General features: G+C 59.6%; 6 protein-coding genes across 15 annotated transcripts in view; 4 read left to right on the top strand and 2 right to left on the bottom strand.

Annotated features, from left to right (window-relative positions):
* The window catches only part of LOC122702558 (lipocalin-1-like), a 5,716-nt gene extending 870 nt beyond the window's left edge, over positions 1-4,846 (top strand). Inside the window, exons 3-9 of the mRNA XM_043916134.1 lie at positions 1,542-1,635; positions 1,926-2,056; positions 2,468-2,538; positions 2,922-3,032; positions 3,730-3,828; positions 4,020-4,046; positions 4,301-4,846. Coding sequence (XP_043772069.1) covers positions 1,542-1,635; positions 1,926-2,056; positions 2,468-2,538; positions 2,922-3,032; positions 3,730-3,828; positions 4,020-4,045 — 532 coding nt within the window. The 3' untranslated portion in view covers position 4,046; positions 4,301-4,846. The remainder of the gene's footprint in view (positions 1-1,541; positions 1,636-1,925; positions 2,057-2,467; positions 2,539-2,921; positions 3,033-3,729; positions 3,829-4,019; positions 4,047-4,300) is intronic.
* A 7,200-nt stretch (positions 4,847-12,046) lies between these two features.
* LOC122702651 (vomeronasal secretory protein 1-like) lies at positions 12,047-14,517 on the top strand. 2 transcript variants are annotated; one of them, XM_043916303.1, is made up of 6 exons: positions 12,047-12,356; positions 12,642-12,712; positions 12,931-13,041; positions 13,674-13,775; positions 14,052-14,078; positions 14,419-14,517. In XM_043916303.1, the coding sequence occupies exons 1-5, from the start codon at positions 12,106-12,108 to the stop codon at positions 14,075-14,077; spliced, it is 561 nt and encodes a 186-aa protein (XP_043772238.1). In that variant the 5' UTR covers positions 12,047-12,105; the 3' UTR covers position 14,078; positions 14,419-14,517. The 2 variants fall into 2 exon arrangements, with proteins under 2 accessions (XP_043772238.1, XP_043772239.1); XM_043916304.1 differs by having other exon boundaries at positions 14,424-14,478.
* Positions 14,518-21,651: 7,134 nt separating this feature from the next.
* MRPS2 (mitochondrial ribosomal protein S2) lies at positions 21,652-24,965 on the bottom strand. The gene is made up of 4 exons (XM_043916302.1): positions 24,815-24,965; positions 24,624-24,719; positions 24,039-24,168; positions 21,652-22,708 (listed from the first exon to the last, which is right to left on the bottom strand). Exons 1-4 carry the CDS (start codon positions 24,852-24,854, stop codon positions 22,108-22,110), a joined length of 867 nt encoding a protein of 288 aa, XP_043772237.1. The 5' UTR covers positions 24,855-24,965; the 3' UTR covers positions 21,652-22,107.
* A 112-nt stretch (positions 24,966-25,077) lies between these two features.
* Positions 25,078-35,428, top strand: C11H9orf116 (chromosome 11 C9orf116 homolog). Of its 6 annotated transcripts, none has more exons than XM_043916309.1 (4): positions 25,078-25,981; positions 26,955-27,033; positions 33,428-33,509; positions 33,912-35,428. In XM_043916309.1, exons 1-4 carry the CDS (start codon positions 25,839-25,841, stop codon positions 33,947-33,949), a joined length of 342 nt encoding a protein of 113 aa, XP_043772244.1. In that variant the 5' UTR covers positions 25,078-25,838; the 3' UTR covers positions 33,950-35,428. The 6 variants fall into 6 exon arrangements, with proteins under 6 accessions (XP_043772244.1, XP_043772240.1, XP_043772241.1 ...); XM_043916305.1 differs by lacking the exons at positions 33,428-33,509; positions 33,912-35,428 and adding an exon at positions 30,130-30,528 and having other exon boundaries at positions 25,078-25,348; positions 25,630-25,981; XM_043916306.1 differs by lacking the exons at positions 33,428-33,509; positions 33,912-35,428 and adding an exon at positions 30,130-30,528 and having other exon boundaries at positions 25,078-25,348; positions 25,817-25,981.
* On the bottom strand, positions 35,422-43,756 carry PPP1R26 (protein phosphatase 1 regulatory subunit 26). Of its 4 annotated transcripts, none has more exons than XM_043916298.1 (3): positions 43,618-43,756; positions 41,550-41,670; positions 35,422-40,737 (listed from the first exon to the last, which is right to left on the bottom strand). In XM_043916298.1, exon 3 carries the CDS (start codon positions 40,328-40,330, stop codon positions 36,839-36,841), a length of 3,492 nt encoding a protein of 1,163 aa, XP_043772233.1. In that variant the 5' UTR covers positions 40,331-40,737; positions 41,550-41,670; positions 43,618-43,756; the 3' UTR covers positions 35,422-36,838. The 4 variants fall into 4 exon arrangements, with proteins under 4 accessions (XP_043772233.1, XP_043772235.1, XP_043772236.1 ...); XM_043916300.1 differs by lacking the exon at positions 43,618-43,756 and adding an exon at positions 43,245-43,570; XM_043916301.1 differs by lacking the exon at positions 43,618-43,756 and adding an exon at positions 43,235-43,570.
* Positions 43,620-45,262, top strand: LOC122702653 (CASP-like protein 4A2). Its single transcript, XM_043916311.1, has 2 exons — positions 43,620-43,930; positions 44,896-45,262. The coding sequence occupies exons 1-2, from the start codon at positions 43,677-43,679 to the stop codon at positions 45,047-45,049; spliced, it is 408 nt and encodes a 135-aa protein (XP_043772246.1). The 5' UTR covers positions 43,620-43,676; the 3' UTR covers positions 45,050-45,262.
* Positions 45,263-66,228: the final 20,966 nt, after the last annotated feature.

Below are 66,228 nucleotides of genomic sequence, written 5' to 3' on the forward strand. Positions count from 1 at the left end.
GATTGGTTTGATCTCCTTGCAGTCCAAGGGACTCTCAAGGCTCTTCTCCAACACCACAGTTTGAAAGTGTCAATTCTTCAGCACTCAGCCTTCTTTATGGTCCAACTCTCACATCCATACATGACTACTGGAAAAACCGTAACTTTGACTGTATGTACCTTTGTCGGCAAAGTGAGGTCTCTGCTTTTTAAAAGACTATTTAGGTTTGACTTAGCTATTTTTCCAAGGAGCAAGCATCTTTTAATTTCGTGGCTGCAGTCACACTGTCCACTGAGTGTGTGAATCTATGTCTGGGGCTTCCCTGGTGGCTCAGACGGTAAAGAATCCACCTGCAATGTGGGAGACCTGGGTTTGATCCCTGGGTCGGGAAGATCCCGTGGAGGAAGGCTTAGCAACCCTCGCCAGTGTTCTTGCCTGGAGAATCCCATGGACAGAGGAGCCCGGTGGGCTGTAGTCCACGGTGTTGCCGAGTCGGCCACAACTGAGCGACTAATGCTTTCACTTTTATCTTTGCCTGAGTGCGTGTATGCCTGAGTATGTGTACCTGTGTGAGGGTGTCTGAGTGTGTACGTCTGTCTGATTGTGTGTGTGACTGTGTGGAAGAGTGTGTGTGCCTGTGTTGTGTGAATGCATGCCTGAGTGTGTCTGTATGTGGGTCTGTGTGTCTCAGCGAGTGTGTGTATGTGTGCGTGTGTGAGTGTGTCTACACGCGTGTGGATGAGTGTGTGTGCCTTGTTGTGCGTGTCTGAGTGTCTGTGTGTGTCTGTGTGCGTCTCAGTGAGTTTCTGAGTGAGGTCTTTATCTGAGTGACTCGTGTGTTTGTGTGTGTGTCTGAATGAGTGTGTGAGTGCATACCTGTGTGTACATGTACATGTCTATGTGTGTGTCTGTCTTGGTCCTCCCTCCTCACGTCTGATCCATTGCTGCTCTGTGTGTGGAGCAGAGAGGGGACGTCAAAGTGCCCACTTACAGCACATCTTGTCAGGAGTGCACATGTCCCCTTAGATGCATGGTTGTATTCACCCAGTGTACGCGTCTTGTCAGGAGTGCACACGTCCCCTGAGATGCATGGCTGTATTCACACAGTGTACGCGTCTTGCCAGGAGTGCACACACCCCCTTAGATGCATGGTTGTATTCACGCAGTGGGCTGGTGCTGAATCTGAGGTTCAGAAGCCGCTCAGGGACATTCTGATCTGAGCCACGTCCTCCCTGGCGGCGAGCGTGTTGCCCTGGTGCTGGCACTGCGAGGCTCCCGTGCCTGCCCCCCGGGGATGGGCCTGCAAAGCCCGGCCTCCAGCCTGGGCAGCGCAGTGATGACTCTCGAAGGTGAACGAGGGTGGTTCAGCAGCATCAACAATAGTGACCTTTATCTGCTCACTGCAGAATTGGCCACGGTTTATGGCCAGGAAGGGATTGGGTGATGGTCTCTGCCAAGTTCCGTGGGGCCCCTGGGCCGTGGGACATAAAGGGCCGCTGCCTGAGTGGCCGGCACAGCCTCTCTGCGCCCAGCGAGTGACCTGTCAGCGGCTGTGCGTGCAGACGCCAGGAGATGAGGGCCCTGCTCCTGACCCTCGGCCTCGTTGCCTCCCTGCAGGCCCAGGTCGCCCCAGTCCTGGACAGCTCGACTGAGGACGTGAGGCTTGGCTGGAGCTGGGACAGCTGGAGGGGTCCCTGGGAGAGACACCAACCCTTGCCCCCGAGGCTGTGGTCAAACTGAGCGAAGGGCGTCTGAGACAAATGGGCCCAGGGTGGCCATGGCCTCCAGGGCGCTGTGGGGCTGGTGCCCACCTGGGGTGGGGCCGGCGAGGGTGCCGGGCATCTGCTGAGGGTGGGAGGCGGGAGAGGCACTGCGCTGCAGCCCGGGGCCGCTGAGTGGGGCTGGGGTGCTCAGCCTGAGCCCTGATGGCAGGCAGCTCTCTCCAGGTGTCAGGAAAGTGGTATCTGAAGGCCGTGACCACAGACCAGGACGTTCTCGGGAAGGATCAGGAGTCGGTGCTGGCCATGACCTTCAGCGTCCTGGAGCGGGGCGACCTGGAGGCCAAAGTCACCTCGCAGTGAGAGTCACCTCCCCCATCCCCACTGACCCCTTCCCACGGCAGGAGAGCGGTGTCTGGGGGGTGGGCAGGCCACACTGGGGTCCGTCCCGACCCCGTGAATGACGCTCAGCCCTGGACAGCTCTGAGGGCTCACTGCCTCACTGGGGACCCCGTGCAGGGACGGGTCCCAGATGGGACCTTGTGAGTGGCGGGGCAGGGCTGGGAGACCCGAGGAACTGCCGCGTGAGATGCTGAAGGCCCCGCTGGAGCCTGGACTTGGTGGGAGAAGCACCATGCTCCCAGGGCTGCCTCGGACTTGGGCCTGCCGGCGGCTGCCGTGGGGCAGGGTGCACGGTGCCCGGGCTGGGCCGGGTTTCCAAGGTGGCCGCACCACCCAGGCACCAGCTGAGCACGGCCTCTGTGTCCCAGGGCTGACGGTCGGTGCCAGGAGGCGAGCCTGCTCCTGGAGAAGACCGACGATCCCGGCAGGTACACGGCCTGTGAGTCCTGGAGCCCCAGGCTGGGGTGGGAGGTGGATCCCGGCAGGTTTCTGGGGGTCGCCCTTCAGCCAGGGAAGCCCCACTCCTTTCTGACCCCCTTAAGTGCCCGGCGACCCCTCCCACCGGTCAGTCTGCCTGAGAGGTGTGAACGCCTGACGCCACGTCCAGGTGTGACGCACTCGTCCGGAGGGGCTGGCCGGTCCCTGCTCCGGCTGGAGCAGAGCTGAAGCTCCCCCTGCTCTAGCCTCTTTGGACCCCCCGAGACCCCCTGGGACCTGCCCACTGGGTGACCATGTCCCGGGCAGGGCCTGTCCCGGGAGCTGGGGGCCCAGGCCTGGGGGTCAGGGGCCGGGTTGTTCAGGACCGTGTCCCGCCCTCTGCAGACGGGGGCAGGCGTGAGGTGTTCATCTTACCGTTGCGGGCGCGAGACCACTTCATCCTATACTGTGAGGGCGAGCTGGCTGGGCGGCAGGTCCGCATGGCGAGGCTTCTGGGTGAGGGTCCCACATCCCGGCCCCCGCAGAGCCCCTCCTGCCCCCCCCCCCCCCGTGGCTTCTGCTCAGGAGAAGCCCCCGAGGAGGCAGCAGGTGCCACGTCATGGCTTGGTCTCCGCGGGGGACGCGGTGGGCGCAGGACGCCAGCGTCAGTGTCGGGGAGGGCCTCACCACTCACCAGGCAACTCCTTGCAGCATCACCCTCGGCTCCGCTCCTCGGGGGGCTGCCTTCGGGGGGAGAGCGGTGTCTGCATGGACCCCGAGTGGGAAGGAAATTCCAGCTCCTGGGGCTTCATTACGGGGACGAGGCTCAGGCAGGCATAGGAGCCTTAGGACCCTCCTGCCTGCGGACAGGGGGCCCCGAGGGTCACGGAGGGTCCCTGTGGCCAGGAGCAGAGTGAGCGTCAGCCCAGCGGCCGGCGTGGACTCCCTCCCAGGCAGACCTTCCATCCTCGGGGCGTTTGCTGAGGGCACTTCCTGCCCCGCCCAGGCTGGCGTGTGGGCGCCCCGTGCCCCCGAGCCTCCTGGGCGGGTCTGCTTATCCAGCCTGGCTCTCCGCCCGGCCCTGGGCCCGTGGGTCCAGCCCCCGGTGGCTGTGTGGCCTCCCCTCCGGCCCAAGGCGGCCCCTCACTCCCCCAGGCTGGGACGCGATCACTCTTGGTTCTGCCCTTCACCCTCCCATCTGGTTTTACCACAGGAAGAAACCTGGAGAACAGCCCGGAGGCCTTGGTGGAATTCACGGAGTTCGCAGAAGCCCAAAGTTTGAACCTGGAGATCTTCAGGCCCCTGCAGAGCGGTGAGAAGCCCACGGGCCTGCTGCTGGCTGGTGCCCGCGCGGGGCCGTCAGCAGAGCCACAGCTGATGAGGACAGGCCGCAGTGACGGGGGCTTCGTCCTCGCTGGGGTCACCTGAAGCGCTGTCCGATGGAGGGGCCCTGCGCTAGGGTGTTCCCTGGGGTCTTCTGAAATGTGCTTCCTTTTTCTGCAGAAACTTGCTCTCCCGGAGGAAACTAGGGTAAGTGGACAGCTGCAGAGCACCCTTGGGGTCTTGGGGTCCCTGGGGCTTTGAGAGATCACCTGGTCGATTCCCCAGGCCTGCTCCCACCTGGGCCAGGCGGGTGGAGCGTCTGCTCCTGGGCTCACCTGGCCCCTGGGCAGTGCCTTCAGATGGGCTCAGAGCGTCAGTCCTGGGCAGCGGGGAAACCCCTTGCAGGGGGGAGGCTGTCTGCTTCCTGGCACCTCCCCAAAGCCCCATGTGCTTGCCAGCAGGTGTGAAGTCCCTCCTCACCCCCCTGTATCACCGTGACTCTGATTCCCAAAGAGCTGCTTAGAAGGGTCGGAGCTGGGGTGCCCCACGCAGAAAGCTCCGACCCCCGGGTCCCTCACCGGCGGCAGGTGCCTTGGGAGGGTGGCGTTTCAGCAGCGGGCCCAAGGTTACCTGCCCAGGTGTGAGCAGAGTCAGAGTCCAGAACATTGTCACATTGCCCTCACTGGCCTGAAGTCACGTCGTCACACCTTCACACGTGGGCTTGGAGGCCTGAAGACAACCTTGTGGAAGGACCCCTTTACTTGCCCAGGGCTCCCTGAGGGCCCCACACCCCCCGCTGCCTCACTCGGAGCATGCTGCCCCTCCCCCGTCCTGGCATCATGACCCGCCCCCTCCTCTGCAGGGCAGGGGGCACCGAGGGGCCACGGCAGCCCCCGGGCAGCACCTTCAGGAGCGTCCACCCTGCAGGACGTGGAGGGAGCCCTGTCCCTGGGGCACGGGCCGCTGCACCCCCTCCCTCGCAGCTCCCCACCCATCTCCTGGCTTCAAATAAAGAGTTTCAGCATCCCCAGTGGTTCTGCTTGTCTATGGGGTCCCTCGGAGGGGGCTGAGGCGGGAGGGTGCTGAGGTGGGATCCCCCTGGCCTCGGGGGGGAGGACCCCAGGTCCGTGCCTGGGCAGGTCTGGGAAGGTGAGTTACGGCCCTGGGGGTGAACCACCACAGATCAACTTGTTCAGACACCTTTTGGAGGATTTTTGGTGTTTTCTATAAGATTTAAAGAATCTCTGATGGCGTCCACGAGGCAGTGAGCCTCGGAGATGAGAGGCAGGGTTCTGGACGGCCCTGGGCACAGAGCCTGCCGGGCAGGGCCGCGTCAGGGCTGCGCTGGGGACAGGTTGGCAGGAGCTGGAGTCGTGGGGCCGCTCAGCTGGGGGAGTGGGCTGTCCTGGGCTCCCTGTGGATGGGCCCTTGGAATAACTTCAGGGGCTCCGGGAACAGGGGCCTGGCCCTGGGCAGTCGGGCTGCGCGTGGGGGCCCTGAGCAGGAGAGCCCGATGGGCAGGTGTGAAGTGTGGGCGTGGCCGGCCAGTCCGGAAGGGGAACTGCCCGCGCCCGGCCGCGGCTCCCAGTGGGCAGGATGGCACCGAGCCGACCCACCACAGCTGGACCTGGCTCCCCGGTCTCAGAAGGGAGCTGGGGTCTTACCCAGCGTCTGAGGGTCTCGACGCGGCAGGTCCTCCGGACACCCAGCTTCGAGGTCACCTGTGGTGGGTGCGCAGGCGCCTCGGGTGCGGTCACTCGGCTTGGCCGCACTCGGGGCTCACGAGGGCCGCTCTGCTCCAAGGGGCAGCCTGCGGGCGTGGGTTCCCTGGCCGTTCACCGGGGGAGGGCCCAGAGGGCTGCCCTTCCCCTGGGGGTCTGCCGGCACCTCTTGTCCGCAGCTCCTCGATGGCATCACCCCAGGGTGGAGCCCAGGAGCTCCGCGGCAGGTTTTTCAAGCCGCGAGGGCGCAGGGTTCCTATCAGAGCTCTGCCCGCTCCCGGTGGCGGACACAAGGCGGGCCTCAGGTGAGCAGCAGGGGGCCCAGGTATCGGGTCCAAGGCCCTTCGTTACCTTCTTCCGGGGCTGGCTGACCTGCAGCACGGTCCACTGGTCTGCCCCTGGTGGCTCTGCAACACCTTAAATGGGTGTTTTCACGTTTTGTCCAGAGTTAATAATTGCTCGCTGGTGGAGGCGTGGAGCCCTGGGAGCTGCTTGGCCAGGCTGGAAGTGGCTCAGTTCAGTTCAGTTCAGTCGCTCAGTCGTGTCCGACTCTTTGCGACCCATGGGCTGCAGCACGCCAGGCCTCCCTGTCCATCACCCACTCCCGGAGTTCGCTCAAACTCAGGCCCATGGAGTCGGTGATGCCATCCAGCCATCTCACCCTCTGGAAGCGGCTCAGCATTTCCTAAAGGAGCCGCACTTCACAATCCCGACAGAAGGGGGCGCACTGATGGCCGGCGAGCGCCGCGTGTCACCGCTGATTCACGATGCTCACCCGGGTTAGTGCACAGGGGTGCTGCAATGGGAAAGCAGGACAGCGTCTTAGGCGGGCTTTCCCTAGAGCCAGACCCTGCACGGGGCTCACTCAGCTGGCCCCCCTCCCCCCCGTGCGGGGCGCGGTCGGCTGAGGAGCAGCCTGGCCATTCCTGCGCTGCTCCAAGCGAGCTTCTGCACCAGAGGAGGCCCTGGGGGAAGGAGCCCCGGGGGCCTGTGGTCAGGGCTGCCTCTGTGCCTGGAAGGACGGCTCTGGAGGTCCTGGGGTTCCTGACATGACGGCCCCCCTTACACGGCTCAGATAACCTCGTCACTCCACGGCGTGGCCACTGCTCTTCTTTAGTCCAGTTCGGTTCAGTCGCTCAGGCGTGTCCGACTCTGAGACCCCATGAACCGCAGCACGCCAGGCCTCCCTGTCCATCACCAACTCCCGGAATTCACTCAAACTCATGCCCATCGAGTCGGTGATGCCATCCAACCATCTCATCCTCTGCTGTCCCCTTCTCCTGCCCCCAATCCCTCCCAGCATCAGGGTCTTTTCCAATGAGCCACTCTTCCCATGAGGTGGCCAAAGTATTGGAGTTTCAGCTTCAGCATCAGTCCTTCAATGAACACCCAGGACCGATCTCCTTTAGGATGGACTGGTTGGATCTCCTTGCAGTCCAAGGGACTCTCAAGAGTCTTCTCCAACACCACAGTTCAAAGGCATCAATTTTTCGGCACTTAGGTTTCTTTATAGTCCAACTCTCACATCCATACATGACTCCTGGAAAAACCATAGCCTTGACCAAACGGACCTTTGTTGACAAAGTAATGTCTCTGCTTTTTAATATGCTGTATAGGTTGGTCATAACTTTCCTTCCAAGGAGTAAGTGGCTTTTAATTTCATGGCTGCAATCACCATCTGCAGTGATTTTGGAGCCGAAGAAAATAAAGTCAGCCACTGTTTCTACTGTTCCCCCATCTATTTCCCATGAAGTGATGGGACCAGATGCCATGATCTTAGTTTTCTGAATGTTGAGCTTTAAGCCAACTTTTTCACTCTCCTCTTTCACTTTCATCAAGAGGCTCTTTAGTTCCTCTTCACTTTCTGCCATAAGGATGGTGTTATCTGCATATCTGAGGTTATTGATATTTCTCCCTGCAATCTTGATTCCAGCTTGTGCTTCCTCCAGCCCAGCGTTCCTCATGATGTACTCTGCATACAAGTTAAATAAGCAGGGTGACAATATACAGCCTTGATGTACCCTTTTTCCTATTTGGAACCAGTCTGTTGGTCCATGTCCAGTTCTAACTGTTGCTTCCTTACCTGCTCTCCTTAGGTGCATATAAAAACGACAGAATGATCTGTATTCGTTTCCAAGGTAAACCATCAATATCACAGTAATCCAAGTCTATGCCCCAGCCACTAATGCTGAAGAAGCTGAAGTTGAACGGTTACATGAAGACCTACAAGACCTTCTAGAACTAACACCGAAAAAAGACGTCCTTTTCATCCTAGGGGAAAGGAAAAGGAAAGTGAAGTTGCTCAGTTGTGTCCGACTCTTTGCGACCCCACAGACCGTATCCTACCAGGCTCCTCTGTCCATGGGATTCTCCAGGAAAGAGTACTGGAGTGGGTTGCCATTTCCTAGTCCAGGGGATCTTCCCAACCCAGGGATCCAACCCTGGCCTCCCACATTGCAGGCAGACGCTTTACCGTCTGAGCCACCAGGGAGACAGTTCATCAAAGGGGACTGGAATGCAAAAGGAGGAAGTCAAGAAACACCTGGAGTAACAGGCAAATTTGGCCTTGGAGTACAGAATGAAGCAGGGCAAAGGCTAATGGAGTTTTGCCAAGAGAATGCACTGGTCACAGCAAACACCCTCTTCCAACAGCACAAGAGAAGACTCTACACATGGACATCACCAGATGGTCAACACCAAAATCAGATTGATTATATTCTTTGCAGCCAAAGATAGAGAAACTCTATACAGTCAGCAAAAACAAGACCGGGAGCTGACTGTGGCTCAGATCATGAACTCCTTATTGCCAACGCAGACTGAAATTAAAGAAAGCTCTGCCTGCTCCAGGCGGCGCACGTGGGGCTTGTGGGGGTGGCACCCCTTCTGCACAGGGTCTGGGGGTCTCTGGGGGTCGTGCTCCCTCCAAGAAGGTGCAACGGACCTCCTGCCTGGTCCTGCGTTGCTCTGGGCTCCAGGTCTTACCTGCCAGTGGTCCCAGCAGCCACCCGCCTAAAAGCTGCATTGCGGGGCGGGGCAGGAGGGCGCCCGCGGGGACCCCAGACCTCGGTTCTTCTGGATTCTCTGCTCTGTGGTTCTGAAGCTTTACCTTCTGCTTTGCCTCTGTTCACAAGTACCTCTTGTGTTTGCCTCTTCCTTGATCTCGTCTATCAGTCCTCCTAGGAGAACCAGCGTTGGCTTTATTTACTTATTTTTAACGTCTGTTTACTTGTTCACTTATTTCTTGGCTGCACTGGGTCTTGGTTGCTGCGTGAAGGCGGGCCCTGGTTGCAGAGAGCGGGGGCTGGTCTCTAGTTGTGGTGGGCGGGCTTCTCATCGTGGAGCACGGGGGGCTGCGTGGCCCCTGGGCATGTGGGCTCTTCCCGGATCAGGGGTGCAGTGGGTGCCTGGGCACTGGCCATTGGGCTCTCACCTGCTGGGCACCAGGGACGCCCAGCTTGGCTTTAGATGAGGCTTCCTCACGGTTCCTTTGCAGGGTTTTGGCTTCTTGGTGTTAAATCCCTCCTCTCTCTGTCTTAGGTTTGCTCTGTGATTTGAACACTCAGTTTAAAACTGAGTCCCCTTAAAACCGAGTCCCTCTGCCAAGTTTAGAACTAAGCTCTATCCAAAACTGTCTTCCCTGTCTTTTCCTGAACCTGTTCCCCTCAAGATGGTCGAGTATAAAAGAAAGGGGGGATTGAGACCCCAAACCAGCTCCCGTGTCCCTAGCTTTTGCCTCCTGGGCCTCCCCTGGTTCTCAAAGGGTTGGCTCAAGACATAGTGATTAGGAAATGCGCAGGAGAAACCAAGAACAACCGTTGGGACAGGAAGCTGCTGACAGTTTAGGCCCGACACACGCTTTAAAGGTGTTTTTACAGAAAGCGGACCCCGCCAGGTGAAAACTGCTGACCACGGCACAGAGACCCCAGACCCCCTGAAACCACAGCCACCCGGAGCTTTGAGCACAAGCTGCTCACACCTTTGAGGCCCCCTCCCCACGCGGCCTTTGAAGCCAGTCTCCTAACCAGCAGCTCGGGACGGTCTGGGGCCCCGGCCCGCCGTCCCCCCGGGCTGCCGGCCTCCTGAGTGAAGCAGCTTTTCCTTCTCCACCAGCTCTTGGCGCTCGAGTATCGGCCTTTCGAGCAGCCGAGCGTGGGTTGGGTAGCGGCCTCGTCTGATTACAGGTTCACTTACTGACTTCTTTGTCTGTCTGCTTCCGGCAGATTAGGCTGTGATGAAGGCAGAGATAATTCGGAAAGGGAGGCTGAGGCGTGGTGGATGCGGAGCTGCCCCACGTGCGGGTCGGTGTCAGCCGCTCCAGCACAGGCTGTCGAGAAGGTCATCCTTTCTCCCAGAACTGCCGGTACACCTTTGCCCAGAGAACCTGTGGGCCTCCTGCTGACGTACGAGCCTGCCTGACCATCACTCACACGGACCTGCGTCTATAAACACGGGCTGAATGACTTCTTGTCTGCCTCGGGCTGGCTGCTCAGAGCCTGCTTGGCTGCCAGCTTCTGCCCATTTCCCAGCGAACCTCAGCTGGGCCGTGGACCAACACTGCCTCTTGGGCGCCCGGTGCCCGACTGTCCCCTTCTGACAGTGGGCCGGGCTGAGGGGCCTCTGCAGAAGCCAGGGTGTTCTGGGTCCAGGCGACACCCTGTCTCTCCAAGACGTGGCAGGGGGCACCGTCCTGCCAGGCTCCGGGAAAGGGTCACACAGACCAGGAACACAGGAGCCTCTCCCTGTGGCCGGACCTGCCTCCTCGTCTCCTGAAAGGGCACTGGGCCTGCCCCCTGACCAGCCTGGGAGGGCAGGCCTGTGCTCAGTGGCACCTTGGATGGTAATCGCGGTAATTACTGGGTCCAGCTGAATGTTCGGTTCTGTCCCCAGGGGGTAGGGTCATGCGAGTGCATGGTGGCCGGAGGGGGCACACCCTGCCCTGTACGGGCACAAACATGCCTTTGTGGGGCCCTAGGGTCCACCTGTGGCCCTGGCCGCCTTCTCGGGTCAGCCCCGAGTCCCAGGAAGGCACGCCAAGACCAGCACCTCCTCCGTCCCCGGGAAGAGAAGCGGGCCCCGGCGCTGGCCCAGTGCTCTGTGTTCCTGATCTGGCTGTTGTGAAATGCGGACAGCTGGACACCGCAGAGGGCGGTCAGACAGGGCGAGGGGCCGCCACGCGGGAGGCCTGAGCTCCCCCGGAGGCCGGGTGGCCCCTCTGAGGGCGGGGGTCCCTCCGTACCCTGGACGTGCAGTGCGAAGAAGCGGGCACCACCCAGGGCACAGACGGGTGGACAGATGCCGGTGGGGCCATTCAGGTGGGAGCTCCAGGGCAGTGGGCTGGGTGGCCCCCAAACGCCCCATCCGGGCCTGGGAGGTGGGACTGAGTTATCGATGGTGAAGTGAGATCGCCCTGCAGCCCAGGGCTGGTGTCCAGACAGACACATAGGAGGAGGCGTGAGAAGACAGAGTGGACGGTCGGGGGTGTGGCCACAAGCCAGGGGCCGCCGGGGGCTGCAGGAGGCAGGAAGGACCACCCTGCCCCCCGGAGACTGCAGGGGGCCGGCCCTACAGGCACCCGGATCTCAGACTTCAGGCCTCAGCACTGGGAGGGGATACATTTCTACCGTTCCCAGCCTCCCCAGTCTGGGGGCCCAGGACATGAAACCTGTTCTTCACAGACAATCCTTGGGGAGTGTGACACAGTTGGGGTGTACCTGGGAGGGCTCCCCAAGGAGGCCGTGATGAAGCTGAGCCCTGAATCCTCAAAGAGGGCAGAAGGTCACAGGCCAGGGGCTGTAGGGACAACCGGCCGTCAGGGCAGAGAGGCCAGGACTGAGCTGGACGCCCCCCACCGCCTTCCTCACCCGCCCTGTTCTCCTGCGGCTCAGACCTCCTGCTCACGGCAGACCCTGCAGGAGGGGGAAGGTGCGCTCGGAGAGGGGAGCAGGCTGAGGGCGAGGCCGGAGGCCCCCTCCCGTCGCCCCACCTGCAGGGCGGCCCTCCGCCCCCCACAGACCGCGTGGGGCCCTGTGGCCCGGCCCGAAGGCTTAATGAGCCGTGGGTGGAAATGATAGGTTCCCTTGCCAGCTGGCCACAGAGCGCGGGGGTCTGTGCCAAGTGCCCCGGGACCCTGGGCCAGGGGGAATAAGAGGCGGCTGAGGGAGGGCCTGCAGAGCCTCTCGGAACCTCAGCGAGAGGACCTGCCGGCGGCGTGAGCCCAGAGCCCCCAGGATGAGGACGCTGACCCTGATGCTGACCGTCGCCCTCGGCCTGACCTCGGCCCTGCAGGCCCGGGACAGCCTGTCCTTCCAGGGGCCGGATGTGAGGCTCCGGGGGACGGTGGGGGGCGGGGGTCCCAGGCTGAGCCCTCCCTGTCCACGGAGGCCAGTGTCTCGGGGTCAGAAGGGAGATACGGTTTAGGGCTCGGCCCTGACCCTCCCCACAGACAGTGACCGCCGGGGCTGGGAGACTGGGGGCCAACCGGGCCTCCGCCCCTGCGCTCAGCCCCCCGCGGTGCCCCAGGAAGGAGCTAGAAGGAGGGGCTGCAGATGTGCCAGGGGAGCAGCCTGGGGGCGTCCGAGGGGCTCCAGGGGGCGTCGGGGTCGAGGGAGCTGGCTGTGGGCAGCGTGGCTGGTGAGGTGGAGGAGAGGCGGCCGCCAGGTCCACACGTGTTTCAGGTTTCGGGGAAGTGGTTCATCACGGCCTTCGTGGAGAACAAGGGCCTCACAGGGGACAGGGTGCTCCCCATCACGTTCTCCGTCCTGAGCGACACCCACGTGTGGGCCTCCATGACACACAGGTGAGTGGGCAGCTCCTGGACGCACGCGGGCCCTGCTTTCCCGGCCCGAGGCCCTTCATCAGGCCCTGCTGGTCCTCCCGCCATCCTGCAGGCGCGGGGAGAGGCTGGACGCCCGCTGAACTCTGCAGGATCAGGGGCCGGGGCTCTGCTGGGACGCGGGCGGAGTAGCAGAAGGCTCCACCTGGAGTTGGGGTCCCCTGCGCTGCTCCACGGTCGGGGTGGGGCCCCGAGCGTCCCCAGGGTGGAGGGGACCTCAGGCCCCTGAGCAGGGACTGTGTCTTCCAGGGACCGGGGGTTCTGCTACGACGTGGACGTCGTCCTGGAGAAGACCAACGTGTCCGGCACGTACACTGCCTGTGAGTGTGGTGGGGTGGCCCCCAGAGCCGGAGCCCCAGGCCCGGACCTGTGGCCGGAGGGGGCCGTCAGAGTGGGGCGCCCCCTGCTGGGACTCAGGGCAGGCGCGGGCCCCAGGGGACAGGTGACTAGATCTGGGGCGGGGGGCGTGGCAATCGGGGGCCCCCGGCCGGCCCCAAGCCGGGCCCCAGGACTCGCTCCTGCCCTTGGTCCTCCGCAGCGAGGGGCAAGACCCACGTGGACGTGGAGGAGTTGCCCGCGAAGGACCACCTCCTGTTTTACTGCGAAGGGCCGTTCGAAGGGGGAATGTTCAGAGGAGCCAAGCTCTTGAGTGAGTCCCCCCCGACCCCGGCCTGGCCCTGTCTCTGCTCCAGGGGCCCTGTCTGCCCAGCAACAGCCCTTCTCTGCCCAGGGCTTTGGCACCTCCGAAGGGGGAGCGCTTGAGGGCCCGAGACAGGCACAGGCCCGCGCTGGCTCTGGTGTGCCCAGGGGCCTCTGCAGGCAGCGCCCTCTGACCCGACAGACTGCTCTGGAGGCACATTCCAAGTCCCGCTTCCTGGGGTCTCGGGCCAGGGCCGGGTCAGTGTCGGGGAGGCAGGAGGTGCAGATGGAGGAATTCTTGGGGCAGGGACCCTCACGGGGGACAAAGGCCAGGCTTCTCTGGTCAGAGGGCAGCGCAGTTCCTCTGGGAGGGGAGCCCTACCAGGTCAGGGGCCTGACCCTGCAGGGGGCTCTGGGATCCAGCCCGAGTCCCCCCAGAGACTCCAGGGACTCCGGTGTTCCCTGGGGCCTCCCCCGCTCCTTCCCCGGGACCTGTTGGCTGGGAGGGGCCCGTCTCCTCCACACCTGCTCGGCGCCCACCCCAGATGGACCCCTCCAGCCCTGCGCCCTCCCCGGGTGCTGGGAGGTACCCTGCTCCCGGGTGCCCCCCGAGGCCTGACTCACCAGGCACCTGGCCTGTAGGTAGAAATCCCGACGTGAGCCCAGAGGCCCTGGAGGCCTTTAAGAAATTCGCACAGCGCAAGGGCTTTTCCCCGGAGGACGTCATCACACCTGAGCAGATGGGTGAGGGGCCAGCCCGCGTCAGCCCTGGGTCCTCTCTGCGTCCTCTTCCCTCCCCGGGTCCGTCTCTCCATCCTCTCCTGCCCCTCTCCGGCCCCCGGCCACTCCTGCCCCTCGCCAGTCTCTCCGTGGGGAGACGTAAGCGCTGTGATGGGTCACAGGGAGCCCCGGGAGTCCCGCTCTGGGTCTCCGTGACCCACGTCCCTGCTCGGGCGGTGAGGGGTCTGGGCCGCTGTGCGGGGCGTCTGCTCACTCCTGGGCTTGGCTTGGTCTCTACAGAAAGCTGCGAGCCTGCAAGTGACTAGGGTGAGTGGTCCTTGAAGCTGTTGAGGGTCCCGGTTCAGTGGGGCATCCGGGTCCACCGGGCCCGTCAGGGCAGGCAGGGGGGACCCCGCGTGGCCGGGAGGAGGCGTCTCTGCTCTGAGGGCCCCCCCGGCCGGCCCCACCCTGCAGGGTCTGTTCCTGGGCTTCACTCCGCACCTCAGGCGCCCTCTGCGCTCAGGGCTGACTGTTGTGTAACTCGGAACGTCTGTGCCCGCCCAGCTGTGCCCCTGGGAAGGTGCATTCCGGCCCCCATGCTGCAGCCCTGGGGGCAGGGAGAGCCCCGTCTGCCCTCTTCCTTCATGACCTCTCCCCTCCTTTCCAGGGCAGGGGGCACTGAGGCTCCACGGCAGCCCCCGGGCAGCGCCATCAAGACCCGCCCCCGTTCTCCCCCAGCCCTCCCTCCTCACCCCCCTGCTCCCCGCCCCCTTCTCCCCCAGCCCTCCCTCCCCACCCCCTGCTCCCCGCCCCCCCTTCTCCCCCAGTCCTCCCTCCCCTCTCCTGGCTTCAAATGAAAAGCTTCAGCCTCCCTGGTGGCTTGGCCTGTCTGTGGGGTCCCTCGGGGGGTGAGGGGGGAGGCCGGGGAGGTGGAAGCCTTGCAGGAAGGACCAGAGGACCTGCCGCTGTCTTGGGTCCCCGTGGTGTGTGTCTCTGTCTGATGGGCGTGGGGGTCTGGGGAGAGGTGGGTGCTGGCAGCTCTGCCTGAAGTCGTGGGGGGTCTCTGCAGGTCTGATGCCCACAAGCTCAGGTTTGGGTGGTCCTGAAGTTGGGGGAGGAATCTGATGCCCACGAGCGCAGGTTTGGGTGGTCGTGTGGCTAGGGGAGGGATCTGATGCCCATGAGCGCAGGTTTGGGTGGTCCTGTGGTTGGGGGAGGGTGTGAGGGTGGCGGGGTCAGCCCCAGCCCCAGGTGGGGACACGTGTGCAGGTGGGGAATGCCCGGCCCCCTGGGCCCCCACAGACTGGAGGCCGAGGTGGGAGTGAGGGGGGCCAGGCACATAGGACAGGGACGGCCGGACACTGGGCCCCGGACCCGGACGCCTCTGCTGGTCTCCCCCAACCCCCCAGGCCTGGCTGCACACAGGCACTGCCCCTGGGGAGGGGACCGCATCAGCAGTGACCTCTGACCTCTTCTGACGCTGACCTGCAGTTTCCCCAGATCCCCCTGGGGCGTCGTACCACCTGACAGGCAGCCTATGGCGACCAGGGTCTCCTTTCTCGTGGTGGGAGGGGACCCCAGCCCAGCCTCCCTGGAGACTGGGGACGAGGGGTCCCTCCACACAGGGTCAGTGTGGCTCCCCAGTGGGGGCGGCCAGCTCGCCTGGGCCCTCCTGGACACAGCAGGCCCGCCAGGCAGACAAGGGGCCCTGGGCACTCTGTTCCCTCCTGACGAGGAGACACCAGACAGGGCGTCCCCCGCAGCAAGCCCCTCCCCAGTGTGGGGGGCGCCCGTGGAGCCACCATGCTGGGTCCTCCGACAGCCCACCCCCACGTCCTCCCTGCCGGCCCCCCTGCCCTCTCCCCATATCAGGGGTGACAACACTGAGCCTCGGGATCACCAGGATCGTCTCCATCTCACGCTGAGCTGCCCGGCCCCTCCCGCCCCCTCCCCATATCAGGGGTGATGACACGGGCCCCGGGATCACCAGGATCGTCTCCATCTCAGCCCCTCCCGCCCCCTCCCCATATCAGGGGTGACGAAACTGCCCCCGGGATCACCAGGATCGTCTCTGTCTCACGCTGAGCTGACCAGCCCCTCCCGCCCCCTCCCTGTATCAGGGGTGATGACACTAGCCCCAGGATCACCAGGATCATCTCCGTCTCACGCTGAGCTGACCAGCCCCTCCCGCCCTCTCCCCATATCAGGGGTGATGACACTGCCCCCAGGATCACCAGGATTGTCTCCGTTTCACGTCCTCCCTGTCCAGCCCCTCCCGCCCCCCTCCCCATATCAGGGGTGATGACTCTGCCCCCTGGGATCACCAGGATCGTCTCCGTCTCATGCTGACCTGACCGGCCCCCTGGTCCAACTGCACCTTCAGGTCTTTGCCCCGAGCCTCACCTGGTCCTCGACTGGCCGGGAAGGGCACGCAGGCGGCGCTGCCAGGACCAGCGAGAGGGACGGTTCCGGGGCCTCTCGGGAGCAGGGCCCACGCCAGGCTGACTGCACGGAGCAGACGTTCCTTCCTGCCACCGAACAGTGAGGAGGGGCCACTGCGTGTGAGGAGCCACGGGGGTGGGGGGGGACTCACAGAAGGGCCGAGCCCCTCTGGAGCAGCGGGGGGACCTCCCAGGAGGGGAGCCCCGGCCTCGTGACCTCAGGGTGACGCGCCCCCAGCAGAGGGCTGCACGGTCAGGGGGAGGGGTCACAGAAGGTTCTGGGGTCTGGGGGGGATGGGACCCCCACCACTGGAGTCAGACTGTGCAGTGTGGGATCGGTCTGGAGACTTCCCCCACCTGCGCACAGGCAGACACAGTCACTCACACTCACTCACAGACACACACTCACACACACACTCACACTCACACATACACACGCACTCACACTCACAGACACACTCACTCACACACATACATGCACAGGCAGACACACTCACACTCACAGACACACTCACTCACACTTCCTCACACACACACACACACACTCACAGACACACTCACTCACACACTCACACTCACAGACACACTCACTCACACTCCCTCACACTCACAGACACACTCACTCACACACTCACATGCACAGGCAGACAGACTCACTCACACTCACTCACTCACAGACACACTCACACTCACACACACACGCACTCACACTCACAGACACACACACTCACAGACACACACATACTCACAGACACACACACACACAGACACACTCACACACACACACACTCACAGACTCACTCAGACACACACACACGCACACACACATACACACAGAAAGACGTATGTACACGTGAGCATGCAAGGAGACACACATCAGCACATGCTCACACACGTGTTCACACGTGTACACACACGTACACTCACACGTCACACAGCCCTGCAGCATGTGTCTGCACAAGACAAAATTCTGTGTGCCTGTGCACACACAGAAACATGCATGTAGACACACACACACTTCATAGCATTTAAATATCCCCCAGGGTGGAAGATGTGATGCGAACGTCTCCCTCGGAGACCCCTCAGCTGTGTCTCCTTCTGTCTGCCTGTCACATGCAGTTTCATTCACCTCTGTGTGTGTCTCCCTGCCGACATCACATCCATGTGGCCTCACAGCTGGGATCCTGGATGCAGAGGGTTGGGCCACGTGTCTCAGGTAAGACCACCCTGGGATCTCCCTGCCAGCACCCACTTTAGCAGCTGTGGGGCCTTCAGTCACCCACGTGGACCACGGCTGGTGGTCCCACCCCCTCTCCACGGACACAAGTGTTTCTAGTCCCTGCTATTTCAACCAGTACTGTGATGGAGACTCTTGACAATGCATCTGTGAAAAACTGAGGATTCCTAGGGTGAGGTCCTAGGAGTCACTCTGCAGGTACACGCCCTTGGCATCCTCCCCCCCACCACCCCGACACCCCCAAGCGCACAAGCACACAGATGCATGTGGGCACACACATCACGCGAGGGTCCCTGTGGGTGAGCTCCTAGGAGTCGCTCTGCAGGTAAAGCGATGCACCTGTGGAGCTCTGGGCTCCCACACACGGCTCTCCCAGAGGGGAGTGCCCTTCCACGCCTCCCTCCGGGGGCTGCTGGCCCTGCTTCCTCACGCTGTCCCCAGGGCTGGTCGTCAGCAGACTGGAAATCTGCCAGGGCGGGGCGACACGGCGCCTCCAGGCTTCCGTCCGTGTCATCGGGTGGCCGAGCGTCTCTGACACACACAACCACGTGCATCGCCTCGCTAGACGGGCATGTGTTTGTCCTCTGTCCCTTTCTAGAACGTTGACTTTCACCATCTGGGGACCAACTGGGATGCGAGGGACGCTGTCCCAGCTTGCGGTCCGTCCTCCCAGCTCTCTGCATGTCTGTCTGTCTGGCCGCAGGAGGAGCCAGGCGCTTCCGGCTCTGGGGCCACGCTTAGAGCAGGGGTCTCCACCGAGATGACATAGATATTTACAAAACAGATTTCAATTTATGCATCTCATCTTTAACTCACCTGAAATTTCCCTTTCATATAACAAAAATGCTACTTCCAATTAAAAAAGAAAACAAAAATTAACTACTCCCCTCTTAAAACATGTGGCTGATACAAGAAGCGACCTGGCATGATTGTGTTCACAGGAGACACCCGGAGCCGGGCGAGAGACAGAAGCAGGTTAGGGCTGGGGGCGAGGCGGTGGGGCGTGAGCGCTTTGGGTCAGGGCTCCCTTCTTGGGAGGAAATCCGTCCGCCCGAGGCCGTGGGGAGAGCTGTAGACTGTGAACGTCCTCCACGCTCCAGAAGTGCACAATTTAAAATAAAAAAAGACTTGCTTATGTGAAGACATAATACTGCATATTAACGCATATATACGGAATTGAGAAAGATGGTTAATGCCAGTCCTACATGCAGGGCAGCAAAGGAGACACGGATGTAAAGAGCAGACTTTTGGACTCTGGGAGAAGACAAGGGTGGGATGATTTGAGAGGATGGCGTTGAAACATTCACATTACCACACGTAAAATCGAAGGCCAGTGCGAGTTGGATGCATAAAGCAGGGCACCCAAGCTGGTGCTCTGGGACAACCCGGGAGGATGGGGTGGGGAGGGAGGTGGGAGGCAGGTTCAGGAGAGGGGGACACGTGTGTACCTGTGGCCAACTCATGTTGATGCATGACAAAAACCATCACAATATTGCAGTTCTTCTCCGATTAAGAGATAAAACAAAATGAAAACAAAAAAAAAGACACCATAAATGATAGGAAATGAAATAATAAAATTAAAAACAGAGACAACGACAGGGAAGGGAAAGGAAGTCTGGGGTGGGGGCAGCGGGTAGGCTGGTCTCCGGGTGGGGCGGTAGGTCCAGGCACTGCAGGAGGTACCCAGAGCCTGCCTTCCAAAGACGGGAAATGTCCCGCCACCTTTTCCAGAAGCCCCAGACTGTGGTCCCCGATGGCGGTCCCCACACGGGCGGTCTGAGGCCAGTCTCTGCTACCCCCATGTCCCCCCACCCACCTCCCCCTCGCCGAGGTCCGCGTGCTCCAGGTCAGAGCCGGGCGTGTTGAGCTGCACGGAGGCCAGCAGCTGCCTGAGGGAGGGAAGCTCGGGGGCTGACGAGTCCTCCGCGCCCTGGCCTGCCCAGGATGGAGGAGACAGCACTGGGGCGGGCGGGCAGCAGAGTCAGGGGCCTGGCCTTTCCTTCTTCTCGGCCTCTCCTGGAACCCCCCTGGGGGCTGGGCTTCTGGGCTCACCCCACCCATCTGGACGCCAAGGCCAGGGCTGGAGGCAGAGAGCTTCACGGGGGAGGAAAAGCTTAATGAAAACCACCCCGTCCCTCAGGAGCCCTTTCCACAGGGCCAGGCACGAGGCCACACTGTCCACGTGTATCCGATGGTCCTGACCACCCTGTGAGGTCTGGCCTCTCATCGCCCAGCTTTCATGTGGACAAACTGAGGCTCAGAGACTTTCCCAAGCCACACAGCGGTAGCTGGGCGTGTGCCTCTTGAACAGTGGGTCCAGGACCTGCTGGGCGGCGGGGGGGGGGTGGGGGAAGGCTCATAGGCGCACGGTAAGCTGGTGACGTAGCAGGGGCCGCTGCTCCAGAAGGTGGGCACCAGGTGGCTCTAGCCGCTCCTCCAGGGGGTCTGCTGTGCCCACCCCCACCCTGAGGGGCTCATCCAGGTGTGGAGGACCCATTTACACACGGGGCTCATTTTCAGACAAACGGACAAGTCAAAAAGCAAACAGAGCGAGAATACTCGAGCTCATGTCCTCAAATGCAAAGAACCGCCTCGGCACACGACCAGGGACAGGCGTGGATGGCGCCAGGCGTGGAGGGGAAGCCCGGCTCCTTGGGCTGGGCCTGGCCCTGGAGGCGAAGGTCTGTGCTGGACCAGGGAGCGGGGCCAGGAGGCGTCTGCCCCTAGATGCCCAGGCCTGGTTCTGGAACCCGCTCTGCACCCACGCCCACCTGAGCCTTTGTGGCCCAGCTGCTGGCAGGGTGCACCTGCCTCACCCGCGCTGGCCCCAGGTCCCCCTGGACTCTGCTCTCCTGGGCCCGGGATACCAGCCGGTCACGGCAGGTCCGATGGGCAGCGGGAGGGGAGGGCCTTCACCGCCAGCCTCGAAGCTCTCGGCCTCTCAGGGTCTGTCTCCAGGAGGCCCCTCTGGGGTCCGTCCCCCTGGGCAGATGCCTCTGTATGCAGAGGCAGCTGTGAGGAGGCACAGGTACCACCAGCTGTGCCGGCCGGTGGGACGCGGACCCCTGACCAGGACAGGAGCCTGTTCTGCGCCCCCTCCCCACTGAGCCCCCCGGAGGGCCCAGGCCGGCCCTTACCCTGGCTCCATGGCTCCCTGCGGGTCCTGCGCACCTAGACTGTCCAGCTCAACCGTGTCCGCCTGACCGGCAAGTCCCCTGCTCAGGGTGACCACCCATGCCTGTGGCTCCCAGTACCCCAGGTTCCAGGGGATTTCTCGGGGGAGAGGCGACTGGGGCCGTGCAGGCCGCCAGGGAACGGGGGAGGCAGGGCTGCTCCCCGCGGCCCAGGCCCAGCCCAGGGCAGAACCAGGCCAGCCCTGCACCTCAGGTGTCCGTGACCCCATGTGTCCCCCCGCACCCTGCCCGCTGTCTCCCTCCCTAGACGGCCTGCTTCTGAAGGGTGCGGGGACCCTCTGCCCTGGGGAGGCCTGTTTACAGCCAGTGAGCCGCCTCACGCCGCACCCACCCCGAGGGCCTTGGCCGCCCACACTGGCATCCCCGGGTGCAGAGGGACAGTCCGTGAAGAGCCACACAGACGGGCTCGGGAACGCACACCCGCACACTCTGAGGGAGGCGCTCTGCAGTGGGCAGGCCCGTGAGGGCCCCCAGCCCACCTGCCTCTGAACATCTCCATTCCGTGTTCCTGGATTAAAGCAACACCTGCCAACAGCTGGTTTCAGGCTGTCGCTCGACTCCCTCACCTTCCGAATGGGACCTCCGCCGTGCACCCCCGCCTGAGGGACAGGGGGCCCCGGGGCGTCCCCCTGCACCGCCGTGGTGCCCGGGTGGGCATGTCCATTCACCGGAGGGCCGCCTTGTCCCGACCCCACCAGACCCCGGGCAGCAGACAGGTTCCTGGGGCGTCAGGTCTCCCGGGAGCCCTGGGGTGGGGTCCTGGGAGCCCCACAACTTGTCCATGAACGCAAGTGCTGCCCAGGGGGTCCCGCGATGAGGAGCATCGAGCGGTCCCTGTGAACAGGGCCCCCCCCCCCCCGCCCAAGCGGAGGAGGCCCATCCAGGGAGCTGGGGGTCACGAGGCCTCCGCGCCCTGCTGAGCCCATGGCCACAAGCCACCGGTCCACCCGAAGCTCAAAGACTCGGGGGTGGGGGCGGGCCTTGCACGCCCTGTGGGCGCTGACGGAGAGAGATCACACAGAACAGGACCAGGGGCCCGGACGCCACCCTGCCCGGATCCAAGTTTTATTTCTGTTGCAACCATGCTGTCTGCTTTGCTCAGCCTGGTCCAGCCCAGATGGGACCCTCTGAACCGCTCACCCTGCAGCCTCACATTATGAAACCGCCCCTGAAACCAGGTGACCAGACAGCAGCCCGACCCCGGTCATGGAGTCGACCTGCTGCTGTGTGATCGCTCCGAACACAAAGGGCTCATCTCAAGGTGGACACAAGCACTTCACGCTCCGGGGACACGGTGTTTTCCGAGGGGTCTTTTTCGGACAGGCCCCTTGCCAGGTGAGCCCCCGGGGCGGGCGGCTGCTGAGCGCACTCCTGGCAGCAGGGGCCCAAAGCCTGGAAGGCCTGGAGGTGCCCAGAACCTTGGCGGGGCGAGGCGCGCCCAGCTCGGGACAGGCTGCTCCTCATCTGGGAGGAGGTCGGGCTGGTCAGGCGGCAACACCCAGGCCCAGCCCGGCCTGCGCTCCCGGGGCAGCGCGGCCGGCCGGGCAGGGGCCTGGGGCGCCCTGCAGCCGGTACAGGGCCTCAAGCTGCCGGCGCTTCTCCTTGGCGCGGGTGACTGCCGTCTGGAAGAGCCGGCAGAAGAGCTGCACGGCCGGGGGCGAGTCGTCGTTGCCTGGGACGGGGTAGGTGATGAGGCAGGGGTTGCAGTTGGTGTCCACGATGCCCACGGTGGGGATGTTCATCTTGGCCGCGTCCCTCACAGCCACGTGGGGCTCAAAGACGTTGTTGAGCGTGTGCAGGAGGACGATGAGGTCCGGCAGGCGGACCTGGGGGCCCAGCAGGAGGGGCGCATTGGTCAGCAGGCCGCCCTTGAAGTAGCGCGTGTGGGCGTACTCGCCGCAGCTCCGGGCCGTGTTCTCGATCAGGTGTGAGAACTGCCGGGCGCGGCTCACAAACAGGATGATGCCCCCGCGATAGGCCACGTGGGCCGTGAAGTTTAGGGCCAGCTGCAGGTGTGCGGCCGTCTGCTCCAGGTCAATGATGTCCTGGCCCAGGCGGCTCCCGAAGATGTACGGCTCCATGAACCTGCCGGACACACGGCCAGCGTGAGCCGCCCGCGGCCACCTGCCCCCCGCCCTCGCTCATCCTGCTCCCCTCCACCCTCCCGGGGCCGGTACCGTCTGCGACCTTCCCCAGGACGACACAGTGAGGACCCCGCCCTAGGAGTGACCCCAGGGGCAGTCAGGGGGCTGGACTGCAGGCCGTGTCCACGTCTCGGGCAGGAGGACTCTACCCTCTGAACCTGCACCTCGTCATGTGTTGACCCTAACAGAAGAGACCCCACACGGACGTCTGGACACTCACACGTGACATCCGGTGTCCTGCCCAGGGCTGCCTGTCTGGCGGCGACCCTCGTCATTGTGGCTTTACCACGTGGACCACCCAGGGCCGGGGGGCCAGCAGGGCGGGGCTGCTGGCTGGAGCAGGAACCAGCCAGGCCTCGGAGGGGAACCCTGCGGCCCAGACCAGCCGGCCTGGGCAGAGGGGCCGGGTGCAAGACTGTCCCCTCGTGTTCCGTCTTCCCCCACCCCGTTCACGTTCCTGCTTATTGCTGCCTGGATTCTGTCCTCCCCACAGACGCTGCCCAAGGCCCCACAGGCCCAGCCGCCCTCAGCGCGGGAGACTTCTGGGAGGAACCCCCAGCAGCGCGCCCTCTCACTTCCCGGCCCCTCCTCCTCCCCCAGACTCTGGGATGCTGGTCACCTGGGCTTCTGCCCAGGGCCTCCCCTGCTCCTCTGCCCCACACATCCTCTGAAGGCCCTGGTGTGGTGGCCCCGGCCCAGCCTGCTTCTTCCGAGCGTGCCTGTGTGACATCACACTGTGGGGGCCAAAGCGTCACCCCGTTCAGGACCTAAGTTTCTAACGTGAAGAATGCACACACCTGCTCTGCTCGGCTCACCCCATCACCCCAGGCCCAGCCACTGCTACAGCTCTGCCCAAGGAGCGGCCACCCCCTTCCCTGCAGTCACCTTCCTCCCCCATCCCCCCTGTCCCCCCAGGCCACTCTCAGCCTGGCCCTGGCAACGGCCACCTGAAAGGACGGCCAGTCCCCGCTCTTCTGCCTGCCCTTGGCACGTCCCTTGAAGAGGGTGGCCTTGCCAGGCCCCGTCCATTGCCGGTTTACAGGACCAGCCAGCCTGCCCCTGCCGAGGACCATGGGCCCCACGGGGGCTTGTGGGGGAGCAGCAAGCTGATTCTGAGAATAAGCACCCGTCCCTGTTGGCGGCTCCACGATCCCATACGAAGGAAAAGGGGGGTACACTCTCTGAAAACAAGCTGAAAAGAGGAGCCTGGACCTCAAGGCAGGGGCCCCAGGCGCCCTGGACAAGCCACACCCATCAGGGGCCACGCTCACCTGTGCCGACAGCCGGCTTTGTGGCCCAGGTGCACCCGTGCGTTGAAGAGACTTCTCACGGAAAACAGCTCCTTGACGTTAAAGAAGTCGGAGTGCTTGAGGGGCTCGCTCAGGATCCGGGCGCTGAGATCTGGGCGGGGAGGTGGAGAGCACGCAGGCCCTGGGTCCCGACACCCCAGAGCCTGGGGCCTGCCGAGGGCGGCGGCAGATGCTGGGGGCCCCCGGGGCCTTCTGCGGAGGCTCGAGGGAGGGAGACCGGATCTGACAATGGCTCCGCTCCCGGGTAAACCCGGTCACGTCCTCACCCGGCGAAGAGAAAGCCGGCTGATGTCTGTGTCTGCGGCCCCCGTGGTCCCGACGACTGCCCGCAGAAACTCGCTCAAGGCAGCAGTTCGGGGCCCGCCGCCCTCGGCCCGCTCGGTGGCGGGGCGGGAACTCAAGAGGCCTTGGCAGCGCGTTTGGCACGTGGGGCTCCCCGTCCCGGGCCCGCACCCCCTCCCGGGGCCCGCACTCCCCAGGCCCGCGCCCCCCGGGGCCTCACGAAGACCCAAGGCGCCCGACCCCCCGGGCCGAGGGCCCCCTTACCGCTGTCGCGCTCTGGGTCGGGGGCAGCGGCGGCCGCGGCGCTCCCCAGCGTCCTGCCTCTCGGCGCGGCCCGGCCTCGGGGCGCCGCCCGGACACCTGCGCGGACAGCGGATTCAGGGCGCGCTCCCCGCCCAGCCCGCCCCCCGGCCCCGGAGAGGTCCCCGCCGCGCCCGCCACCCCGGGCCCCTCACCCGCGCCGAGCAGCCGGGGTAGCACCGCGCCAGACGCCATGGCGCGGATCCGGGCGCACTGACTGGGGGACAGGCGGACGGAGGGACGCACGCACGCACGACGGGGCCCGGCGGCGCGGCCGCACGAGCGGCTCCTCCTCCCGCCGGGGCCCGCGCCGCCCTCGCCGCAGCGCCGCCCGCAGGCCCGGAGGTGCCACTGCGCCGCCGCCGCCGCCTCTTCCCGAAGCCAGGCGCGCCCCCGGCGGCCTCCCCGAGTCCGAGCGCGCGGTCCTCTGGGAGCCGCACCCTAGGCCCGCCCGGGCGGAACCGCAGGGAGGGCGTGGCGGCCAGGGCCCGTGGTCCGGCCGGGCGCGGGGCCTAGGGGCCCGTCTCCCCGCCCCGTCCCCTGCGTCCCGGCGTCCTCGCCCCCTCCCTGCACGGAGCCGGGCGGCCGAGAAGCCCCCACGCTGTCCGTGGGGACCCGCCGGGCAGCGGGGCCGCGCTCCCGTCCGGCCAGTTCTTACAGCAGCATGTCGCTTAGAAGGGCTCCATCAGGTTAGTCCAGTGTGCTGTCCAGCCTCAGACTCAGGGTACCGGCGGGTCTGCAGGCGGAGTGGGGAGGTCAGGGCGCAGCTCTGCCCGCGCGGTGAGCGCCGGGTCCCCGCAGCACAGCGGCCTCGGACCACCGAACCCGCCTGACGAACCCGGGCCGGGGTCTCCGGTGCCCCGAGACCCGTCCCAAGTTTGGGGAAACGTGGCGTGCGTTCGCGCCGGTGGCTCCAGAGCACAGGGGCTCCCACACTGCGGCCCCAGCAAGTGATTCCTTATTCTCGCAGCCAGTCCAGGGCCTCGGAGCTCGCCAAGGAAGCTTCTAGAACTCGGACTTCTGCCCAACCCGCGGTGTGGAGAGGCTCCCGCCGGGGGGTCGCGGCGCCTTTAAGGACCCCGCCCGCGCATCGGGTAGCATGGTCGTTGCTTAGTAACAGGACGCCGCTCCGCCGCCTGCTCCTTCTGTGTCCCCAGAGCGCGGGGCGACCGAGGCGGGATGTCGGAGGAGGACCCCCAAGTGTGCGCGGAGCCAGAGCAGCCCAAGGCCGGGCCCCAGCCGGAGAAAACCAGCGACTACTACCGCGTGAGCGAGGACCTGCCGGCCAGGTTCAACAACCCGGCCTGGTTTCGGGGCTACAGGTGAGCACCCGGGAGTCCGCTCAGGGTCCGCCTTGCGTGCAAGCAGGAAAGCCCAGTGCTCCTGGTCTGGCGGGCAGCCAGGTGCCCAGCTGGGCCTGCGCTCGGCTCAGCCCACAGGCCCCAGCCTGACCCTGAGTCAAAAGCGGGGTCAGCGGATCACCATCACGGGAGTCGGGAGGTGCAGGTGGAGGCAGCGGGCCTCCAGCTCGGGCGGTGGGCGGGGCGTGTCCGGGGAAAGTCAGCACGCGGGCCGATCGCAGCCACACACCTAGGGCGAGGCCAGCCTGCTGTCCTGTCCCGGAGGAGAGGGCCGGTCTGCTGGCGATGCGCGGATGACGCGTCCATCACCCGCTGCGGAGGGGCGCGCGCCCTGCGGGCTCTAAGACGCAGGCTGCGCGCCTTTCCTGACCCCCACTTAGTCCCTCTACAAGCCCCCGGGATCGGCTCTGTTAGCATCTTCATTTCCCAGCGGGGAGACGAAGCTGGGAGGTGGAAAGATATGCTCTTGCCCATAGTTAGTGTGAGGCAGAGCTGGGGTGTCGGAGTCCACAGCCCCGCGGTTACACTGCTGTGCCACTAGCGGATATCAGGGCTGGAGACGCAGGAAGGTTTTCTCCTGGAGGCTCAGAGTGGAGGGGCACCCCCCACCCCCGCCCCCCAGGTCTGGAGGCTGAGTCACAGATCCCAACTTACACACCCACCCGGGAAATGACAGCATGGGCCCAGGTCTTGCTGGGGCTGAGGGCCAGCACTTTCCACCTGGGCGTTCTTTAGGCTTTGGCAGAGGTCAGCAGAGGGGTCAAGGGAGGCTGGATGAACCTGCCAGGAAGGCCAGCCCTGCACCCCACAGGAGCCCAGGTTCACGGCTGCATTGCGCGCCTACAAAGCTCTGTCAATTGAATATGGTAAAGCTGTGGCTTGGGCAAACTTAGAACAAATGAGTGGAAAATAAAGTGTTCTTCTCATCTGCCAGGACCAAGGAGCCCCTCTCAGTATACAGGACCAGCAACCAAGCTTACGGGAGCAGAGCCCCCACCGTGCACGAGATGCCGGTAAGGAGGAGGCAAGGAAGGGCGCTGGGGTGTGTGTGTGTGAGTGAGTGTGTGTGTGTGCGCGCGTGCATGGGTATGTGTGTACGCGGGTGTGTGTGTGTACAGTGTCTGTGAGTGTGTACAGTGTGTGTGTGCATGCGTGTGTGTGAGTGTGTATGTGTGTACAGTGTGTGTGTGTACAGTGTGCGTGGGTGTGTACGGTGTGTGTGTGTCCCAGAGTTCCAACATCACAAATGGAAAGGGGTCACCTCAAATCTTTTTGGAACAGGGACAGGGTAGAAATAAATGAATGACTGAATTTAGCAAACAATTTCTAAAGGTTGGGAAAGGGGCATGGTAGGCTTGTTTGCATGTATGTGCTCGCTCAGCTGTGTCCAGCTCTTTGGGACCCTATTGACTGTAGCCTGCCAGGCTCTTCTGTCCTTGGAATTTTGCTTGCAAGAATATACTGGAGCGGGTTGTCATTTCCTCCTCCAGGGGATCTTTCCAATCCAGAGATCCAACCCGTGTCTTTTGTGTCTCCTGCGTTGGTTGGTGGCTTCTGTACCAGCTGAGCCACCGGGGAAGCCCGTAGCCTGGTTTACAACATCCCAAAGGACTGGCCCCATTCATTCGTACGATGAACCAACTCTTGTAGGCAGTGGGTTTTGAGGCAAATAAATGAAGAACTGCTTTCATATTGGAGGGATGCCTTATTTTATGAGATTAACCTGTGACCCTAAGAGGCAGCACTGGATGATGAAAGCTCAGGTTCCAAAAGGACCGGGGTCCGTGCACCTTTGGGGAACCTGAGCCCTTTTTGATCGACTTCACATGGCAAGGGGCCTCCTCGAGCCCTCCGACGGCCCTGCTGCGTCCAGGAGAAGGGCCGGTGGATCGGTGTGAGCCACCCCTGGGGACCCCAGACAGCGGACCATCTGCTTGGGGGTCCATGTTGGTTTTCTTCCAAAATATTTCTCATTTTTTAAAGCTAACTGTGGTTTATGTATTTGACTTGGACTGTGCTGGACCCTTGCTGCCGCACGGGCTTTTCTCTGGTTGTGGCGAGCGGGGGCTGCTCTGGGCGGTGCTGTGGGGGCTTCTCGCGGCGGCAGCCCCTCTCGATGCGGACCACGGGCTCTAGGCGCACGGGCTTCGGTAGCTGTGGCCCCGGGCTCCAGACACAGGCTCAGGAGTTGTGGATCATGGGCTCGATTGCTCTGAGGCGTGTGGGGTCTTTCTGCACCGGAGAGCGAACCCATGTCTCCTGTACTGGCAGGCGGATTCTCTACCACTGAGCCCCCAGATATTCCTCATTTTAAAAGATCTGGATAATCGCTTCTTTAGTTGTTTTGCGTGAGGGAGTACAGCTCTTAACAAAAAAGACATTGTTTACCTAAAAGTTTCCAGAGCACTAAAGGTCATGCTTCCAAAGCCAAGGGATCAGGTATTTCCATGCAGAAGACCACCATGCTCGCTAACACAGGCCCGGATGTTTTGCTTTCGTGAAAAGGCCATTTGCTGGTCTTTCGAGGCAGAGGCAGTGGGATGAAGCACGGGGTTCTCACGAGGCAAGTTTAGAAGGAGCTTTTCCTGCTGATGGGCGACCTGCTTTGTCTGGAGCCTGGTCTCCAGTTTCCTGGCCTGAGTGTGGCCGCTGGACTCGTCGAGCAGGACTGTTTCCTTCCCGTGTAGGAACAGAAAATAAACATGCGTGTTTTGCGCTTTACAGCATACACTGAAGGAGACTATTCCTCCCGACACTGTGATGGTGGATGCGTGTCGTTCCTCATTCCTTTGTTACAGCCCAGAGTGTACCGCTCGGAAAGTGGGCCCGAGTGTGTGGTGCTGGCTCGGTTAACGAGCACCCGCCCACACTAGCTCAGCCGTTCTACGCGCTGCGCTAAGAGACACACGCACCACGGCAGCTGTGTGTGCTGCAGGGAGGCGACTGGGAGCTGCTGCTCTGGGAAATAAATGCCCTGGGGACGCCCTGGAGGCCTAGTGGTTAGGACTGCGTGCGTCCATTGCAGGGGTCGAAAGTTCGATCCCTGGTTGAGGAACTGAGATCCTGCAAGCTGCACGGCATGGCCCATAAAACCTCCAAAAACCAACAAAGCAAAACCAAACACAAAACACCAAAAAACGAATACACACACACACAAAACATCCAAAAAACCCTCCAAAATCCACCGAAAGGCCATTTTTCTTTGCATTTGCTTCCTGTCGAGGAGACAGCATATCAGGTGACCTTCTTGACACAGGGGGACTCTAGAAGAGGTCGCCTGTCCCACAGTGGTCCAGGCCCCTTCCGTCAGAGACCCCCAGGTCACTTGGCGATGCTGGGTTGCTGAAATGACCGCCACCCTGGGTGCCCACACACACCGGCGGCCTCCTCCGTGTCCTCACGGCAACCCTGCCTCGCGAGGGCAGCCCCTCCCGAGCCCCTCGGCGGGTGGGGTGGGGCCCTCAGAATGGTTCTAAGGTTCTGCAAAAGATTCTGATTCCCTGTCAAGGCTGAAACCTGAGTAGGTCATTTCTTTTCCACAGAAAGCTCAGGCTCAGAGACGTCCAGTAACTTGCCCTAATTGGCAAAAGCAGAGCTGAGGACAGCTTGGGGCCTGACCCCCTGTCACCAGAGCCGGGATGGCGGTGCCTCGCCCGGGTGTTACAATCCACGTAACGGCGGAGGGGGGCACCGTTCGCCATGACTCCCCGGCATTAGGCGTAAACTGGGGCGGCCGTGGTGGTTCAGTCGCTCAGTCGTGTCTGAGTCTTGTGACCCCATGGACTGCAGCCCGCCAGGCTCCTCTGTCCCTGGGATTCTCCCGGCAAGCATACTGGAGTGAGTCACCATGCCCTCCTCTAGGGGATCTTCCCGACCCAGGGGTCGAACCTGGGTCTCCTTCATCACAGGCAGATTCTTTACCGAGTCGCCAGGGAAGTCCAAGGGCAAACGAGGCCATTCTGCAAGCCCGCCCCCCGGCCTCTCTGTTTTCTAGTTTTAGGAACAACGTTTTCTCACAAATCCTTATTTTTCTTCCAAACATTCGGGATGACTGACTGCTCGAGAGTTACCACGTGTCACTAATCCCAGTGTCCCCTTCTCACTTCCAGAAGGTGTTTTATCCAAATTCGTATAAGTTTTCCAGACAAGTTGCAGCGGGTGGAATGTTCCAGAACAACACGCTCAATGTCTACATGGAGAAGAGCATCGTGACGGGTCCCGACAACTACATCACCTCCTACGACCGGCTCAACTTCCACCCCAGCTACAGAGTCTGCAGGCCGTCCATCTGTGACTGAGGGGCTCCCGGCTCCTCCGGCTGGTTGTCTGCTTGCCCCAGTCCTTGGTGGTTCGCCCCGTCATAAAGGGGCGCATTTCGAGACTTCCCCGAAATCACCTTTCCTCTCTACATCAGCCGGCAGACGGGGCGGCGATGCTCTGCTTTCTCTGTTTTACACCTGAGACGAAAGAGCCGATGGCTTGACTTTCCATTAAAAATCTTGCCACGTCCTCGGTTCCTGAGTCATCTGCGATCCAGGCGCAGGGCACTGGGCGTCCCGAGACCCCGAGCTTGGCCTGGATGCTGGGAATGCCTGGAGTGCTCCACCTGCGTCTTAGTTGGGATGCATCTTTGTTTTTATACTCATGACAGATTGTGGGGTTTTTCTGTTCTCAAGTAGCCTGCTGGGCCGTGGTAGGAGGGTTGGATCATCTGCCTGGGGTGTGGATGAGAGCCGGGTGAGGGAGCAGGGGCTCCCTGGAGTGGGGAAGGCTCCAGGCGGGACCGGGAGAGCCCAGGCCAGGCTCAGAGCAACCCTGGGCACCCCCTGGCCACGAGCAAGGAGTGACCCTGAGCACCCCCTGGCCACGAGCAAGGCCCAGGCGGAGGCAGAAAGAAGGCTGGCTTGTTGCTGAGGGGCGGTGTGTGCATGGGGGCTCCCTTCTTGGTGTTCACCCAGGGAAGACCATCACTGGTGATAACCACACGGGGCTTCCCAGGTGGGGCTCAGTGGTAAAGAATCCTGCCCACGCGAGAGGTGTAAGGGACGCGGGTGTGACCCCCGAGCTGGGAAGATGCACAGGAGGAGAAAAGGGATTCTTGCTTGAGAAACCCCACGGACGGGAGCCTGGCGGGCTACGGTCCGTGGGGCTGCAGAGAGTCGGACACGCCTGAGCCCCTGAGCAGTAACTACGTGAAGTGGGTGTCTATCTCTGTGTACTTACTTGTCAATCAACATTCACTATGGTTTAGACCGTCCTCAGTGAGCATTTTCTGGGGCTTCCCTGGTGGTCCAGTGGTTAAGAATCCGCCTTGCGGTGCGGGGGAACTCGGGTTCTATCTGGTGTGCCCCACCCGTGAGCCCACGCACCGCACTACAGAGTCTGTGAAAAACCCTGCGTGCCACAGTGAAAAATCTGCCACAACTAAGACCCGAGGCAGCCACATAGCTAAACATTAAAACCATTTTCTCCAACAGGATGTATGTTCCAGACATCAATCCCGCTTCCCTTATGACCACTTGCTGTGGGAAACCTGGGAGGTGTTGGGACCAGAGAGATGAAATGGTTAAAGACTTGACGCTGCTTGTTTACTGAGGTTTTTATCCAAAGAGAGTCTTTACTCACGTATGAATTCGGGAGGAAATGAAATACCATGACCGGTTATCTCTTTATTAAAAACTTTGTGAAGCAAAAGTAAGCATTTCAGCAACATTCTTAAGGTTCCATTTGCGGTGGAAATGGTTTCTAGAGAAAATCAGCTCCTTGAATTGAAGCGATACAAAGCTGAGGCTGGAGCCAGGGTCTACTGATAGGTCACATCCTTCTCCTCTGCTGGAAAACCAGCACAGACTCCAGGCATCAAGCTGAAAGTGCATTTTTCACAGCTTGTCACCAATAATAGCAAAATACTCAGAATGCTTCTGCATTCTACCTCTGTTGAAATACAAAAGGGGGGATAAAAAGAGCGCATATCAGTCCAGTTCTGAAGCTCCACGGAAGAGGAGCATCACTTCCTTTGCGCTGGCCGGGAATGCCGAGTGCTCAGGGCGGATGCGGCCGTCCGGCCCGGGACTGTCTGCCCCGCAGCCTTGACCGGGAGCAGGGCACTCCGGGGCGGGACTGCGTGCGACGGCCGGGGCCCAGGCTGGGCCGGTAAGTCGAGCCGATGTCCACAGACACAGGAGGTGCCAAGCGCGCCAGTGAACTTCAGCGGGTTAGTGCTGGCATCAGAGTCCGGCGGTGCAGTGCTTTCATTCATCCTCACAGCCGGTCACCAGCGTTTCTGAACCAGTTGCTAATGAGTTAATGGGAAGTTAGACTGTACAGTGAATAAATGTCTGGAAAGGTGGATGACAGAAATACCTTTTGTATCACGCATGTACCCGTCTTCCTGAGAAGTCACCCACCGCCTCTGGCTCAAGCTCCCGGTCCACATGCCCTCCTGGGGCCTGGGCCCCTGCGAGCCGCCCGTCGGCCACGGGTCTCCCACCCATCTGCTGTCTCACGGTTTTCAAAGGGCTTCGACGGCGTCGCCTCATCCGATGCTCATGCCTGCAGCAGGTCTTACCCCACCTCCCTCTGTGGAGGGGGAATTAGGGTCCAGAGGGGCTGCCCTGTCACAGGCCCTGGGCCCCCGCCTTGGTGGTGGAGCGGGGAGGGTCCTGGGAGGGACAAGGTCATCAGCGTCGGACCCCATAGAGCCTCCCGGACTTCCTAGCTTTGCATGAATCATAGAGGAACTCCAGTGATTACCATGAACTTTATCCTTTTAACATAACTTTCAGACTGCAATCTTTATGTGCTGAGGGAAGGGAAAAGAGTTCAGATTGACAGGATGATCTTTTTTTTTTTTTTGACAGGATGATCCTACGGCACAAGCCCGTGCCTTCTATCTGGGGTAACAGCACACAGAATGGTTGGTTGAAAAATGGAAAAAAATCACATTTCTGACCACTGTGCTGAGATCTTTCAAAATCTTAAATCTAATCAGAGCAATTACGGGAAAGGGGATCGAAACACTTAGGGTAACAAACACCAGTTTCCGCTGATTATTACATCAACTGCACGGCCATAGAGAAACCCGGTCTCCACTCAGGAGATGCTGTATCTGGCCTCTCTGCTACACTCTTAAATGAAACGTTGACACTTTCACGGCGCTTTTCTCATCGCTTAATTTAGCTGCTGAGTCGGCCTAAAACCAGGAACTTCTTACTCCAGAAGTGTATTTTCCCTATTTTTCTTCAGTGATATTTCATCTTTTATTTATAGTTAATTAGAATAAATGGTTTCAAATACATAGTAAAATATGTTGATGTTGGGAAGACAAATCCCTCCGTCCAGCAGCACACGACACAGCAGAGATCTCAAAGATTCAAAATACAAATAATGTATTTCCCTCCCCGGCAGCCTTGCCTGGCACTGGCCTGGAGGAGGTCTGCAGACAGCGAGGGTGGCGTGTGTTGCTGTTTGTCCCCGTCTACACCGGCCCTTAAGTGAATTTTGGGGAAGGGGTGGGATCAAGGTGGCAGTGCTCCCTACATGAGCAGATGAAGTGCCGGGTTTAAGCTGAGTGTCCGGGCGTCCGGCGGTCTAGTGGTTAGGGATCTGCCCGCCAATGCAGGGCACAAGGGTCGGATCACTGGTTCAGGAGGCTCCCGCACGCCACGGAGCACCTAAGCTGGGAGCCGCGGTGACCGAGCCGGCACGCCTGGAGCCGGGCTCCACGGCAGGAGAGGCCACCGCAGTGAGGACCCGGAGCACCGTGACCAGGACAGGCCCCGCTCGCCGCCACCAGAGGAATCCCATGAGCAAGCAGCAAGGGAGGCCCAGCAGAGCCCAAACAGCAACAGAAATTAAAAAGAGCAACTAAACTCAGTGTCTGGGTTCCCAGGCTCCGCACGTGTGTCTCCGCTTGAGAAAACCTGCTGACAACTCGGACTCTGAGCGGCAAACCTGGGAGTGACTTCTCCCGAGGAAGACCCCGTCCTCTGTGCGGACAGGCGGGTGGTGAGCATTGGCCGCTCGCCCCTGGGGCTCTCCCCTCCTCCCACTCCACTCCTGCTGTGTTAGGACTTCTGACGTGGGGTGGTCCCTGCAGAAACCCAGAGCAGCAGACCTCCACAATCGGGTCTCCCCTGCTTTGCGTTACGGGAAATGAACCTGTGGCCCAGCACGCAGCCTCCTCCCTCCACTGGGAAGCGAGAGGGGCCCTTGGGGTCGGACTTCTCTGTAGGCCCCCCACCTTTTAAGTCTTTTCCTTCTGGCCGTGCGGGGTCTTCGTTGCCGCGCAGGCTTTACTGCCGTTGCCGCGAGCAGGGGCCGCTCCCTCCTTGCCGCGCATGGCTTCTGTTGCTGAGCACCCGCTCCGGGGCCCTCGGGCTTGTCGCTGCAGTTCCCGGGCTCCAGAGCTCAGGCACGGCAGCCGTGGAGCCCGGGCTAAGTTGCTCCGTGACAGGCGGGATCCCCCCAGACCAGGGAGTGGCCCTGTGTCCCCCACACTGGGAGGCGGATTCATGACCACTGGGCCAGCAGGGAAGCCCTCCTCTGCCGGTCTCGGGACTTTCAGCCTGCTCTGGCCACACGCCCTCCCCAGCCTCTTCCTATGGGCGGGGGTACATCGGCCACCCAGAGCGCTGGGACCCACGGACGCGAGGTGGGGCCGGGACCAGCAGAGGAGCTGGACTGGGGCTGCAGATGAGGCCGTCACTCCTCAGCCGTGCTCCCGCCGCCCCCATGGCAGCGCCCCACCTAAAAGAAATTGCCTAGTTCTGGCCTTGCCGGGCCTGTGTGGCTGTGTGCGGGCTTTCTCTAGTTGAGGCGCGTGGGCTCCCGTTTCTGTGGTTTCTCTTGCGGGGAGGCACAGGCTTTAGGCACACAGGGTCAGTAGTTGTGGAGCCTGGGCTCAGGCGGCCCTCGGCGTGTGGAATCTTCCCGGACCAGGGATCAGACCCCGTGTCCCCTTCACTGGCAGCTGGATGCCACGCCAGCCCCCTTTGCAGACAGGCTGCAGGACCTCCCACCTTGGCCCCAGGGAGCGCCAGAGTTGACCGTGGCGGGGCGGGGCGGGGGGGGCGGGGAGGGTGGGGAGAGTGGGAAAACAAAAGCTTTTAAGCAGCCTGGCTTGTGGGTAATCCAGGGATGGGCCCACGCTATCACGGTTATGACCAGTTCGTGAAAACCAGGCATGGCCTGCACTGCCCAGGAAGAACCCAGAACGGGTGGGGAGGCTGGGGGAGAGGAAGGAGGGGAGGGTCTGGGGGGGCGGCGATGGGGCCAGGAGCAGAGGGGTGCCCACGGCTCAGTCCTCGATGGCAAGGGTGGAAGCCCGGCGGGTCCCGGACGCTGGGTCCTCACGCCAACATCCTGCAAAGGCCACGCCGCAGAGGACAGACCGCATCAACTGAGGTGTGAGCAGTGCTTGATTTATTAGCATTAAAAAAACCCAGTTCATATATACAAAACAAGCTGATTCCTGTTGTCAAGTGTTAAAAGCACTCCTTTAAAATTAAATACAATTTAAAGCATGGATTAATGAGTTGTTTTCCTCGGAAGCACTTAAGTGAATGAATATTTGCCAACGGAAATATCAGATGCACACCATGGGGGCACCAGGGGGTCATGGGATCCACAGCCCTGCTCACCGCAGTGTCTGACCCCAGACACGGTAGGTGCCGCACACGTCCCCAGTGGGTATTCCCGCTAAGACCCAGGGCGGGGACACAACCTGTGAAAATTCACTTGCACTTAGAATAACGACCAACTTCAGCTGCACCTTAAACCTCGCCCCAGGCCCACCGCAGCCGCAGCGATGAGCTGTGACACTCTGGGTGGCCGGTGAGGGCTCGCTGGACAAACACGTGTGAACACCCACGCTCGGCTGCCGGCCCCGCGGGCTGTGACGCGGAAGGCGCAGGGCACCAGGCTCGTCCCGGCTGTGCGTGGCATCGTCAGGCAGACACGCCGAGGGCACAGGGGACGGGCGTGCCTGCCCGCTGCCGGAGCCCACCCCACCCCACCCCGCCCAGTCCCTGGTGGGCTCCGGCCTCGGTCCTCAGGACTCTGGGCACCAGCCGCTCCGCGGGCACGGATGAGGACGAGGACACTGGAAACACACGGGCTGGCTGAGACCATCTGGAGCTGCGATTAAACGTGAAGGACGGCAGCTTCCGCGTAGAAAGGGGTTTACTGAGCTGGTGGAGTCGTGTCAGAACTGAGAAGGACTGGATGCCGAACCACAGAGGCTCTAGGTGTGAACGGCTGGCCGGCGACCTCACCGGGGGTCTCGGCGTGCGCCCCAGGCGGCTGGTATGCCCACCGGCCTTTGTGCTTTGAAACGCTCTTCCGCTCGAGGACCCCGTCAGGCCTCTGCGAGGGGAGGCGGGGGCTCTCTCACATGAGAAGTGCTGGCCAGCAGCGCCCTGACAGGGGCTGCTGGGGTGTCTGGTGAGTCTCGGGCAGGGCTCCGGCTGCCGCCTTCCCGAGGCTGGCACTGTGGCCGCAGCAGGCCCTGCCCACCAGCGGCCAGCCCCAAGCACAGGGATGCGCGGAACCGAATGTCCGCTGATCCCAGACTCGTGTGGAGACCATGGAAAACCGCTGTGAGGAACGCCCGGCAGGATCCAACAGCGGCGTTCATCAAAAATAGTTTTTACAGCACTTTAAATAATTTACAAAAAAGGCTACAAAAATCATATTTACCAGGACACATCTGTTAAATAAAAACACGGTTTCACGTTAGTGTACAAATGTACAGGCTGCATGGGGCCTCCAGGGCCCCCGTTCCATCAGGAGCGTGGCCGCGGGGCAGGCGCCTGGCGCTCACAGCTGCAACGCCGGGCCCTGGGCCGCGGGCCCGCCGCCCTCCTCCACAGACACGTCGCTGAGCTCACTGGCATCGCTGCCCAAGGCCTCCGGCTCCTCCTCGTCTCTGTCCAGCCCTCTGCGCCCGAAACGCAGGTCCAGGACACCCTCTTCCGGCCCCGAGCCCCTCCTGTTGGACAGGCCGAGCCCTGCCCGGGGCTTCCTGCAAGGCCAGCGGCCGCCCTCCTTCACCAGCAGGTGCGGGCTTCCGAACACTGGGCCGCAGGCGGCCTGGGCCTCCCGGAAGGCTGAGAAGGACGGGCCCTGCAGGGGCAGACCCAGGCCGGGGCTGAAGAGGCCGGCCTGCTTGGTGCCCCAGGGCACGCACTTCCCAAAATGGAACAGCTGCGTGGAGAGCAGCGGCGAGAAGCCGGTGAAGGGCAGGCCCCTCCGGGGGTCCACGGCGAGGCTGGGTGAGCCCTGGGCCTGGCTCCCTGGCCCCTTCTCCCTCTGGCCGCCAAGGCCCCCTCTCCACGCGGCCGCATCCCTGCCTTCCGGGCCCAGTACCCAGGTGCTCTGCAGCCGGCTCTGGGGGGCGAGGCCGGCCCGGGGCACCCCATCCCGCTCGGAGCCCGGGGTCCGTGCCAGCAAGCCATGGCCCTCTGCCCAGGCGCCAGCCTCCGTGCGGCTTGGGAGCTGGCCAAACGTGCCCTCCCCCGCGACCCCCTCGGGCCCCCTGGGGCCTGAGTCTCTGGGGGCACAGATGTTCCTCCTGGGGGCCGGCGCCCCTCTAGCAGGGGCAGGCCTGCTGGTGCTCCTGGGTGGCGCCAGCTCGCACCAGGCCAGGGTGGCTGGGGGGCAGGGCTGCTCGGGGTGTGGGCTGCCCCCACCGCCTGGAGTGAGGGCTCTTCCCGGCCTCCGGGGTCCCTCGGCCCCTGGCTGCGGGCCCCCTCTGACCCTCTGGCTCCGCGTGCACATGCCTGCCTGGGCAGCTGGGCCCGGGGGCTGTGCTTTCCGGCCCGGGAGCTCTGGCCTGGCCCCACTCGCAGTTCCCATGATGGCCAGGCCCCCTCCTGGAATTTCTGATCTGCTCACAGACTCCTTGGCCTTTTCGGCCAAAAACTTCCTGATCTCCAGCTCGATGCTGTCGTCACTGTCTACAGAGCTGCTATCATCAGACAGGGAGCTGGGGCTTTCGGAGGGACCGGGAGGCTCGCGGGCTTCCGACTCCCTGGAGAACAGGCCCCCGGCCGCAGCCCTGCCCCGGGGCCAGGGGGCAGAGGGGCCCGAGGGTGCGTCCTCTGGCCCCGAGCCGTCCACCTTCGCCCCTGCTGTTTCCCGGGAGGGGACGCGCGAGGGTCTCCCTGGGGTCTCCCTGCTGGACTTGCAGAGACAGCTTTTCAGCAGGTGGGGGCTTCGGTCTCTCCAGTCCTTCTGGAAGCCCCCCAGCTTGTCCAGGAACTGCGTCTCCGTGGTGCTGAAGCGGACCCTCTTCTTGCAGCCAGCCCGGGCGTCCCTGCACCTCTTCCGGAGCCGCCGCTTGGAGCGCAGCAGGTCCTTGATGGCCGAGTCCAGGTCCGCGTCGCTGTCCAGCGAGCTGCTCTTCTCCTCGGAGCTCGCGTCCCCGCGCCTCCCCTCGGCCGTCTGCCCGGGGCCTGGCGGTGCAGCTCCCGGCGGGTCCGGGGCCCCGAGCTCGTCGCCCGGCCCGCCTGTCTTGAAGCGGGGAGGCTGGCTGCGGCTCTCGCCCTCCTTTCTGGGGGCCTCGGGGGCTCGCCCCTGGCCAGGCTGCACCCGGCCCTGGCCGCGCTCGGCGTCCTGGGCGTCCTGCGTCTCGGCCATGTCTCTGGGCTGCCTGGGAGTGCAGGGCGTCCTGCCACGCCTCCTCCTGCAGCCCGGAGGGTCTGGGGTGCTGGAGGCTGGGGCGCTGAGGCTGGGCGGCAGGGGCGGGCTGTGGGCGGGCCGGGTGCAGGTCTCCGTGCGGGGCAGCGGGCCCCCCGACTGCGCCTTCAGGGCCAGGAATGTCCGGATCTCCCGCTCGATGCTGTCGTCACTGTCCACCGCGCTGCTGTCGCCGTCGGGGCGGGGAGGCCCATCAGGGCCTTCGAGCAGCGGACTGGTGGGCGGGGGCCTTTCCCCACCGTCCACGGGGGCCGGCAGGATGGTCTTGGAGATGTCCAGGATGGCCTCGGCGCACATCAGCTCGGCAGACGCGTCTGCCCGGTGTGGGGACCCGTCCATGCCTGGGGTCCCAGCAGCTGCACTCCCCGGAGGCGCAGGAGCCGTGGTTTCCCTGGGGGTCCTGGGCGGGTGGTCGGGGTCTGGGCCGCCCAGGCTGAGGTCTGTGGCCTTGGGGGCCGCTGGCTTCTTTTTGCCGGGGGTTTTGCTGTGGGCTTCGGGCCAGGCGCCCCTCAGGCCATGAGCAGGGGCCGTGGGGCCTTTCTCCTCCGCGGGCGGGGGCCCCTGCTGGCCCACGGCTTCCTGCCGCCGCTCCCGCTGGTACAGCCGGATGGCCTCCTCGATGCCGTCGTCGCTACTCGAGTCCGGCTCCTCGCGCATCAGGGCTGCGCCCCTCGGCCGCCTGCCCTTCCGCGCGGAGCCCATGGCCCTGCGGACCCCAGCTTTACCCGGCGTGGCCTCTGCAGGGGGCCCCGTGGTGGCAGCAGCAGCAGGCTCGGCGGCGGCGACCTTGCACCTGAGGCCTCTGGGCAGGGCGCTGGCCTTCGCGGACCTGGGCAGCTTCCGGAAGACGAACTCCTTGCCAGCTCCTGGCAGGCCCTGCTGCGGTGCCTTCAGCGGCGGCTCTCTGCCAGGCCTGCAGGTCGCTCTGGCCACGCTGTCGCCAGGCTCTGCCTTTCTGCAGGCAGGGAGGTCACCTTTCTGTAGCCTCTTCTCGCTCAGGAACTGTTCGATCTCCGCCTGGATGCTCTGTTCGAAGGAGTCGTCGCTGCTCACGCTGAGCGGGGAGGCGGAGCCCCGGACACGGCCGGGGCCAGCTGCAGGGTTTGGGGGACACGGGGCGGCTGGGGCACCGCTCAGAGGTGGCTCTGGTCTGCACCGACGGGCCACGTCCCCGGCTGCAGGCGGCAGGGCGGCCCCGCTCTTGGCCCTGAGGTACTCCTGAATGGCTTCCTCGATATCCCGGTCCACCGAGTCGTCGCTGTCTGAACCCGGCACCAGAGGCCCGAGGTTGGCCTCCTCCTCCTCCCCTTTGGGGTCAAGACCTGCGGCAAGACTACAGGCCGCAAAGGCGGGGCTGGCGGCCGGTGGGGCGCCCCGGCCCCTCTCCGCCCTCTGGCTTCTCGGCCGGGCATGCTCGCCGCTCATGCCCAGGGCTGCCCCGTCGCCCTGAAGCCTGCTGATGGCCATCTGCACCTTGGCGCTCACCGCTGCTCTCGAGACGCCCTCTCTGGGCTCCGAGAAGCATCTGGGAAACCTACAGCTCCCGGGCGGGCCAAAGGCCTCCCATGCAGACCGCAGGGCCAGCACAGGAGGCGCGTTCATGAGAAACATCCTAGCGGGCGCGCGCAGAGGCGGGGCTTCGCTTCTCCGCCCGCTTCACATCCTGCAGCCGGGCACGCCGGGCGGGCGCCCCGGGTCAGGTCGCGCGGGAGCCACAGGCCCCCGGGCCTCAGCTTCCTCCGCTGTACGGGGCCGGTGGCCGAGGAGACTCATGAGACAATGCTTCCGAGCGCCCTGGGCCGAGCTCGTGGAAGCTGACACGGGTATCCTTCCTCCGTCATCCCTCCGTCCATCTTCTCCGGTAAAGGAGCAGAGGCGTGGTTTACCTTCTGTAGTCGTCAAGAGGGGGCCACGGGGTGAAGACGCAAAGCCTCTGGGCGGGTGGAAAGGTCGACTGGGGGAGTCAGGGTCAGCGACACATCACGGGTTGGTTGACTCTTGACACGAACCAGTAGCTCCTGAAAACAGAAGTTAAGTGATGTGAGCACCTAAACGCCTTTGAAGAGTAATTTACACAAAAGCCTTTTTATTGGAAAAGGTTGAATGTGTATTTGCCAGATGATCTCAGGGGACCGTATGACTATTTGCATGTAATTAGCACAGACACTGCCCCAAACAGTCACGTGCCCTTTCTCAGGCTGTGTGGCTTCTCCGCTTTCTGCATCTCAGTCCAAACGTGGCTGGGCTGGCAGGACCGCTGGGCTGCCCTTGGGAACACAGTGAGGACTTGCTCCCAAAGGCCTTTACACTGGAGGTCTGGGGCCACCGCCACGGAGGGGACATAACGCAGGGTGTACACAGTGGGTTAGAAAGATGCAAAATACACCATTAACTATCAGTTCCAAACACGTCTCTCTGCCCTCTCCCGACCCCCCACAAACTGGGACGCAAAGTGACCGAGATGCAAGAAGAAGGCTTGGCTCCTGGAAGCAGGGAAATCGAGTTCCAACCCCAAATGGTGCTGGGCCAGGCTGATGCTGCCTGGGAGCCTGGGGGTGGGGTTGGCCGGAAGTGGCCTGGGTGTTTGCTTTGCTTCCCTGCAGATCCTTCTCCCAGAGGAGCTTCCTTCCTGACGAGCACAGAATCCTGTGTTTACACACCACAGTCCTTTCCAAGAAAGCCTGGCCCGGCCACCTAGGCACAGACGTGCCCAAACAGGTGTGACCAGCAATTAAGCAGAGGGTGTGACCAATTCAGAAGGAAGTCCTTTGCTATGGCTATTTATGCTCAAAAAGTGAAACTGCAACATCAAAGAATTAGCTACAATTACCTGCGATTCTTTTCAAGTCCAGGTTCAGTATAACATTCCAAGATGGTTCAGGGACTGGGTCTTCCATCTCCCTACGTGTACTCTTTAGCATCTTGGGCCCACTTTTTAAATAGACTTTTGACTGTCAGGATTAAAGAGAATCAGAGACTTAATTCAGAGGCTGAAACTATAGCTGGTAAATATTTGGGGGGAAAGAAAGTGCATTAATTTAAGGGCTTGATATTCAACTTTGGAAGAACTTACCCTGAGGCCAAATACAGTTAACCACAACAATTAATAGTTCCAATTCCCCTGAGCCATTGGTCTGATGTACCAGGACACGCACGGCTGGGGATGTGAGAAGGCGCTTCCAAGTCCTCGGATGGAGCCCCCACGACAGCCGGTGGTCTTTCCCACAGCACTACACTCCAAGGAGATCCCCCCCTAAGGACAGCGGGGGGCCAACAATGCCGAGGGGGAGGGCTCTTCCACTGGGCTTTGCCCACCTCACTGTGGTCATTATTCAAGCTGCCCTGGCAAAATAACACAGCATACAAGACATCCCCAGAGGCCTTCTCAGAGTCTAGATCAGGAATGTTAACTCGATGAACAGCAGTGCCGTCTGAAGAAGAGGCCTGGGGATGGATCCCGGTGAACCAGGCTGCAGTGACTTCCTGCTCCAGGCAACAGAGGGTGCAGGGGGGAAAAACGCTCCTCTCTACTCCTCACCTTGACCGTGGTCACTGCTTCTAAATGACTGTCCCGAGCTCGGACTCCCTGGGAGTGGTTTTCTGAACTGTCAGATTATCTAGCCCAAGAATGAGGTTAAAAGCTCAGAGGGTGTCTCCAGCGACAGCTTGGCTTGTGGTTTTAAAACAATGGTCTACATGAGATGAATCATTCTGGAAAACTCCCCTCAACTGTACTTTGGGGGACTGCAGGCTGAAACCAGAGGGCTCCCACTTTGTCAGACTGCTAGCCTGCACCCCAAGAGCCCCGGAACCAGGTCTGGAGAGTGACTGTGGGGGCCCCAAAGCCGTGTGGTGCCAGAGTCTGAACCGTGCAGGGGGGCCCAGGGCCTCTCTGTCTAGACAGACACCTCCTGTCTCCGGGAGGGCAGAACCTCGCTAATGCTTATCCCCAGACAAGCCTGGCTCCCTGCACAGATGCCCAGCACAGCTCTGGGTTTCCCACAATGCTGTGCACCCCCGGCTGGTCCCCTAGCATAGGGAGCTGAGGGTCAGGGTACAAAGCCCAGGAGGGCCTCTCCTATTGCCGGCCTCAAGTGGGCGTGGGCTGGAATTTCGGCCTGTCTTGCCAGAAGGCGAGGCTTCACAACACAGCAAGGACGGCTCCATGCACATCTGCAGGGCCGCCGTCCATGCCTGGAGGGCCGCAGGCAAGGCGACACCCTAGGCTGGCCCTGCCCGCCCTTTGCTCCCGGCCTGGGGGCGCTCACCCCCAGAGCCGCCTCTCCCAGGAGGCATCCCTGCGCCCGGAGCAGCGACCCGGTCCTCCAGCAGGAAGGGGTTGGGCTGCGCCCCGGCTTTATATTTTGGGCTCCGTGGGTTTGGGGGCGAGGGGCTGGCCGGGAAGCCGAGTGGACCCTCCCGGAAGCTGCGTGGGGCGGGACGCGGGGCGCGATCTCTGCTGGAGGGCTGAGCGCGCCCCCCCCCCCCCCCCCCCCGCCCGCCGCCGGCCCTCACCTGGCCTCACCTGGGCCCCGCGCCCGGCCGGCTTCGAGGAACGCGGGCGCGCGCTGGCGGGGGCCCGGGCCAGGAGTTGCCTCTGGGGCCGCGACCCCCGGCCTCCCGGTCGGGTGACTAGCCGGCGCCCGGCCGAGTCCACGCCGCCCGCGGCGGCCCGTTCCCCAGCGGCCTGGCGCCGCGGTGCGGCCTGCGCGCCCGCCCTCCGGCCCGGCCCCCGCCGCCCACTCGGCCTTGCGCCGGCCCCCAGCCCTCGCCCGCGTCGGTCCCGGGGAGGCGGCGGGGGTCCCGGACCGAGGGGCGGGCTGCGGGCGCCGGGGGCGCGCGGGAGGGCGGGGCGCGCGCAGGGCGGGGCGGCCCCGGAGCCCCATCCCCGGACCTACCGGCGGCGGCGGGGCGGCGGCGGCCGCGCTCCGGAAGCCGTGCCCGGTGGCTGGGCATCATGGGAATGGCACGGCCGAGTTCCGGGGGAGGCGCGCGGCGCGGCCGGACCCCCGCCCGGCGAGCGCGCGCCCACCTGCCGGCCGCGCCGCGGAGGAGCCGCGGGAGCCGCGCGCCGCCCCCGCGCCCGCCCGGCGCCCGCGCCCGGCGCCCCGCGCCCCGCGCCGGCCCCGCCTGGAGGCGGCCCGAGCCTCCGGAGACGCCCCTCCCCTCCCGTCTCCGGCCGGCCCCCGAAGTGCGCCCGGGGCGCTCCGAGTGAGTAGTCGGTTTGAGGTTTGATCCCCGTCTGCTCCCGGCCAGAGGCGGGGCCCTCCGGCGCTGCGGGGCCCCTCTCCCCGGGGGCCCCCAACTGCTGGGCGCTGAGTCGGTGGCCGGGTCGGCAGACACTGCCCTGCCTCCGCGGTCCCGGGTGGGAAGTTCAGGCCGGGCGGGTGTGGGCCCCCGCCGGGCGCGCAGATGGGCTGCTTTGGGGCTAGTGCTGTCCCTGTGGTCGTCAGTCCCGTAACCAGAAACTCCTGCCCGACCGGGGGCCACTGTGTGCCTAGCACCGTGCCCCCTCCTCCCCCGGGCTGGCGGAGGAGGTTCCTTGAGTCTGCACAGAGCTCCAGTCCGGCTCCCTGGAAGCCGCCGGCCCCTCTGCGTAACCCACCGGCCCCCGCGCCCCTACCAGTACCGCGAGCTCTGGGCTGTCCGTGCAGCCTTCTCTCTAGGAAAGCTGCCCAGGCCTCCAGCTGCCTTTGCCAATGCCGCTGTGTCGGCGCCTCCTGTTTCACCTCCACCTTCGGGAGAAGGAACAGGGGCCGCGGATGGATAAGCAGCCCCCCAGGGGCAAGAGTCCTGCTGCAGGGGAGCTGGGCGGCAGACCCCAAGCCTGCCGTGCAGTGGAAGCCGGCGCCAGAGCAGCAGAGGGCAGGGCAGTGCAGGGCGCACCTCCGCCACTCGGGGAGCCGTCTCTGAGCACCCGAGTGTGCGCCCGGCTGGCCTTGGGGAGGCCGGGTGGAGGCTGGGGTACCCCGGGCCTGGCTGCATGGTCGTCCTGCAGGAGGAAGTGTGTTAAGACACACCTGTCATTGGTTGGTTTGGCGGGGAGGGAGCACTGTCTTCTAGGACCCCCGTCCCTCCCCCCGCTCCCCACCCCGTCCCCCCCAGCAGTAAAGGCAGGTTGATTGATTCTGGTCCTCACTGAACTTCCCTGTGGGTTTGTGTGATTTTTCTAACAGCTCAGAGATCTTCACTCAAGGCCTGGGGGGTGCCACTGCCCCTCAGGGTCCTGAGGCCGGTGGGGTGGACCCCGGCCCGTGCGAGGGGCACATGGAAAGGAAGACGAACCCTCTGCTTCCGCCCCCGGTGCCGGTCTCCGTGGCCCTGACCTAGACCTCTCTCGGGCTAAACTGGGGTTTTGTTTCCTGTCTAGAAAGTGCCCGAAGTTGGACAGGAGAAAACAAATCAGAGGCTTTATTCCCACAGGGATGAGAAGGGGGCTGTTTTTTATCTGCCTGGGGAATTTGGGGCCAAGTGTCAAGAAACCCATGAAAACATTGAATTAATCCTTCAGTAAACTGTTTAATAAACACTGGCTTCCCATTATGAGAGTAATACTTCTTTCTTTATTACCGAAAGTTTGGGAAAAGGTATCTAATGAGCCAGAACTGGGGACTCCACATATTTTGGCATGGTTTTTTCACAGTTTTTAACTAGTGCCGTGATGAACATCTTTGCTGATGTGTCCCTGGAAGCTGGCTCAGTTTTCCTAAGGGTAAATTCCTAGAAGAGACACTGCCGGGCCAAGGACTGGGGATGTATTTTGGCCCAAATGCCCTCCGGAAAGGCCCGGCTGAGTACCGTCCGCCCTCTGGGGCTGGCTCGAGTCCTTCCATTTGTCTCTGGCAATCTCACAGGTAAAACAAGCCTTTCCACTTGGAGTTTAATCTCTTTGCCTCCTGGTGGTATAGAGCATCTTTTTATTTTACTATTGGCCGTTTGGAAAATTGCCTGCATGTGTCTGTGTGCATCTGTAAATATTTTTCTGTTGGGGCGCGTGTCTTTTTCTCGTTCACAGCTTTTCTCATTGAGGATTGAACCCATCTCCATCATATACACGTTTATTTTTTGGTTTGCCATTTTTCTTTTAACTTTGGGTTTAGCTTTTGGTTTGTTTTGTTGGTGATGCTTGGGTTTTCAATTTGTGTAGCCAAACCTATCAAGTTTCTTCTATGGTTGCCTGCTTGGAGACAAGACCCAGGGCGGCTATTACCACCCTGAGGTTTCCTAACCCGTTTGCCAATTTAATGGCTAAACTTACAAATAAGAACTACTGGAGACCTGGAGGGGCGTGAATTACAGATTCCTGTGGCCATCAGAAGCCCAGGATGTGATGGGTAATAAACAAATTCTGGAAAGGGAGAGGCTTTCTTCGCTTATTATTTGAAGCCTCGGCCTTCAGATATCTGTGTATGCACGCAGGGTTGTGTGCACATATACACAGACACACACAGACATATATGCACGCGTTTATACTTTAACTTTTAGGGGCCTCTGTCTCCTGCATGCTGTTAGGCCATCATTGGAAAAAGGGCACCTGTTTTTATCCAAACTCTCCTGTTGTAAGAGGTGCTGACCTTGGCGTTTAGTTCCCCCAGTCAGGCTCCTCACTGTGCGGGTTCAGCGTCTCCTGGGATCAGCCCCCAGGCCACCGTCCACCGGTTCTTGCAGTAGACCCACCTGGCACCGTGAAGTGGGCTCCCTTCCCCAAGGCAGGGGTCCCCCAGGCAGGGGTCCCCCATGCGTCTCTGCTCAGCCCAGTCCGATGCTTCTAGAAGGACAGCCAGTAGCTCTCCTGTCCCGCAGGTGGGTGAGTGGTGGGAGCGGGGGCCGGGGCGGTGGCTGGGCTTCTGGTCAGGCTCTGGGGCCCCTTGCGGTCACTGCTGGCCTCTGGCCCTCCCCTTGTCCTTCTGTCAAGGGGAACAGGGAATTCTTAGAGACCGTCTCTGTTATTCTCTGCATGGAGGTGACCTCCAGGGAGGCAGCTGGGGTCCTGGGGCCAGAGTCAGTGCCGGTGGCAGAAGCCAAATGCCCCCTTATTTGTCTGTTTTCCCTAAAAGAGTGAAGAGCGCCTTCACGATGAAAGAAACTCACATGAAAGGAGGCGCTGCGACCCTGCCCCACACCAGGAGCTCTGACAGCCCCTGGGATGCAGCACCCTAGCCAGCTGGCAGGAGAATGAGGGCGTGTCCCCGCCACGTCTGAAACGTGAGGCCTGCTGACCCCGCTCCGAGGACTCTGTCCTGCGGTTACGGTCACAGTCCATGCGGGCAAGTCGCCACAAAGACGATGCTTCACTTAGCAAAGAAGCCCCCCACACCTGGCTGTTGGGGGGGGTGGAAACACTCGCTGCAGGGCGTCTGGAGCCTCTGCTGGAGAGGACGAGGTGGGGCCCGTGGAGCCTAGGCGGGCTCTCCCCATGACCGTGGGGTGGCCGCCAGCAGAACAGACGGCAGAGTGGCATCTCACCCCTGGATGCGCCAGCCACCGTCAGCAGTGGGACCTCCTCTGCAGAGTGGCCCCACGCGGCGGCTGGCCGGGGTGCTACGGGGTTCCTGCTGACCCCTTCATACTGTTCCAGCTTTGATCGTGAGCATTGCTTTCGTATATACAAAGACCAACTCGTAAAGTGTGGAATGGAAATGTATGAAAGTTCATGTGTGTAAGGGTGGCCACACACACACACCCCCCAGACCAGATCCATGTAATAACTCTGCCCACTCAACTCAGCCTTGGCAAGTCTTTTTCTGCAAAATTAGTTTTTAAAATCACTCACCTCCTGAGTTTGGGATTGACGGATACACACTACCACGTATAAAATAGATGACCAGTAAGAACCTCCTGTCAGCTCAGGGAACTCAGCGTGCTCTGTAGTGACCTAGACGGGAAGTAAATCCAAAAAAGAGCGGATCTATGTATACGGAACTGATCCACTTTGCTGCATGGTGGAAACTAGCGCGGTATCGTAAAGCAACTAAACTCCAATAAAAATTAATAAAGAAGCCTCTTGCCTCAGAAGCGACTTTTATTCAGTTTGGTTCTCGAGTGTCGATTTCTTAGAGTTTTCCTGGTGTAATTTTCACCCAATTTATTATTTACCATCTTAATGACCAACCTGACTTTAAGATTGTCCATTTATAAGGCAGCTAAACTAGGCAGAAATAAGCCCCTTGAGGGCACAGTGTTCGTCCCAAATGGAATGAAGACATGTTACCTCCAATTTATTCTCAGAAGAGTAGGGTACTTTCTAACCCCAGGTTTGAGAGAAAATCCTTTTTCTCTCTGATTCTTTGCAGAAAATAAGTTGGACGAAGGCCCTTATCCCACAACTCTGGGAAGCTTGCTCTCGCCTCTCGCTGGATCCTGGGGGCACCGGGGATGGTGCTGGGAGGTGGCCAGATGGGGGCTCAGGTTGGATTAAAGTGGGGAGACCCCTTTAAAAGCAGGAAAACGTGCTGGGCAAAGGCAGAGCAATGAGGCTGGCAGGAACGGGACACTCTGGTCCAGCTGCACTCTGGGCCGGAGGCCCCTGAGGACGGTCCACACAGCTGAGAAGGCCGCAGTGTCCTTGGACACAGGCCTGGGCGAGGGGAGCTGGTGGTGACGTGGTACAGAGAGGCCGCGGGCGAGATAACCCCTCAGGCTGCCTGCTGAGGATGCAGCCGGGACTCTAGACGCCTTACGTGGGGGCCGCTGCGCGTGGGCGCCCCTGGGAGGGGGCCACTGTGCGTGGGCACCCCTGGGCCCTCGGCCAGGAGCATGGCCAGTGCAGGCCCACTCCTGCTGCCTCCACCCTAAAGGGGTCTGGGCAGTGGCTCTGTGTCCGCCACAAACAACTCCTCGAATCCCGTACATCAGAAACGTTGCTGTCTGTCCCTGTTGCAGGCCAGGGGTCAGTTAGCTTGTTACATCTTATAGGAGTTTTATCCCAGCTCCGTTCAGTGGAGGACACTGCTCCAAATTGGTCAAGGGATGACAAGGTGGTAAGACTGGGGCGTGAAAATCTCAACTGGAGTGTTAAACGTCAGGATGAGCAGGACGGCAGATGTCGCAGAGGAAACCGATCCCGGCGGAGCTTGTCCCGAGGACGCCTCTGTGCTCCTGGGAGATGAGTTGGCGCAGAGTGAAAATGGGAGAGTTCACACTTCAGTCTCGAAAACCTCCCCAAGTCTCTGCAAAAATGATTCTATTTCAGCTTTCTTTTGGCAGAGAGAAGAGGAATCTACTGCACGTTCTCTGAGTTTGGGAAAAGCAATATGGAAAACTCGACCTTTTTTGGTACAGAAATCTCCTTCTGTCCTGAATCACGTCCTCCCTTCCTAGGACGTGGGAGGGGGACGCGTGTCCTCAGACTGAGGAAGGAGCCTGGTGTCCTGGTTTCTCGGCCGCAGCTAGTTTGGTGCCACTGGAGGACAGCTGGGCATTCCCTCGCACCCCCACCCCCTTCCAGAAGGTGCCGTCTCCTTCCACACTAAAGCCACTTTCAGAAACATCCCCTCCACGACACCCTCTGTGGTCCATCTTGGGAGTATATAGAGCGATCGACAGGTTGGGAAAAACGTCAGGAACTTGCAGACTGGGGAAGGGAGTGGGGTCTCTGCTGGTGGGTGGAGACCTGCTGGGAGGGGCCCTGGTAAGGTAGTGCCCTGGGGTGAACGCCAGCTCCTTGGCAGGGTGGCTCCAGTAGCTGGCTCCTGGGCTGAGCACAGAGCTCGGGCAGTGAGGCTTTTCCCCTCCCTGAAATCAGAGCATCGGACTCAGCTTTCCCCTGTGAGCCTGGGTTTTACTTTCTTAGTTTCCAAGTGGCGGAGTTTCACTGCCCTGGGGGTGACCACTGAGTGCGTCTGTTCTTCTGCCTTGAGGGGGCGCGGTGAGGTGATCTGTAGGCCTGACCCATGCAGCGCCCAGGCAGCAGGAAGGCCAGCTGAGCAGACTTGCCGCCCCGACGGAGACGGCGTGTGTGGGGGGAGCTGATAGGCGCCATGGCGATTGCGCAGAGGAGGACCCCCAGCATGACCCCCAGCATGTTCCGCTCTGTTTATAAAGCAGGACGAGCCCCTTTATGAAAAGCAGCGGATGCACTTTACCCTACATGCAGAAACCACAGTCTCCAGCTACAATAGACAAGGATTTCCTCTGCTAGGAGGCAGAGGTAGGTTGACCAGTAAGACAGACATGAAACTTAGCGTAACTCTTAGAGTGGGAGCCAGGGAGAAGGGGAGAAGGAAGGTTTAACTTGGGCCATCCGGCACCACTGAGGTTTTACACCAGAGACTCGCTGGGGACGGGCTGGCTGGTTACATGAATGGCGTGGGCAGAGACGACCTTTTCTGTCACCCTCGGCAGTCCGCTTGCTTGTAGCCTAAGGACGCAGTGTATTGGGCTTCCCAGTGGTCAAGAATCCGCCTGCCAATGCAGGAGACGCAAGAGACATGGCTTTGATCCTTGGGTCGGGAAGATCCACTGGAGTAGGAAATGGCAACCCACTCTAATTCTTGCCTGGAAAATTCTGTGGACAGAGGAGCCTGGCAGGTCTATGGGGTTGCAGAGAGTTGGCCATGGCTGAGCACACACGGGGGGTTAGCTTCATCCTTAATGCGCATGTAGTGGAGGCATGTATGTGTTCGGTTTAGCTCAGCAGCTTTTAAGGGCATTCAGGGAAAGGAGTTGGACCACCGGAGGCAGGCTCAGAGCGGACTGTCTGGGGCGGTCAGACCCCAGGGGAGCCTGCCCAGCCCTGCCTGTCTCTGCAGCCTCCGTCCCCTGGTACAGACAGGGCCTGGAGGGCCGTGCGAACCCTCTGACTGAGAAGCCATTGCTTTCTGCCCTGGGAGCCTGGGAGCCTGGAAGCGAACACGCAGGCACAGTCTGAGTTCTTCGGGGCCGAGAGGCTGCCGTGGGCTCCACGGTGACAGGCCTGCTCTGTCAGCCTCCCTGGACGCCAGGCCGACTGGAAAAGGGACTCCACCTGAAACCTGGAGGAGGAAGCCAGGCGTTTAAAGCTGAGGCCCGGGAGAGAACGCACGTTTGCCAACTGGTTTCTGCTCTGAGTCATCTCTGTGCCTTTGAGAGAACTTCGGGGGAGAGGGGCGGAGCTTGGTTTTGCGACGAGACCTGGAGGAGAGAGGTCTCTGCTGTGAGCATGCTAGATCTTCCCCACGCGCCCAGCGCTGCCCTTGCCGTCGGGGTCGAGGGTGGCGGCAGCGGCTGAGACAGCGTCCTGTCCTGTGGTCTGGGGACCCCTGCTTTGGGCCTCGAAGACCAGGGAACGGAGGCCAGAACATTTGAGACTGGAAAAGGAGAGAGCTGCTTTGGGGGGCGTTTTCCTGAAGAATCCAGAGCTGATCGAGTGGCTCGTGCCGGAGGTCACTTCCGGAGAACAGTCCTAGCGCAGACCCCGGCTCTTGGCTGAAGGTCCTGAAGACAAGTCGGGGCTGCTTCTGGGGCTGCCCGGCCCAGGGGGCCGGAGACCCCAGGCTTTAAGGACAGGCCAGAGGCAGAGAGGCTTCATCTAAGACCCAGACTCATCCATCTTGGTAAATACGCTAAAATTTTAGTAAATGTGTTGCAGCCTCAACCTTGACAGTGCCATCTGGTTTTTTCCCACTACTGGTGTCAAGACTTAATTGGAGACCTCAAGTGGACAGAACGACATTGACCTTTGAACCTGAGACCTTGACCTGGGGGCGGGGTCAATTTTAAAGGGAAAATCTGCTCTGGTTCTGGGCTCTGTGTACCCTCGAAGGAGCTGGTGCCCGCCTGCCTCCCTTTCCAGACCCGGGAGCTGCCCGCTTGGTCCTCTGCCGCGAGGGATGTGGACCTGCCGTCTTCCTTCACTGGCAGAACGGCTGCAGGTGCCCTTCTGCTGGGCACTCAAAAAAAAAAAAAAAACCACACACACACAACTCAGTAGAACTTGGAAATAAGTCAAAGTCCATGAGTTCACTCTAAGATTTCTAAATAGCCCAAATAGTCACCTTTCAGAACAGGAGTCAGCTCCGTATGTGGAGGCTTTCACAGAGGAGAAATCCAGCATTTTTCCTGCCTTTCCCGAGTGAGCTGTGCCCCTGGGGAGCCAACAGTATATGAGGGAGTCTTTTTTTTTTAATTAAAACATTCCAATTAACAAATGAAAGAGGGTTGGAGAATTAAAATATCATTCTTTTGCAGCTCCCAGGGAATTAATGGGAATGGCAGCCACTGGTCCCTAAGAGGGGATGTTCAGACCTTCTGTGCCCAAGGGTGGCTGAGGGGAAGGAGGCTGCCACCTCGCGGGGGTCCACTCGCTGGATGGGGGTGGGCTGACCGAGCGCAGGGAGGAGGTGGCCGGCAGCACTCCAGCGTGCAGAGAACCTGGCCGGGCGATCCGTCTTCCCCGATCGGCCGTGAGAAGAGGGCAGCTTGGGAGCAGGCTCTGGCATGTCCCTCCGCCCCACCCTGGCTTGGGACTCCAGGGGTCTCATCAGCTCTTCCCCAGGGCAACCTGGTGGGGTGCTAGAGCGAGAGCCCTTGAAAATGTGCCCCCCCGGCTGTGGCCCCCAGGAGCTCCTCACTCAGGACCCCATGCGCCTATGACCACAGCTCCCCACGCCCCATCCCGGCACCCTCCCCCGTTTGGCTGCGGCCCCTTCTCGTCCAGGTGTCTGGGCTTCGGAGTTCTGAATTCCTGTCTCTGCAGGTTTTGGGGTGGCTGTGTGACCCGAATCTCAGTTCTCCAGCGGGTGGAAGCGGAGTCGCGGCTTTGTGTGTGCAGTTTTCCTCGTCTTGAGGATGGGGTGACGGCCTCCCAGCGCTCTACATGCTGGGGGCTGAGCTGAAACCAGACGTGTCCCCTCTGCGGCTCTTGTCACACGCCTTCCGGATCCACACTCCCTCTTTGCCTCTTGTTTGTTCCTTTGTCGTTCAGTCTCTCAGTCGTGTCTGGCTCTCTGCGACGCCACGGACTGCAGGACTGCAGGTTCCCTGTCCTTCACTCTCTCTCGAAGTTTGTGCAAACTCATATCCATTGAGTCCATGGTGCCATCCAACCATCTCATCCTCTGTCACCCCCTTCTCCTCCTGCCCTGGTGGCTCAGATGATAAAGAATCTGCCTGCAGTGCAGGAGACCTGGATTCGATCCCTGGGTCAGGAAGATCCCCTGGAGGAGGGAATGGCAGCCTACTCCGGGGTTCTTGCCTGGAGAATCCCATGGACAGAGAAGCCTGGTGGGCTGCAGTCCATGGGGTTGCAAGCATACAGGAAATAATGGGGTTTCCTGTAAATCTGTCAAAGTAGAGGAGAAAAAGTCAAGGAGATCTGACGTCTAAAGAGCCAGAGTCCCTTACGGGGAATGCTCTTCTGTGCTGGGTCCGAACACTCTGATGCTGGGAGTTTGGGTTACCAGCGGAGAGGCCTTCTCTGCTGATTCCTCCCAGTCTGACCTCAACCTCAGACGCCCCGGCTACCCCAGGCAGCAGCCATGACGTGGCCAGGTGGCCTTTATCTGGTCAGGTGACTGTCCTCTGGGGCCGGGCTGGAGTAGCTCAAACCAGCCACTTCCTTACTGACACCCTGCCCCAAGGTGACTTCCGAGGGTGGGCTGATGACCAACAGCTGGGACTGCCTGGAGGACACACGTGGCAGATGTGGCTCCCCCCTGTCAACGAGAATCTGGAAGGTAAACCTCCTGGTGTGAGCAGGGCCACGTGTAAGGGGCGTCCAGGCTCAGACGGCATGTCTTCCACCTCTACCCGGGAGACCCAGGGGAGCCTGGCAGAGTGACGGCACTCATTCAGAAAGCAAATAAAAATAGCCAAGCAGCCAGTCACCTATGGGGAAATCTAGTGACCCAGGTAGACCGGTGGCTGCCAGGGGCCGCGGTGGGGAGCTCGGGGGCGGGGGGAGGGTGACAGCTGAGGGGCAGGGGGTGCTGTGCTGAGGAACACGTCCTAAAGTCAGCTGTGGTGATGGCCACCCATGCGGCGAGTTCATTAAAAGTCACTGAACGTGACGTTTGCCCAGGCGGTGACTTCACTGAAAGTCATTGAACTGTACACTTTTTTTTTTCATATGCGGAGCATCATTCACTTATTACAGTGACACAGCTGTGACTAATTTTTGAAACTCTTGGAATTGGCCTCTGTGCCTTGGATACATTTTGCCAAGTTCAGCGGTCATATATCCTTATGTTTTTGAGATTTTGGATTCAAATTTTGGAAATAGCTAGTAGTGTCTCAAAGCCAAGTCCAGTGAAGGGCGTGGAGGGACTGAGCGGATCATTTCCATGTTGGGTTATCAACAAAGTGCAACTTATAAACTGTTTCTGCAGTTATTTCTGGAAGAGAACTTAAAAGCATCTGGACCGAATCAGCATTATTCAAGCAAACTTACAACTTACAAAGGTGATCACTTTGAAGGACACTGCTCATTTGGCAAATAGTTTGTATCTGTATTATTCCTTCCATTTTCTTTGGATTTACTTTACTATTCTTTCTCTAGTTTTTTTTTAGATGGATGCTTAGCTATTAATTTTTAGCATTTCTTATTAATTCGGCATACCTTTTAAGGCTTTCTGTTTCTAAGCCATAAGATGCACAAGTTATGATATATTAATTTGCAATTTGATTATTATTTTAAAATATTCTCATAATAATTTAATGGCAATTTCCAAGCATGGAATTTTCCTAATTTTTCTGGTTATTGATTTCTAGCTTAAGTTGTCTCAGTTACATATTGCTTTGTGAGAAACCACCCCAAAACATAGAGATTTAAAATGACAACAATGGTGGTGTTTATTTTGCTCGTGATTTGAAGTTCAGGTCAGGCTCTGTGGGGATTTTTCTAAGGTGGGGTGGGAATTGTCTGATGTGCGTGTGTGTCTGCTCCGTCACTGAGTTGTGTCCTTATCTTTGTGACCCCAATGGGCCGTAGCCCACCAGGCTCCTCTGTCCAATCCCTATGGGATGTCCCAGGCAAGAATACTGGAGTGAGTTGCCATTTCCTTCTCCAGGGGCACTAGTGGTGAAGAACTCGCCTGCCGGGGCAAGAGACATAAAAGACGTGGGCTCGATTCTTGGGTTGGGAAGATCCCCTGAGAAGAAAGGGGTCAGCCATTCCAGTATTCTTGCCTGGGAAGTCCCGTAGACAGGGGAGCCGAGAGGGCTACAGTCCATGGGGTGGTAAAGAGCTGGACACGACTGACGTGACTCAGCACGCATGTTCTCTGGGGGATCTTCCCGACCGAGGGATCAAACCTACATCTCCTGCATTGGCGGTGGATTCTTTACAACTGAGCCACCACGGAAACCCCAGAATTGTCTGAAGTCTCATCCACTTACACAGCTAGTAATTAATGCATCAGTAAGGGCCTTAGCTGGACCTTCAGAACCGTCACAGGACCTCGCTGTGTGTCCTCAGCTTCCTCACGACACTGAGGCTGGGTTCTAAGGGCAAGATGGTTCTGAGAAAGAGCCAGCTGGGCAGCGTCAGCTTTGCAACCCAGCCCTGGGTGTCTCTCAGCACCAGTCCCACTAGATTCTGGTCCTCAAAGGCGAAGACCTGCCAGGTTCCAAGCGAGGGGAACTGGACTCCATCTCTTCCCAGATGGGAGGGGTGCCAAGGTTCTGGATGATCTTGAGACAGAAATACTGTTGTAGCTTCTTCTTTTTTGAAAATACAATCTGCTCCATTCTCTAGAGTCAGAGTCTGTACCCTTTACGATGTTAGCCCTTTCACATTTTTAAGAATTCCTTTCTGGCTCAGTATACGGTTAATTTTTATAAAGACTCAGTGCATTTGGGAAGAATGTGTGGAGTTGTAAGAAGCAACCAACTCTCAGTTTTGTTGGTCATGTTGATCAAATATTCTATATATCCATACTGACTTTCAGGTGACTGTTCTATTTCATTACCCAGAGAGAGTGTATCAGAATCTCCCATGATGTGTAATTGTCTACTTTTCTTCGTTTATTTGAAAGCATTTGCTTTATGTATTTGAGGCCACTTTATTAAGTACATAAAAATTTAGAATTATTATTATTCCTATATATTGGTTACTTTATCAATATGAAGTGTTTCTTTTTATGTCTAGTAATGCTTTTTTGCTTTAAAGTTTATTTTTCTGATATTAATACAGCCACCCAAGCTTTGCTTCGATTAGTATTTTATGCTATGTTTACCTACTCTTTACTTTCAACTTTTAAGTATATTTGTTTTAGGTGTATTTCTTGTAAAGAGTATATGGTTTCCTAATACCCCAACTCATCTATCCGAAAATTCTTGTAGACTGTTACTATTGTTACTTTTAGCACTTCAAAGGTATCATTTCATTGTTTTTTTTGTGAGAAAATCCAACAGCCTTCTTTATTTCTGTGGCTTCTTATGATTTTCTCTTTGTTGTGGATTTTTAAAGAGGTTTATACTGTGAATGTCTAGTTGTAGATTTATTCTCCTTGGTTTTCCCTACTTTCTTCAATTTAAGTCTGAATTTGGCAATAAGGAGTTGATGATCTGAGCCACAGTCAGCTCCCAGTCTTGTTTTTGATCACTGTATAGAACTTCTCCATCTTTGGCTGCAAAGAATATAATCAATCTGATTTTGGTTCCAAATAGGGAAAGGAGTACGTCACAGCTGTATATTGTCACCCTGCTTATTTAACTTATATGCAGAGTACATCATGAAAAATGCTGGGCTGGAGGAAGCACACGCTGGAATCAAGATTGCCGGGAGAAATATCAATAACCTCAGATATGCAGATGACACCACCCTTATGGCAGAAAGTGAAGAAGAACTAAAGAGCCTCTTGATAGAAGTGAAAGAGGAGAATGAAAAAGTTGGCTTAAAACTCAACATTCAGAAAACTAAGATCATGGCATCTGGTCCTATCACTTCATGGCAAATAGATGGGGAAACAGTGGAAATAGTGACAGACTTCATTTTTTTGGGCTCCAAAATCACTGCAGATGGTGACTGCAGCCATGAAACTAAAAGACGCTTGCTACTTGGAGGAAAAGCTATGACCAACCTAGAGAGCATATTAAAAAGCAGAATCATTACTTGCCAACAAAAGTCTGTAGAGTCAAAGCTATGGTTTTTCCAGTAGTCACGTATGGATGTGAGAGTTGTATTATAAAGAAAGCTGAGCACCGAAGAATTGATGCTTTTGAACTGTGGTGTTGGAGAAGACTCTTGAAAGTCCCTTGGACTGCAAGGAGATCCAGCCAGTCCATCCTAAAGGAAATCAGTCCTGAATATCATTGGAAGGACTGATGTTGAAGCTGAAACGCCAATACTTTGGCCACCTGATGTGAAGAACTGACTCCTTGGAAAAGACCCTGATGCTGGGAAAGATTGAAGGCAGGAGGAGAAAGGGATGACGGAGGATGAGATGGTTGGATGGCATCACCAACTCAATGGACATGAGTTTGAGTAAACTCCGGGAGATGGTAATGGACAGGGAGGCCTGGCATGCTGCAGTCCATGGGGTTGCAAAGAGTCAGACACGACTGAGCGACTGAACTGAACTGACTGATTCTCCTTGGGATTCACAAGGTTTCTTGAATCTATAGACTGATGTCTTTCATCAGTTTTGCAAAGTTCTTAACCATTACTTCTTTGAGTATTTCTTCTCATTCTGTCTTTCCTCCTCTGCTGGGGTCCTAGTGAAATGTGTGTTAGGCTTTCTGTCTCCATCCACTGTGTCTCTCACATCTCTCTGTATTTTCCTGTCCTTTTGTTTTATACGTTTAACATTCATTTACATTTACTTGCACATTTACCATTTTCATTTTTCTTCATCCCTTCCTCCTCCATTTGAGATCAGGTGTAGCCTTGATACTTAGAAAGGTTTGAACTTTTGTGTTAGTGTTACCTTTATTATTATAAGTGTAGATATTAAACTTTATTGCTCATTTTCTGTAGACAGTATTTAACATACAATCCTCTAACACATAATTGCAGTTGCTTTTTTCCATTTCCTGACATGCCAGTGGCAACCTTTTATTTTCAAACTTGATGGTAATTTTAGATGTATTTCTGTGAGCAGCATAGAATTGGGTTTGCTTTGAGGTACAATCTGAAAATCTGTTTAATAGTGAGTTAAATCCATTTATATTTAATGATATGCATGAGTGTTTTTCAAAGTTCTCTCCCATTTTGTTTTGTTAGTTAGGCTTTTCCAGACTTCATGTATAAGTGATGTCTTTGCATGTCTGTCTCTGTCTGAGTGTGTGATTTCACTCGGCACAATGCCCTCAGGGTCCATCCTTCTTGTCACAAACGGCAGGATGTGTTGCTTTCTCATGGATGAATGATACTCCGTCGCAAGCATGCAGCACACCTTCTTTATCTGGTCGTCTGGTGACGGACACTTAGGTTGTCTGCGTGTCTTGGCTGCTGTGATGATGCTGCACTGAACACGGCAGTGCATGGATCTCCTCTAGATCCTGTTTTCATTACCTTTGAACAGACAATCAGGAGTGGGACTGCTGAGTCGCTGGTAGCCCTATGTTTAGTTTTTTGAGGACCCCCCATACAGTTTTCCGTAGTGGTTGCTCCAGTTTACATTCCCACCAGCAGTGCACGCGGCTTCCTTTTTCTCCACAGCCTCACCAACACTTGCCGTCGCTGTTGTCTTGACAGCAGCCGTCCTGAGGGGGGTGAGGTGACACTCATGTTGCGTTTCTGTGATGCAGAGTACCTTGCCATGGAGCTCTCGGCCACCTGAACATCTTCTTTGGAAAAACATCTGCTCAGCTCCCCTGCCCTTTTAAAATGTGGATAGTCTTTTGCTGCTGTGCATGAGTTCCTTATCTGTTTTGGATATTAACCCCTTCTCAGACGTGTGGTTTACACGTATTCCTTCCCAGGCTGGAGGTTGCCTTCTCGTTTGTGGTCGGTTTCCTTTGCTGGGCGCTTTCCTGCGGCGCCATCCACGTGTTGATTTCTGCCCTGTTCCTTCTTTGGGTGCTCTGGAGAGCTCAGGGCGCCCCCCAGCCTCACAGCCCAGGGCTTGCTCCCTGCTGCCCTGGCGCCTCTTTCCGCAAACACCGCCGTCTGGGGCTCCTTCGAAGCGGCCTGGGCGTGGGGGGACTTTTACCCCCATGGACTTCCTCCTCTTCCTGTGGCCCATACTGGTTACACGCAGATGTTTTCCTTCTAAGCGAGCCTCTTCCACCTGCAAGGGCTGCGTGCTGCTGGCGATTTCTGGGCTCCCGCACACGGGGCTCTGTCCACCGCCGTGGAGCTGCCCTCCCCATGTGCATTTTCAGAGTCTGTGCTTTACACTTCACTCCTACTTTTCCTGAAAAATGGAGTTTTGAAAAAGATCTTGTTGTTTTAATGTGATATCTAGGTAGACAAAGGCATAAATTCTGGTTTACACAGCCATCCTCATAGCAAACCGCTCAAACTCATGCTTTTCAAGTAAATATATATTTTTTTTAAACACAGTGACACAATGGCCTCCTTTGGGAGATTCTGTTTTTTTATTTTTTTTATTTATTTGGTTGCCCCAGGTCATAGTTGTGGGCATGCGGTATTTTTAGTCTTCCCTGCAGCATGTAGAATCTTATGTCCCTGACCGTGGGTTGAACTTGGGCCCCCTGCATTGGGAGCACAGAATCTTAGCCACCGGACCTCCAGGGAAGTCCCATGTTCTGGCTTATTTTTTAGGCAGCACTCATTTTTCCTTAAAGAAATTTTTGAAGTCATCTTGGCTTTAGGAATATCTTCTGCAGCACTTTAGCTTGATAAAAACACATTTTATGATTAAGTTCCAATAATTTAAGCAAACCCTTCTGGTAGAACCAAAAGGTAGAAAGAGGACGACTTTCGCTGGATTTTATTAAAAAATAGAAAATAACCGGGCACTTCCCTTTCTCTTTTCCCTGCTTAGAATTTTGCTTATTTGTATAAAAGCCTTGGAGGGGAATAATGACTTTTCCTTTCTGATATTTGACGGAGTAATAAGTGTAGAGGTCATCTCGCCCTGGCAGGAGAATCTGAGCCTTGTACTGGAAGGTTCTGGATGCTCCCAGCAGCTCACGGAGTTGGACGTAGGAAGGTTCCCACCCCACCCCCAGATGAGGAAGGGAGGAGGGGACTGAGGGTCTCCAGCCCCTGAGGGATGAGAACTCAGAAGCACATCCACATTGCAGGGAGCGGCAGCGGCCAGAGCTGGGGCTGGGGCTGTGTCCTCAGAAGTGACCCCCTGGAGTCCCTGGGGTCCCCTGGGGCTCCCGCGGCTAAGACTCCACTCTTTCAGTGCGAGGGGCGTGGGTTAGATCCCCGGTTGGGAACTGAGGGCCTGCGTGCCAGTGCGGTGAAGCCAAAAAATTAGAACAAAAGAAGCCGTGAGCCCCTGGCTCCCGCCCCAGCTCCAAGCGCTTCCTTTGAAGCAATTATGGTCGGAGCGTTTCAGCGACTGCCTCTCTGGTAGGGAGGCTCCTTGGCTGTTTATATTCAAGATGAAAGGCTCCGGGTTAACAGTTCCCTCACAGGAAATTCATTCAAACCGTGTTCAGTGGGGGGAGGCTGTCGAGATGTATCAGGAATGACAAGGCTCAGTCAGAAATAGAGCCCTGGGTGGACTGTCTGATCGCTGTGGGCCGGGGTGTGGAAGGGGCGGAGGTGGAGGGCAGGGGGCTGCCCAACCTGCCATCAGAGGATTGCTCGTGAAAGCGTCCTGCTCGCTGGACCTGTTTCCTCGAGAAGGTGTTCTTGGCCAAAGGACCGTCCCCGCAGGTAAAGGAAGCTGTTATTTTCTCTAATGAGGCTCAAAAAGACTCAAATCCAGGAGTATTTCCTCTGAGTCAGTGATGCTGGACAGCAGGGACACGTGATGGTCTGGGGACGCCCCCGGCAGTCGCTGTGAGGGCTGGCAGGGCGGCAAGCTGCCTCACACCGCGGGCGCCCTCGACCGTCCGCCGACAGGAAGTGATCCCGCGCCCGACCAGGAAGTGATCCCGCTACAGGGAGAGATCCCGCACCCGACCAGGAAGTGATCCTGCGCCAGGAAGTGATCCCGCGCCCGACCAGGAAGTGATCCCGCTACAGGGAGAGATCCCGCGCCCGTGTCAGCCCTGCCGGAGCCGTGGGCCTGCTTCAGATGAAGCTCTCAGGAGAAGGGAAGCGGGAGTCTGCACTTTGGAGCAAACAACAGGAGGTTTTAGAGTTTGTGTAAAAGCTGCCTCTCTCAGGAAGGCCAGAGCCCGCTGCCCACTGAACTGCTGCCCCGGAGCAGCCGGCACCTCGGCCGTTCACGGCTGTGCCTCTGTCGTGGGTGCTCTGGGGCTGCAGGAGAACCGACGGGTCTAGATGTTCCAACCGGAAGGCGGGTCTCAGCTGGTGGATGCACACAGCTGGTGAAGATGCTCGGTCAATATTTGTAGAATAAATAAAGGAGTGGGTGGCTGGCCCGGCGAGAGGCAGATGGAGCTTGCAGCTGCACCTCCGTCCTCAGCTGGCTGGCCGAGGCTTCGAGGTGGGAGGCCTTGCATGATCGTAGGCCAGGGTGCCTCGAGGAAGCCTGGGGGTCAGCGTGCGGGCCCAGGAGGGCAGGTCAGCCTCCAGGGCCCCTCCAGCCCTCCAGGGCCCCTCCAAGGAGGCTGACTCCACGAGAAGTGAGAAACAAGCTTTGGGGTTCCACACCCTACCAAGACACTTTCCAGCTTCAAAGAAGTAATTAAAAATGCTCTTTGGAGGAGCAATTTTACATTTCAGTGCAAGCATTTCCCTCTGTTAGATGGCTTTTAAGAAGGTCTGTTCGCCCTCCTCATGGAAAAGATAGGAAGCACGCGTTCTGCCATCCGCCTGGTCTTGGAAAACTTTCGGCGGCCACGGCAGAGCTGGACTGGGGCAGGCGGCCCTGACGTGAGTGTGGGAGGTCAGAGGACCCAGGGTGTGTGCACACGTGAGCATGTGTGTGTGCACGTGTACCCTGTGCGCCTGTGCATGTGCACATGAGCGTGTTTGCAGCTTCTAAGGAGTGAGAAATGATGTATATTATAGGTGAGTCCTGCCTGTGTGTGCACGTGTGTGTGTGTGAGTCTGCGTGGGTGACGCACACTGAAGGGATGTCTTCTATCTGGGTTGCTGACGTGGGACGTTGTCCACCTGGGGCTCTGTGACCACGTCTACCCTTTCCTGGCCTCATGGGGAAGGTCAGGAGGGAAAGAGGCCTTCAGAGGCAGCGACATTAAGAGAGGCATGGGGACGCCCATGACCTCTCCATGGTCCCCGGACCGGCCTTAGGCTGACCTGCTGCACCAGAACCTGCCTTCCTGGGCTAAGCTGGTCTGGGCTGTGTTTCTGCTCCTCACAACAGAAGGTTCTGAGCAGTAGAGCTTTGCGGCGGGGTTCGGACTTTCCGAGATACCGCTGTTCACCAAACTTTACATGGAGAGCTCTGATGTCTGCAAAGCGTGAGTTTTTAGATAGAAAAGATGGCAGTTTGAGGTCATTCAGATTGGAAGCGACGGGGCAGCCGTCCCTCAAATCTCTCTTGATAATCTGGTTGTCTGTTTCTGTGAGACACACCAGCCCAGCCTTAATTGTGTGAGAGAAAACGGCCACGCTTTCATGGCGCTCATGGAGGGCATGGGGGCAGGACTTCGGGCCGGGTGCAGGGGGCGGCTTTGCCTCTGTGTTGGGTTGTGTGGGCCCCGGCGGGAGGTGCCGGCGCCTCAGGCTGGGCCACCTCGGTGGTCCTGAAGGCTCTGAGGTCGCGCCTGCCTGCGGCTGGTCCGTGCGCCCTGGGCTCCTTCAGGCGGTGGCCGGGTTCGGAGAGGGAGTCCCTGCCCGGGAAGGTCCAGGGAGCCGATGTTGGGCAGCCCACTGACAGGCCTCTGAACAGACATCCTCCTACCTCCTTCCTCTGCTGGAGGAGCCCTCGTCCAGCTTGAAGGAGACGACAGAGACCCCACCTCTTAGCGGGGAGAGGGTCTGCGGCTTTGGGGCCAGGTTTTACAGCGGCCATCCAGAGTCCCTATAACGTCTTCGAGGCTGGGGTACAGCCTCATGTGCAAGCTCTGATGAAGGCAACTTCTGGCCTTGGTGTCTGGGGGCACGATGGATGTATGGTACATAACAGTTTTATCCCCCCAAAATCTGGAGCTCCCCATGTTCTAAATTACCCTAGGCTCCATAGATGGGCTCAGAGTGTCCTGCAGGGAGTCAAGCATTTCAAAACAAATTGAGGTGAAATTCATTAACACGAAACGCACTGTCTTAAAGCACTTGATTAGGCGACATTCAGTGTCCACAGAATTTCCAGCACTGTGAACGGAAACCCCGGGTCCCTGGAGCAGGCGCCCCCAGCCCCTCCAGCCCAGCCACTTCTCTACTTCCTGTCTCTCTGGATTTGCTTCTGCAGGCTTTTCGCCGGAAGTAATCAGGTGATACGTGGTCTTCTGTGGCATCGAGGTTTTGAGGTTCGTCCTTGCAGGACAGCACCATTCTTTTTTAAGGCTGAGTGACACTGCCCAGTGTGCACGGACCACGTTTTGTTTCTGCATCGCTCGAGGGGCATTCAGGTTGCTTCCACATCTTGGCTGCCGTGAATAGCGCTGCTGTGAACTTTTGCATAGAAACTTTTGCTTGAAAGTGTTTTCAATTCTTCTTGGAAAGAGCTAAGAGAGAGAGAGAGGAGCCGATGGTCAGCACAGGGGATGGTCGTAAAGGGACTGTTTTGTTTCTGGGCAGCTCCCCAAGCCCACCTCTGGCTGTGCCTCTTAGAGGGAAAGCCGTGAACCAGACCTTCCTTCCCCCCAGCCAGCCCACTTCTGTGGGAAGAGTCTAGAACCTCTAGCAAAATCTCCCTTGACCTACTCCCTTCCCAATTTTGAATCAGTCAGTTGTTCCATGTCTGGTTCGGTTGCTTCTTGACCTGCATACAGGTTTCTCAGGAGACAGGCAAGGTGGTCTGGTATGGCCATCTCTTGAAGAATTTTCCACAGTTTGCTGTGACCCACACAGTCAACGGCTAACCCTAACCTGCACAGTCAATGGAGCAGAAGTAGATGCTTTTTGGAATTCCCTTGCCTCTTCTGTGACCCAACGGACATTCGCAATTTGATCTCTGGTTCCTCTGCCTTTTCTAAATCCAGCTTGAACATCTGGAAGTTCTTGGTTCATGTATTACTGAAGCCTAGCTTAAAGGATTTTGAGTATTACCTTGCTAGAATGTGAAATGAGCACAATTGTGTGGTAGTTTGAACATTCTTTGGATTGCCTTTCTTTGGGATTGGAATGAACACTGACCTTTCCCAGTCCTGTGGCCACTGCTGAGTGTTCCAAATTTGCTGGCACATTGAGTGCAGCACTTTCACAGCATCATCTTTCAGGATTTGAAATAGCTCAGCTGGAATTCAGTCACCTCCTCTAGTTTTGTCCATGGTGGTGCTCCCTGAGGCCCCCCTGACTTCGCGCGCCGGGACGTCAGGCCCCAGGTGAGTGGCCGTCCTGGTATCTGGGTCCTTAAGGCCTTTTTGCACAGTTCTCCTGTGTGTTCTTACCACCTCTTCCTTACTCTCTTCTGCTTCTGTGAGGTCCTCGCCATTTCTCTCCTTTATTGTGCCCATCTTTACACAGTAATTGACGTGGAACATTAGTTTCAGCGGTACATTGTAGCGCTTCAGTGTTTCTATATATTGTAAAGTGATGATAGTTCAGTTCAGTTGCTCAGTCGTGTCCGACTCTGTGACCCCATGAACCGCAGCACGCCAGGCCTCCCTGTCCATCGCCAGCTCCCAGAGTTTACTCAACCTCACGTCCATCGAGTCGGTGATGCCATCCAGCCATCTCATCCTCTGTCGTCCCCTTCCCCTCCTGCCTTCAATCTTTCCCAGCATCAGGGTCTTTTCCAATGAGTCAGCTCTTCACATCAGGTGGCCAAAGGATTGGAGTTTCAGCTTCATCATCAGTCCGTCCAATGAACACCCAGGACTAATGTCCTTTAGGATGGACTGGCTGGATCTCCTTGCAGTCCGAGGGACTCTCTAGAGTCTTCTCCGACACCACAGTTCAAAAGCATCAATTCTTCAGTGCTCAGCTTTCTTTAGAGTCCAACTCTCACATCCATACATGACTGCTGGAAAAACCGGACTTATTGACTGCAGTAAGTCTGGTTCTCAGCCATCAGCACACTTAGTTACGTTTTAATTTTCTTGTGATGAGCACTTTTAAGATCTATTCTCTGCGCGACCCTCACAGGCACACTATAGTGTTATTAAGTGCGGTCCCCATGCTGTGCGTCACATCACTTTGTAGCTGGCAGTGTGTGCCCTTAGACTTCCTTCGCCAGTGCTCACTGTCCTCCGAGGCCCAGCCGGCCGCAGGGAGGCCCCTGGTGCAGAAATGCCAGTTGGGCCCACTGGGTGTCAGGACTCCCCAACCGGAGAGACAGGTGCAGGGGGCGGCGTGCCCAGCAGGGGGCAGCCGTGCCTGCAGGTTGGCGCGAGGCAGGCTGCCGGCGCTGAGACGCTGGGAAAATCAGCCCTCAGCCCTCAGCCCACCCTGGGAAGCCGGGGCCACCAGGCTCCCTGGCAGCTGAGCGGGGAGGCCTCAGCTGCTCACTGCCCGCCCCTACCGTCGGCCTTTCGTTTCTGAAACGTGCACTTGCGGTTTCCTTTTTCTCACCTGCCGCCCACTGCCCTTTCTGCCCTTAAGTCCCACGCGGCCCCTCCCAGCCCCATGCGGCCCTCCGGATTAAGAGTGACCGACGCACCCGGATGCCGACAGCTTAGTAGGGAAACATGCAAAGAGCTCATTCATGATTTTTATGTTGGTTACCTGTTGAATTGACAGTTGATAGGTTTGGCTAAGTCAAATGTCTGATCTGAATTCTCACCTGTTTCTCTCTGCCTTTTCAAGCACGGCTCTGTTCCAGTCCTTGGGCAGGCGCCTCGCCCTGTCAGTGTGGGGGCACGGGAGGCTTGTGCCCGCAGCTGGGGTGGAGTCGTGCGGCATTGGGACGGCGTGCCCGATGGAGACCCCGGCCGCCGGCCTGGCAGCACCAACGCCACGCTGGGCCCTCTGCACACGGGAGGCGTGGGCCGCAACCCCTTGGCCAGTCCATTCCTGCTGCGGGCGCCCCGAGTCAGCACAGAAAACCAGCCCCTGGGCAAGCCCAGCATGTCGGCCTGCAAACCCACTGGGGGCCCTTCCAGGGGCCGAGGCCCGGACGCGGGGCAGAGAGTTCAGCCAGAACGCCTGGACCTTGGTGAGTCCCTGGGGGTGTGCCAGGCTCTGAAGTCCCCCTGCCTGCCCGGGCCGGGGAGCCTGATCGTGCCCTTTCCCGGTGGCTTTTCCTTGGGAGACGGGAGACGTCGAGGCCGAGCCTTCCCCTGCCCTTCAGCCTCTCCTGGCGGTGGGATCACCGGCCTCGGCCGTGGGGCGGGCAGTCCCCAGCTGCCCCCTCCAGCTGTGGGCACAGCCTGCTTCTCCCCGAGAGGACGGAGGCCCCAGGGCCCGGGTGTGCCAGTCCACGGGGTCACCCTGCCCCCTCCCGGCCCAGAGCTGGGCCCAATCCCCCCTG

The sequence above is a fragment of the Cervus elaphus genome, chromosome 11 (assembly GCF_910594005.1).
Source record: "Cervus elaphus chromosome 11, mCerEla1.1, whole genome shotgun sequence".
Taxonomy (NCBI): Eukaryota; Metazoa; Chordata; class Mammalia; order Artiodactyla; family Cervidae; genus Cervus; species Cervus elaphus.

Excerpts from the sequence above, each read along its gene's own strand:
- LOC122702651 (XM_043916303.1), top strand. The coding sequence starts at position 12,106 with ATGTGCCAGGGGAGCAGCCTGGGGGCGTCCGAGGGGCTCCAGGGGGCG. Across the intron at positions 12,357-12,641 it reads TGGGCCTCCATGACACACAG|GGACCGGGGGTTCTGCTACG; the intron begins GTGAGTGGGCAG and ends TGTGTCTTCCAG. Across the intron at positions 13,776-14,051 it reads CATCACACCTGAGCAGATGG|AAAGCTGCGAGCCTGCAAGT; the intron begins GTGAGGGGCCAG and ends TGGTCTCTACAG.
- MRPS2 (XM_043916302.1), bottom strand. The coding sequence starts at position 24,854 with ATGGCGTCTGGCGCGGTGCTACCCCGGCTGCTCGGCGCGG. Across the intron at positions 24,720-24,814 it reads ACCCCGGCTGCTCGGCGCGG|GTGTCCGGGCGGCGCCCCGA; the intron begins GTGAGGGGCCCG and ends CTGTCCGCGCAG. Across the intron at positions 24,169-24,623 it reads CGACCCAGAGCGCGACAGCG|ATCTCAGCGCCCGGATCCTG; the intron begins GTAAGGGGGCCC and ends CTCCCCGCCCAG.
- C11H9orf116 (XM_043916305.1), top strand. The coding sequence starts at position 25,839 with ATGTCGGAGGAGGACCCCCAAGTGTGCGCGGAGCCAGAGCAGCCCAAG. Across the intron at positions 25,982-26,954 it reads GCCTGGTTTCGGGGCTACAG|GACCAAGGAGCCCCTCTCAG; the intron begins GTGAGCACCCGG and ends CTCATCTGCCAG. Across the intron at positions 27,034-30,129 it reads CCACCGTGCACGAGATGCCG|AAGGTGTTTTATCCAAATTC; the intron begins GTAAGGAGGAGG and ends TCTCACTTCCAG.
- PPP1R26 (XM_043916298.1), bottom strand. The coding sequence starts at position 40,330 with ATGTTTCTCATGAACGCGCCTCCTGTGCTGGCCCTGCGGTCTGCATGG.
- LOC122702653 (XM_043916311.1), top strand. The coding sequence starts at position 43,677 with ATGGGAATGGCACGGCCGAGTTCCGGGGGAGGCGCGCGGCGCGGCCGG. Across the intron at positions 43,931-44,895 it reads GTGCGCCCGGGGCGCTCCGA|CTCAGAGATCTTCACTCAAG; the intron begins GTGAGTAGTCGG and ends TTTTTCTAACAG.